The 72,089-nt window shown below is 42.8% G+C and overlaps 2 protein-coding genes across 4 annotated transcripts in view; both read right to left on the bottom strand.

The window, feature by feature from the left end:
* dnajb6b (DnaJ heat shock protein family (Hsp40) member B6b) overlaps positions 1-21,046 on the bottom strand; it is a 37,793-nt gene extending 16,747 nt beyond the window's left edge. For both annotated transcript variants that reach the window (XM_038997901.1, XM_038997902.1), the window contains exon 1: positions 20,902-21,046. The gene's annotated coding sequence lies outside the window, so the exon portion shown is untranslated. The remainder of the gene's footprint in view (positions 1-20,901) is intronic.
* A 5,486-nt stretch (positions 21,047-26,532) lies between these two features.
* On the bottom strand, positions 26,533-69,015 carry ube3c (ubiquitin protein ligase E3C). Of its 2 annotated transcripts, XM_038997899.1 has the most exons (24): positions 68,891-69,015; positions 68,189-68,337; positions 67,843-67,896; positions 67,634-67,708; positions 67,293-67,439; positions 67,065-67,180; positions 65,807-65,964; positions 65,381-65,546; positions 62,732-62,952; positions 62,144-62,295; positions 61,513-61,703; positions 57,756-57,842; positions 57,287-57,450; positions 55,886-56,112; positions 53,362-53,466; positions 52,756-52,843; positions 51,168-51,265; positions 50,402-50,534; positions 46,075-46,322; positions 35,901-36,113; positions 33,817-34,005; positions 33,577-33,643; positions 32,830-32,960; positions 26,533-27,744 (listed from the first exon to the last, which is right to left on the bottom strand). In XM_038997899.1, the coding sequence occupies exons 2-24, from the start codon at positions 68,255-68,257 to the stop codon at positions 27,574-27,576; spliced, it is 3,270 nt and encodes a 1,089-aa protein (XP_038853827.1). In that variant the 5' UTR covers positions 68,258-68,337; positions 68,891-69,015; the 3' UTR covers positions 26,533-27,573. The 2 variants fall into 2 exon arrangements, with proteins under 2 accessions (XP_038853827.1, XP_038853828.1); XM_038997900.1 differs by lacking the exons at positions 26,533-27,744; positions 32,830-32,960; positions 33,577-33,643 and having other exon boundaries at positions 33,876-34,019.
* Between the last annotated feature and the right edge of the window lie 3,074 nt (positions 69,016-72,089).

Here is a 72,089-nt window from a genome sequence, read left to right as displayed (position 1 = left end):
CCCTCCCTCCAGGCCCAGCGGGGTGAGGATAGAAGAGGGGGGGGGGGGGCAGGGTATTTCACAGGATGGCACAGCTAAACAATGTAATCAACTGCCCTTAAAATAGAGCCCTCTTGAGAGAGCGCAAGAGAGAGAGTGCAAGAAATAGAGAAATGGGAGAAAGAAAGGGGCGCGAGAGAGCGAGCTGGGGACAAGACTTAAGCTAACATTAGCTCTAATATTACATAATGATGGGGTAGAGTGGATACCCTGGCCTGCCAATATAAGTAAGAGTGAAATTGTAGTTTACGATTGCATATGGACGAATGAAGAACTGAAGCCACAGCCATAACGCCCAAGTGACCCCCTTTCCATAAGCATTTCTTTACTGATATCATGGAGCACCAGGCGAAACATGCCCAGCTATACAGTACTTCCATCCCATACAAGTCTGCCATTTCATCGCTGCTTAATGTGGCCAATGGGAGGCAGCTTTGAAAAGAGAATAAACTCCAAAGTGGAGCTCTATGGGACGTCGTCTTCCCCTGTCAATTTACAGCCCCCGTAGTCATCTGCATGATCCACCAGACAGTGTTAACATCACTCCTGTACCACACGTTCAACCCCCACTGACACCCCAGTCACACTGTGCACTCTTTATTAACTTTACATATTAACAGTCCAATTACAACTCAATTAACATACCGTATCTATCACTTACATCAACTTTGGTCATAGAAAAATTCCTAAAATCCTCTTTAAAACAAGTTGATTCCATGCAAAAGTGTGTGTGTGTGTGTGTGTGTCTGACCCTTTCCAAGCATGTGAGAGTTATAACATTAGGGACAGATCAAAATTTACTGGAGGGGGGTGTTCCAAAATAGGGGACAGTTGTCCATCTTTTTTTTTGTTGCTTTGGAGAGGTTTGTGTGGTTATTTAAAAAAAATTGGGCACAGGGGAGGGTAGTGCATTTTCCCCCATGGTTTACATTCTCTTTTGGAGATTTTACTATAGAATTTCTTCCATACTAGCCAAATGTCCTCATGTGCTTGCATGTACCTCCCCCTATATGTTTTGGTCCCTTATGCTTTTCTGTGTGCTAACTTTTACTATACCACAGGTCAGTATAATCTACCAGTGTAACAGTATATCCAGTCCTCTATCCACCATTCATAGTGACAATAGTGGTAGGTGGATCGTTTGTCCAGATTTGCAATAGGCTAACTAGCATAATACCACATATAAGCGCATTCAAAGCTGCATCCATTTTTAATATGAATCCACTACCATAAATAGGATTTTTTTTAAATTTTATTTCACCTTTATTTAACCAGGTAGGCTAGTTGAGAACAGGTTCTCATTTACAACTGCGACCTGGCCAAGATAAAGCATAGCAGTGTGAACAGACAACCACAGAGTTAGACATGGAGTAAACAAAAAGTCAATAACACAGTAGGAAAAAAATGTTTTTGTCTATATACATTGTGTGCAAAAGGCATGAGGTAGGCAATAAATAGGCCATAGGAGCGAATAATTACAATTTAGCAGATTAACACTGGAGTGATAAATCATCAGATGATCATGTGCAAGTAGAGATACTGGTGTGCAAAAGAGCAGAAAAGTAAATAAATAAAAACAGTAAGGGGATGAGGTAGGTAAATTGGGTGGGCTGTTTACAGATGGACTATGTACAGCTGCAGCGATCGGTTAGCTGCTCAGATAGCAGATGTTTAAAGTTGGTGAGGGAAATAAGTCTCCCACTTCAGCGATTTTTGCAATTCGTTCCAGTCACAGGCAGCAGAGAACTGGAAGGAAAGGCGGCCAAATGAGGGGTTGGCTTTTGGGATGATCAGTGAGATATACCTGCTGGAGCGCGTGCTACGGGTGGGTGTTGTTATCGTGGCCAGTGAACTGAGATAAGGCAGAGCTTTACCTAGCATGGACTTATAGATGACCTGGAGCCAGTGGGTCTGGCGACGAATATGTAGCGAGGGCCAGCCGACTAGAGCATACAGGTCGCAGTGGTGGGTGGTATAAGGTGTTTTAGTAACAAAACGGATGGCACTATGATAAACTGCATCTAGTTTGCTGAGTAGAGTATTGGAAGCTATTTTGTAGATAACATCGCCGAAGTCGAGGATCGGTAGGCTAGTCAGTTTTACTAGGGTAAGTTTGGCGGCGTGAGTGAAGGAGGCTTTGTTGCGAAATAGAAAGCCGATTCTTGATTTGATTTTGGATTGGAGATGTTTAATATGAGTCTGGAAGGAGAGTTTACAGTCTAGCCAGACACCTAGGTATTTATAGATGTCCATATATTCTAGGTCGGAACCGTCCAGGGTGGTGATGCTAGTCGGGCGGGCGGGTGCAGGCAGCGAACGGTTGAAAAGCATGCATTTTGTTTTACTAGCGTTTAAGAGCAGTTGGAGGCCACGGAAGGAGTGTTGTATGGCATTGAAGCTCGTTTGGAGGTTAGATAGCACAGTGTCCAAGGAAGGGCCAGAAGTATACAGAATGGTGTCGTCTGCGTAGAGGTGGATCAGGGAATCGCCCTGATAGGCAGGGCTGATAGGCAGCAGAAAGGCCAGGTCCCTCATTGCGCATGAAAGGATAGTGAAGACATGAGACACGCAGCTCAAAAAGCTCCCCTATTGATCTTGTTTAGGGACAATACAAATGATCCTACCCTAGACTAGCCTACAACACAATGAATAATTGCATTGTTGTTTTCAAGTGAGTACAAAAATCTACTCCCAGCTGCAGTGAAAATGTCATTTTCAATAACGCCGCAAAATTCCTGTGATTTTAATATTTCATTTGGATCAGTTGTGGGTCTACTCAACAGTTTATAAGGTCTAGAAAGACACCTTAGCAGGCCAGTCTGGCTGTATTTTTACTTTTGATACAGAGACGTGCTGTATGTTGCAGATCATCATTCTCCAAAGTCGTCCTATAAAAATTAGAATAAATAATAATGTGGTCACATATGCTCCAGGCAGGCCCAGTTATTCAGGAAAGCTTAACTTGCGCTCTTCCTCCTCTCCAATCCGAGCGGCTATTCCCCACGCACCCGAAAGCTTCAATGCAGCCTTAATATTTAGAAATTCACCTTTAACATGTGAACTGCAACAATTTCAAAGATTTGACTGAGTTACAGTTCATAAAAAGGAAATCAGTCAATTTAAATAAATAAATTAGGCTCTAATCTATGGATTTCACATGACTGGGAATACAGATATGCATCTGTGACCAACAGATATTTATTAATTTTTTTAAGTAAGGGCGTGGATCAGAAAACCAGTCAGTATCTGGTGTGACCACGATTTGCCTCAAGCAGCGTGACACATCTTCTTCACATAGGATTTGATCAGGCGGTACAGTTGAAACTGGGATAAGTCCATGAAGAACACACTTCTCCAGCAACGTCAGTGGTCATCAAAAGGTGAGCATTTCCCTACTGAAGTCGGTTACGACGCTAAACTGCAGTCAGGTCATGACCCTGGTGAGGACAACGAGCACACAGATGAGCTTCCCTGAGATGGTTTCTGATGAAGGCGAAGAAGCTGGATGTGGAGGTCCTTGGCTGGCACGGTTACACGTGGTCTGCAGTTGAGGCCAGTTGTACGTACTGCCAAATTCTCCAAAATAGACGTTGGTGGCGGCTTATGGTAGAGAAATTAACATTAAATTATCTGGAAACAGCTCTGGTGGACATTCCTGCAGTCAGCATGCCAATTGCACACTCCCTCAAAATTTGATATCTGTGGCATTGTGTTGTGTGACAAAACGGCAGATTTTAGAGTGCAGTTTTGTTGTCCCCAGCCCAAGATGCACCTGTGTAATCATCATGCTGCTTAAATCAGCTTCTTGATATGCCACACCCGGATGGATTATCTTGGCAATGGAGAAATGCTCACTAACAGGGATGTAAACAAATTTGTGCACAACATTGAGAGAAATAAGCTTTGTGCGGATGGAACATTTCTGGGATATTTTATTTCAGCTCATGAAACTAACACTTTACATGTTGTATTTATATATATATATATATATATATATATATATATATATATATATGTTTTTTCTTCAGTGTAGCAGCAGATGAGATATTTCCTAGAATGTATAGAGCATACAATGTATACCTAGTGGGTGTATATAGGGAGCCAAGTGAGCGCTACAGGGGGTATAGGAAGGGAAACGTATAGAGAGCAAGAGCTGTGTTTATCAAGTGTCTCAGCGTTGCCTTCAGATCACAAAGAATAAGATGACCTACACAGGGAGGGACCTGATTCTAGATTCAAACTCCTACTCTGAAATGCTCGATACATACGGCCCCTGGTCTAAAAAGGAGATCCTTCACACAACACCGGGAGAAAAATCGGCATGATTTCCTTACTGTGGCCTCACATTGTTCAACACGTAATGAAACATCCATGACTAAGTAGCAGTCATAACGTGACTAGGTCTCTGCCTGAGGCCTGGTATTCCCGGTTTATTTGGAAATCACATCAGATGTTTAAAAAGAGTACAAATGGAGCATTGTGAAACAAAAAAGTTGAGAGAGAGAGATAGAGATCCAATACTCCAGTCATCAAAACAGGACATGCCCTATTGTGCAAGATTACCAGGTAAAAAGTAAATAGCTCAAGGTGCATACCTACCGATAGTACATTGTATCTGCTGAACGGCCACATGGCTAACCGAGAGGCAACTTTTCAACGGTGTGTCTTTTGTTAGGGTTTCTATTTCTACGTAGCCCAATGGAAGTCCCTTAGACAGCAGATCTCAATTGTAGACGGACAGAGCAGTGAGGACAGACCTGAAGTAAAGCGCTATGCTCTCGGGTGTAAGTCCTAAATGGCATCCTATTCCCTATATAGTGCACTACTTTTAACCATGGGCTCTGGTCAAAAGTAGTGCACTATATAGGGAATAGGATGCCATTTAGGACTTAGCCTCGAGTACCTTACTGTAGCAGTTAGTCTGTTGTCGCATATCAAAAATAATTCATTACTACACTGTAGTCACGGTCATACGATCCATACTCAACCATGAAATGTTGTTATTCCAAAAGCTATGAACCTGCCAAGTGTTAAATCCTGGCTGAAAGAGAGTGAGAAACAGACAGGCTGCATTTACACAGGCAGCCAATTTATTATATTATTTTCACTAATTGGTCTTGACTTATCAGCTCTGAAAAAGATCTGATGTGAAAAGATCTAATGCAATTTGTCAAAACACCAAATAGTGGTAAAAATATCAGAATTGGCCTGGCTGTGTAAACGCAGCCAGAGACAGATCTGTTTACATATTAATCTACAGTGGAAGAATCTCTGCTGTTTACAATGGCCTGCAAATGACCTTAAACACAAACTTCCCTTGTCTTACACTGACATAGCGCTCAGTAGATACACAAACCAGGTAAACAGACTACAAACACCATTACTCCACAGCACACTAATTATGGGTCAAATTAACCTTGTCCTCAACTAAACCCGAAACCGTAGAGCAGCCCAAGTTCTTCAAAGATAGATGGAGAAAACACAACCAGCGAAAGTCAGACATGTTCAAAGTTAATAGCCATGTCAACTATATCAAACAATACTTACCAAAGATAGAAAAACGGCATAAACATACGTTTTAAAACAAACTGATACGTGAAGGATAGTAGTCAAGTAATATGTTCTTTAACCACAAACAAGCTGGTAAACAATGAAATCAACTTTGTAGAGCAATCAGTTACCAGTTCCACTGGGAGTCCAGTTGTATCCTGTTTGTTTGTTTGCTATTAATAACCTCTGTGCCCTTTTCTGCTCTGTTAGTTTATGTGAGCTGGGGGGGGGGGCAGATGCCTCATACCCCTCCTGGTTGGCACGGTGATGGTAAACCTCCAGTAGGCCTGGTCAGTGCTGCTGTCCCAAAGCAGGGGACACACTCCTCTCTTCATCCTACACTTTCTCTTTCCCTCTCGTTGATAATTTTCCTTCGTTTGCTCGGTCCTTTCCCTCTAGTTGTTCTATTGGAAGGGTGCGAGAGAACTAGATCAAGCATAAGAGTCATGCTCAATAGACATACAGATAAGCGCAGGACCTACAGTATATTCATAAAATGTCTCAGAATTGAACTGCTGATCTAGGATCCGTCTTGGCTTTTAGACCATAGTGAATAAGACATCATGGACAGGGGAACTGATTCTAGAACAGCACTCCTACTCTGATACGGCCCTGGCCACTGACCCATCTCATGACTTTCTCAACAATCTCAATGTCTTGACTCAAGGCACACGTACTGCAAGTCTCCCTCATCCCTGTGCTAGCTGAAGGATTAGAATACTGTCGGCGTTTGACAGCTACCTGTGGCCCTGTGCGAGTGCACGTCTGAGCTCTGAATGTGGGTCAAACAATCCCACAATGCCTCAGTGCATCAAATCCCTACTCAATGCAATGATCGATGCCATTCGTTCCACAGTATTGAACTGTTACAGTGGCCAGGCATAGAGCTAGACTGCTGGCTAATGGACAGGAAATGCAGGTCATCCCGACCAATTACAGTTTGGCATTGTTAGAGAGGGCAAAACAAATGTGCCATGTTATTAGATGAATGGCCAAACAGTTGAGTTATGATAATGTCTAGGGCATCACTTTTTGAACTTGTGACAATACCTTAGTCAAATGCAACAATCCTACAATAAAGAGAAATCAGCAGTAGGGGGAAACGGCGCCACAGGCCGCCCCACCACCATTGGTGTTATTTTTGATGCCGAGCTGAGGATCGTCGCGCAGCATGGTAAAAAAAATAAAAAATTGACGATGTCCAAGTGGTTCTTGGTTGCCGAGTTTAGGTTCAATGCATCAGTCTGTGGTACCGTCTATTTACAATATCTATTATCCAGCTATACAGAGTGGTGTTGAGGCTATACAGTATTTGTTTATAATTACATCGTTTATAAACAACGGGGATGAAGAAAGCTTATATTTTGGGTTCTGTTGGGGTAGGACAGTTGAAAAAAGCTCATGAGGCATTAATGAATGACATTCAAGAATATATATATATATATATACACACACAGTCAAAAGTTGGGACACCTACTCATTCAAGGGTTTGTCTATTTTTACTATTTTCTACATTGTAGAATAATAAAGACATCAAAACTATGAAATAACACATGGAATTATGTAGTAAGCAAAAAAGGGTTAAATCAAAGTATATTTGAGATTCTTCAAAGTAGCCACCCTTTCCCTTGATGACAGCTTTGCACTCTTGGCATTCTCTCAACCAGCTTCACCTGGAATGCTTTTCCAACAGTCTTGAAGGAGGTCCCACATATGCTGAGCACTTGTTGGCTGCTTTTCCTTCATTCTGTGGTCCAACTCATCCCAAACCATCTCAATTGGGTTAAGGTTGGGTAATTGTGGAGGCCAGGTCATCTGATGCAGCACTCCATCACTCTCCTTCTTGGTCAAATAGCCCTTACACAGCATGGAGGTTTGATGGGTAATTTTCCTGTTGAAAAACAAATGATAGTGGGACTAAGCACAAACCAGATGGGATGGTGTATCGCTGCAGAATGCTGTGGATAGTCATGCTGGTTAAGTGCGCCTTGAATTTTAAATAAATCACTGACAGTGTCACCAGCAAAGCACCCCCACAGCATCACACCTCCATGCTTCACAGTGGGAACCACACATGCGGAGGTCATCCGTTCACCTACTCTGCATCTCACAAAGACAAGGCGGATGGAACCAAAAATGTCAAATTTGGACTCATCAGACCAAAGGACAGATTTCTACCGGTCTAATGTCAATTGCTCGTGTTTCTTGGCCCAAGCAAGTCTCTTCTTATTATTGGTGTCCTTCAGTAGTGGTTTCTTTGCAGTAATTCGACCATGAAGGCCTGATTCACGCAGTCTTCTCTGAACAGCTGATGTTGAAATTAGTATTTTACTTGAACTCTGTGAAGCATTTATTTGGGCTGCAATCTGAGGCTGGTAACTAATGAACTTATCCTCTGCAGCGGAGATAACTCTGGGTCTTCCTTTCCTGTGGCGGTTCTCATGAGAGCCAGTTGCATCATAACGTTTGATGGTTTTTGCAACTGCGCTTGAAACTTTCAGAGTTCTTGAAATTTTCCAGATTACTTTAAGACATGAAGGTCAATGATGGACTGTAATTTCTCTTTGCTTATTTGGAGCTGTTCTTGCCATAATATGGACTTGGTTTTTTACAAAATAGGGCCATCTTCTGTATACCACCCCTACCTTGTCACAACAACTGATTGGCTCGAACGTATTAAAGGAAAGAAATTCCACAAATGAACTTAAGGCACACCTGTTAATTGAAATGCATTCCAGGTGACTACCTCATGAAGTTGGTGTGCAAAGCTGTCATCAAAGCAAACGGTGGCTACTATGAAGAATCTCAAATGTATTTGATTTGTTTAACACTTTTGTAAATTCTCCCGAGACACCATTTTCACATGGGGTCACGACCCTTAGTTTGGGAACCGCTGATGTAGAGTAAGGCATTGTTGTCAGAATAGATAGATGCAGTTCAATGCATGATTAATATAATTCACCAACATGTCTTGGTAGTCCAACAAATATTACTATAATGTTGTAAAATCACAGCTGACCTGGAACATTGCTTGGTTCCTCCACCCATTCGGGATGCACTGTATCAGCTTGAATTTATGTAGCAAGCTAATAAACACGGAGCCTAACGTTAGCTAGCTAGCTGCTGGGAGGATGTAGTCATTGGACGAGTGGGTGAGTGGCCGACTTTTTCCCGCCATATCTTTTTGGCTACAGTTAAATACAGTATGCAGGTGTCATTTGGTGAGCAAGCAAGAAATGAGAATCTCTTTGCTAGCTAGCTATGCTGAACCTGAATGACTGTTACAGTTAGCATATCTCTTAGTTTTGAGTCAGAGGTTGGGTTAAATGCGGAAGACAGATTTCAGTTGTGCAACTGACCAGGTATCCCCTTTTCCTAGTTGTCAGTCAAATGCATTTGGCTTCGATCAAATGGGCGGGCAGGCAGGCAAGTTCCCATTCAGTTGTCAAAACATGAATTGGGACAAGTATGCATTGGCAGGCACAGCCTGGTCTCAGACTAGACGTAACATAGTAATCTGGGACACCCAAATATGTTATGTCTAGTTTGGTTACATAAGACAGATGGTTGTCGTGGAAATTCAACACAGGGACACTCAAAGTCAATATTTAATTAATCATTCCTTATTAACAGCAAGCTGGAAAGGTCAGTCTACCTTAGATGAATAAAGTACCGGTCTGAAGTGAGCTCCCTCGGGTCAGTCCCGTTAGATCTCCTATATACTGCTTACACAGACATGTCATTTTTGCATGATTTTGCTTATTCATTATTCACAATTAATATATCACTAACGTTTGGTTCATGCATGTGACCGACCAATACCTCACGAGGCTTCTTCTCTCCGAGCAGAGACCTTGAAACTGGAGATATCACCTTACGTTCTCTAAACAATGTTCGATAAATGCTTTTTCAATTCTGCCCACAAACTTTCTATGGGATTGAGTTCAGGGCTTTGTGATGGCCACTCCAATACCTTGACTCTGTCATCCTTAAGCCATTTTGCCACAACTTTGGAAGTATGCTTGGGGTCATTGTCTATTTGGAAGACCCATTTGCGACCAAGTTTTAACTTCCTGACTGATGTCTTCAGATATTGCTTCAATATATCCACATAATTTTCCTACCTCATGATGCCATCTATTTTGTGAAGTGCATCAGCCCCTCCTGCAGCAAAGCACCCCCACAACATGATGCTGCCATCCCCGTGCTTCACGGTTGGGGTGGTGTTCTTCGACTTGCAAGCCTCCCCCTTTTTCCTCCAAACATAGTGATGGTCATTATGGCCAAACAGCTCTATTTTTGTTTCATCAGACCAGAGGACATTTCTCAGAAAAGTACAATCTTTGTCCCCATGTGCAGTTGCAAACCGTAGTCTGGCTTTTTTAATGGCAGTTTTGGAGCAGTGGATTCTTCCTTGCTGAGTGGCCTTTCGAATATGTCAATATAGGACTCGTTTTACTGTGGATATAAATACGTTTGTACCCGTTTCCTCCAGCCTCTTCACAAGGTCCTTTGCTGTTGTTCTGGGATTGATTTGCACTTTTCGCAACAAAGTACGTTCATCTCTTGGAGACAGAACGCATCTCCTTCCTGAGCGGTATGACGGTTGCATGGTCCCATGGTGTTTATACTTGTGTACTATTGTTTGTACAGATGAACATGGTACCTTCAGGCGTTTGGAAATTGCTCACAAGGATGAACCAGACGTGAAGGTCTACAATTTTTTCTGAGGTCTTGGCTGATTTCTTTTGATTTTCCCATGATGCCAAGCAAAGAGGCACTGAGTTTGAAGGTAGGCCTTGAAATACATCCACAGGTACACCTCCAATTGACTCAAATGATGTCAATTAGCCTATCAGAAGCTTCTAAAGCCATGACATAATTTTCTGGAATTTTCAAAGCTGTTTAAAAAAAGGCACAGTCAACTTAGTGTTTGTAAACTTCTGACCCACTGGAATTGTGATAGATTATTTCACTGTCTGTAAACAATTGTTGGAAAAATGTATGGTGTCATGCACAAAGTAGATGTCCTAACAGACTTGCCAAAACTATAGTTTGTTAACAAGAAATTTGTGGAGTGGTTGAAAAACTAGTTTTAATGACTCCAACCTAAGTGTATGTAAACTTCCAACTTCAACTGTAAATGTCCCGCGGTTAGCCAAAAGCTAATTTGCACCCGTAGCCCCTGGGCAGGTAAGGGCATTTACACAGCCACTATACAAATACTCATTAACAATACAAATACATTACATCCAATAATATATCATTCTAACAACAACACTATCATTATCTGAAGAAGAAAATGAAGAGACGGCAGAAGAACAAGTGCAGGGAGGGAGGGAGGGTGGTCAACCATGCCCGTAATTGATATAGGCTTGTTTAAAATAGTTTATTCGTGGTATCAGGTTGATCGTGGAGGTCTGCACACTGCAAAATGTATAGTAATTTAGACAAAATATGCATTGAGATACCGATCCGTCATCAACATGCCACTCGTGACAAAAGCTACAGTTGAAATGTCATTGCCAGAATCCATAAATGAAATTGTGTAATGAAGCATATGTGTAACTGTTTGAAGCAAAGGTCTTAACTTCTTATGGCTGGGGGGCAGTATTGAGTAGCTTGGATGAATAAGGTGCCCAGAGTAAAACTGCCTGCTACTCAGGCCCAGAAGCTAAGAAATGCATATTATTAGTAGATTTGGATAGAAAACACTGAAGTTTCTAAAACTGTTTGAATGATGTCTGAATATAACAGAACTCATATGGCAGGCAAAAACCTGAGAAAAAAAATCCAACCAGGAAGTGGGAAATCTGAGGTTTGTAGATTTTCAAGTAATTGCCTATCCAAGATAGGAAGTGCAATAGGACCAAATGTACACTAATGCTTCCACTAGATGTCAACAGTCTTTAGAACCTTGTTTCAAGCTTCTACTGTGAAGGGGGGGCGAATAAGAGCTGTTTGACTAAGGGGTCTGGTAGAATGCCATGAGCTAAATCATGCGCGCAGCCCTGAGAGCGAGCTGCATTCTCTTTCATTTCTAAAGACAAAGGAATTGTCCGGTTGGAATATTATTGAAGATTTATGATAAAAACATCCAAAGATTGATTCTATACATCGTTTGACATGTTTTTACGAACTGTAATGGAACTGCTTTGACTTTGTCTGGACTAAGTGCCTGCGCCTTGTGAATTTGGATTTGTGAACTAAACGCGCGAACAAAAAGGAGGTATTTGGACATAAATGATGGACTTTATCAAACAAAAAACATTTGTGGAACTGGGATTCCTGGGAGTGCATTCCGATGAAGATCAAAGGTTAGTGAATATTTATAATGCTATTTCCGACTTCTGTTGACTCCACAACATGACGGGTATCTGTATGGCTTGTTTTGGTGGCGCTGTACTCAGCGCTGTACTCAGATTATTCCATGGTGTGCTTTCGCTGTAAAGCTTTTTTGAAATCTGACACAGCAGTTGCATTAAGGAGAAGTATATCTTTAATTCCATGCATAACACTTGTATTTTCATCAACATTTATGATGAGTATTTCTGTAGATTGATGTGGCTCTCTGCAAAATCACCGGATGTTTTGGAAGCAAAACATTACTGAACATAACGCGCCAATGTAAACAGATTTTTGGATATAAATATGAACTTTATCGAACAAAACATACATGTACTGTGTAACATGAAGTCCTATGAGTGCCATCTGATGAAGATAATCAAAGGTTAGTGATTCATTTTCTCTCTATTTCTGCTTTTTGTGACTCCTCTTTGGCTGGAAAAATTGCTGTGTTTTTCTGTGACTAGGCGCTGACCTAACATAATCGCATGGTATGCTTTCGTCGTAAAGCCTTTTTGAAATCGGACACTGTAGTGGGATTAACAACAAGTTAATCTTTAAAATTGTGTTTAATACTTGTATGTTTGAGGAATTTTAATTATGAGATTTGTTTGAATTTGGCGCCCTGCACTTTCACTGGCTGTTGTCAAATCGATCCCGTTAATGAGATTTCAGCCGTAAGAAGTTACCTTCTCTGCGCTACGGATACCGAATACGGGTTCACTTTCCTAAACAACCGGTAGAATTGCAGGGCGCCAAATGCAAAAATATTACTAATCATGCAATCACAAGTGAAATATACCAAAACACACCTTAGCTTGTTGTTAAACACACCTTAGCTTGTTGTTAAACACACCTTAGCTTGTTGTTAATCCACCTATCGTGTCAGATTTTGAAAATATACTTTACAGCGAAAGAAATCCAAGCTTTTGTGAGTGTAGCTTTCAATGCTACAACAAGCTAGCCTTATATTAGCTTGATTAGCTTGGTCACGAAAGTCAGAAAAACAATGAAATTAATCACTTACCTTTGATAATCTTCAGATGTTTCCACTCACGAGACTCCGTTACACAACAAATTTTTGTTCGATAAATATTACTTTTATCACCAAAAACCGCCATTTGGGTTGCGCATTATGCTCAGAAAATCAAAGCCGTGTTCCGTTCGACAAATTCCAAAAAGTATCAGTAATGGTCGTAGAAACATGTCAAATGTTTTTTATAATCAATCCTCAGGTTGTTTTTAACAAACATAATCGATAATATTTCAACCAGATCATAACCTATTCATTCAGAGACGAAAGGAAAATGGTGAGCTCCTCTCACGTGCGCAGGAACTATTTCGGGGACACTTGACTAGTTTTGTCCGAACGACAATCGTTCATTTTTCAAAATAAAAGCCTGAAACTATGTCTAAAGCCTGGTCACAGCCTGAGGAAGCCATTGGAAAATGAATCTGGTTGATACCCCTTTAAAAATGGAGGATAGGCGGGCCAGGAAACACAGATTAAAAAAAAAATGTATATATCACTTCCGGGTTACTTTTTCTCAGGTTTTCGCATGCAGAAAAAGTATTGTTTTACTCACAGACAATATTTTGACAGTTTTGGAAACTTTGGAGTGTTTTCTATCCTAATCTGTAAATTATATGCATATTCTACGATCTGGGCCAGAGAAAATATCCGTTTACGTTGGGCACGTTATTTTTTTTTTTTTAAACGTTAACTTCTTATGGCTGCATCCCGCTACCGGGATAGATATGACAGCAGCCAGAGAAAGTGCAGGGCGCCAAATTCAAACAGAAATCTCATAATTAAAATTCCTCAAACATACATGTGTCTTATATCATTTTAAAAGGTATTCTTGTTGTTAATCCCACCAAAGTGTCCGATTTCAAATATGCTTTTCAGCGAATGCACTACAAACGATTATATTAGGTCACCATCAAACCACAATAAGCACAGCCATTTTTCCAGCGAAAGATAGCAGTCAGAAAAAGCAGAAAGAGAAAATTAATCACTAACCTTTTATCTTCATCAGATGACACTCATAGGACTTCATGTTACACAATACATGCATGTTTTGTTTGATAAAGTTCATATTTATAACAAAAAAATCTGAGTTTACATTGGCGCGTTACATTCACTAGTTCCAAAAACATCAAGTGATTTTGCATAGCCACATCGTTTCAACAGAAAAAAACATAAATGTAGATGATAATACAAGTTATACACATGGAATTATAGATATACCTCTCCTTAATGCAACCGCTGTGTCAGATTTTTAAAAAACTTTACGGAAAAAGCAAATCATGCAATAATCTGAGACGGAGCTCAGAACAACAGCCAAATTAGCCGCCATGTTGGGGTCAACAGAAACCATAAAATACATGATAAATGTTTCCTTACCTTTGATGAACTTCATCAGAATGCAGTCCTAGAAATCCCAGGTCCACAATAAATGCTTGATTTGTTCGATAATGTCCGTTATTTATGTCCAATTAGCTACTTTGGTTAGCGCATTTGGTAAACAATTCAAAAGTCACAAAGCGCCTCCACTATAACGTGACGAAATGTCCAAAAGTTCCGTAACAGTCAGTAGAAACATGTCAAACGATGTACTGAATCAATCTTTAGAATGTTGTTAACATACATCCTGAATAACATTCCAACCGGAGAATTAGATTGACTTCAGAAGAGCGGTGGAACGGACGTCCTCCTCATGTGAAGGCGCATGGTGAATGCGTGATCAGCTCGTGGCAGTGATTACTCATTCCTGTCTCCTTCGGCCCCCCTTCACATTAGAGTCATCAGACAAAGTTCTGTTGACATCTAGTGGAAGCCGTAGGAAGTGAAAACTCATCCATATCTCGCTGTAATTTCATTGAGAGCTTGGTTGAAAATCTGCCACGTCAGAAAAAATTCAAACAGGAAGTGGAACTTCTCAGGTTTTTGCATGCCATATGAGTTCTGTTATACTCACATACATAATTCAAACAGTTTTAGAAACTTCGGAGTGTTTTCTATCCAATATGAATAATAATATGCATATATTAGCAACTGGGACTGAGGAGCAGGCCGTTTAATATGGGCACCTCTGTGCACCTTTCATCCAAGCTACTCAATACTGCCCCTGCAGCCATAAGAAGTTAAGGCCTAGGGTGGTTGGTAACATATTGTATGTTTGCAAATTCATAACATATTGTACATTTTTCAAATTTGTAACATATAATACAAATTATAATTGTTAACATATCATATGAAGTGAGTGATGACATCAACAAATGAATACATACCATACGAAAGGTAACATATCATACTAAATGGAGTGTGATTTACGTACAGAATAATACAAAATGCTCCAAGACCAGGTTGGCAGGGAAGCTGCAGAAGGGGCGAGCAGGCTACTATTCCCCATCGTTTGGCAGTGCAATTTTGATAGCCAACTACAAGCTGAAAAAGTTGAGGGTTTATCTACTGTTTCCTCATCTCACTCTGGCTAACATTAGCTGTTGATCTTGTTGTTGTTGATGTGAATTGGCAACAGGGTGAGATAACCATGAAAAGGTATGCTGTTTGATCAATAGGACTGTAAAATTCCCAAATGTAAGAGGTTTAATTTACTGCAGTGTCTGTCTATTAATTGCCAAAAATGTATGGCTGCTTTCCCACTTTTCACAAATGCTTTACTCTACGTCATACCCAAACATTCTATGAATGTATGAAAATGTGTAAATGACCATATAAGTGGTCGCATATAACCCCCCCGCTTCTTGCTGGGGTGGTATATGAACAGATTTTAACACGATTTCATGTTGCTAAAACGCTGTAAGTTCCACTTTTAAAGGCGCATGCAAATGGTGCAGGAAATGTACCCTTGCATTCTCATTCCAGCTGGTTGCTAAGGTAACTGAGTTGTGTGAGTAACAGCTGAGGTACAGAGGTTACGTTGAGGGGGGTTATTAGTGTGAACAGATGCAGACAAGGTACCTAGCCTCAGAGCCTACCCTGTTAGAAGTGGAAAGCGATGCATACTGAAGATGTTTGTTCTCAGTGTGTAAGCCGAGCAGACTAAGTTCACACACACAGGTTCAGTTTATTAGGCTATAGTCTCTCATGAAAGACAAAACATAAAAATGTTAGGTTACATCTGTCGGGAGGCTGAGGGATATGGATTATGAAAAACATTTTTACCGGTGGACAGTATATATATATATATATATTTTGAGTCACTCATTATTTCTGTCGAATCACAATTTCGCAGGGGTGCACTTGGGGGTGGGCCGATCTGGCCCAATCTTGCGAGATTCGATTCTGGGTTGCTGAGACTAAAACAAACATTTTCAGTTTGTTAGGCATTATACTGTAGTGCTGTGCCAAATTACATTTCAAGGTGGAAGCTTCTGAATACAGTATCTGATGAAAGCAATTAAAAGATATTTCATGGGGATTCATGAAAACTAGAAAAACAAGTGAGCACACAAGGGTGCCAAGATGTTAAATCTTCCCAGACGGTTTGATTCAATTGCCAAATCCAACTGTGGTAAAATGAGGGGGGGAAATGGTTTGAGTTTGGACATATACCCATGGGGCCAGCATAATATCTCATGTCTAACGATGCCGTGCGCCTCACAACTTGTCCAGGCAGTTTATAAATATTGTACACTCATAAATCTATTTGACTGGATTGACTACCATCTAGAGTCCATAGTATTAATGCCCCCATACACACTCAGTTGGTACAACTGACGTAGAACGCATTTGACAAAACTGTTGTGATCGAACTGAGCATTTGTCCAAACAAAAATGTTTACACAGCTCTTGTGGAGACAATACTTTTGTGCAGACAAACTCCGTTGCGTCACAAGAATATCGGTTGTATCATAACCATTGTGTCAAATGTGTTATGCAACCCGAGTGTGTACGGGCCAGTATGAAGAAGTCAAACCTCACCAATAATGCCTTTGTAAAGGAAAGATAGTCAGTAGAAGTAGGCTACTCTAACAGAGGTTCCTATCGCCCGGGGCAGGTTCTAAAATATGATGACTCACTTCTTTGCCAACTACTGAAAAAACGTTACAGCCAGGGATATGGGGGAAGTGAGACAGTACTTCTCCCTAATTCTAGTGGCTATCATTAGCTCTTCCTAAGAACTCTTTGTGTAAAACGCATGGGGAAAAGGCTAGCGAACTTGTTTTAGATTCACATTTGTCTGTGATGGTAAGAATCGGGTCTAGTAGTTAGGGGGATGCATAGAACTACAAACAGTATCAGACATTCAAGTTAATTCATGCATAACTTCTGTATCTAGGGAGTTTTTCCTAGCCACCGTGCTTCTACACCTGCATTGCTTGCTGTTTGGGGTTTTAGGCTGGGTTTCTGTACAGCACTGAGATATCAGCTGATGTACGAAGGGCTATATAAATAAATTTGATTTGATGTAGGCTACATGAAATGTAACTCGTTTTCAGAACTGGCATCTAGTGAGAACGTGGTTTATGTGACATAGGGAACAACACGATGTGCATTCAATCCCCAGATTAGTGGCACCATGCTGTAAAGTCATTGTGAGCCCACTGGAATTCAGGCATCTTAATGGACTCATGTCCTCTGCTAGACAGTTGGCCCTATCTTGTGGCAGTTGAGGTGGTAATTCAATGACATAATTAATAGTTACTGTGCTCTCTTTATGAAGAAAGCATCACCTATGCCTCATTACTTACAGTAAAATACTTTATAATTAATTGTTTTGTAATATGCTTAGTGGCAAAGAATGGCAATTGATACAGTTGAAGTCGGAAGTTTACACAGACTTAGGTTGGAGTCGTTAAAACTTGGTTTTCAACCACTCCACAAATTTATTGTTAACAAACTATAGTTTTGGCAAGTCGGTTAGGAAATCTACTTTGTGCATGACACAAGTAATTTTTCCAACAATTGTTTACAGACAGATTATTCCACTATCACAATTCCAGTGGGTCAGAAGTTTACATGCACTAAGTTGACTGTGGCTTTAAACAGCTTGGAAAATTCCAGAAAATTATGTCATGGCTTTAGAAGTTTCTGATAGGCTAATTGACATCATTTGAGTCAATTGGAGGTGTACCTGTGGATGTATTTCAAGGCCCACCTTCAAACTCAGTGCCTCTTTGCTTGACATCATGGGAAAAATCTAAAGAAATCAGCCAAGACCTCAGAAAAAAAATTGTAGACCTTCACAAGTCTGGTTCATCCTTGGGAGCAATTTCCAAACGCCTGAAGGTACCACGTTCATCTGTACAAACAATAGTAAGAAAGTATAAACACCATGGGATCACGCAACCGTCATACCGCTCAGGAAGGAGACGCGTTCTGTCTCCTAGAGATGAACGTACTTTGTTGCGAAAAGTGCAAATCAATCCTAGAACAACAGCAAAGGACCTTGTGAAGATGCTGGAGGAAATGGGTACAAAAGTATCTATATCCACAGTAAAACGAGTCCTATATCGACATAACCTGAAAGGCCGCTCAGCAAGGAAGAATCCACTGCTCCAAAACCACCATAAAAAAGCCAGACTACGGTTTGCAACTGCACATGGGGACAAAGATCGTACTTTTTGGAGAAATGTCCTCTGGTCTGATGAAACAAAAATAGAACTGTTTGGCCATAATGATCATCGTTATGTTTGGAGGAAAATGGGAGGCTTGCAAGCCGAAGAACAGCATCCCAACCGTGAAGCACGGGGGTGGCAGCATCATGTTGTGGGGGTGCTTTGCTGCAGGAGGGACTGGTGCACTTCACTAAATAGATGGCATAATGAGAAGGAAAATGATGTGGATATAATTGAAGCAACATCTCAAGACATCAGTCAGGAAGTTTATGTTTGGTCGCAAATGGGTCTTCTAAATGGACAATAACCCCAAGCATACTTCCAAAGTTGTTGCAAAATGGCTTAAGGACAACAAAGTCAATGTATTGGAGTGGCAATCACAAAGCCCCGACCTCAATCCTATAGAAAAGTAGTGGGCAGAACTGAAAAAGCGTGTGCGAGCAAGGAGGCCTACAAACCTGACTCAGTTACACCAGCTGTGTCAGGAGGAATGGGCCAAAATTCACCCATTCACTTATTGTGGGAAGCTTGTGGAAGGCTACCTGAAACGTTTGACCCAAGTTAAACAATTTAAAGGCAACGCTACCAAATACTAATTGAGTGTATGTAAACTTCTGACCCACTGGGAATGTGATGAAAGAAATAAAAGCTGAAATGAATCATTCTCTCTTCTATTATTCTGACATGTCACATTCTTAAAATAAAGTGGTGATCCTAACTCACCTAAGACAGGGAATTTTTACTATGATTAAATGTCAGGAATTGTGAAAAACTGAGTTTAAATGTATTTGGCTCAGGTGTCTAAACTTCCGACTTCAACTGTAAATATTGAAGATAGCGTTTTTGTCATTCTAGATTTGATAATAATAAGTCTTCACTATCTCCTTGAAATGTTATATCAAAGGCGTGTCATTAGCATATTGTATACTTCTGATGCCAATGCTGCACTGACAAAAACAAATACATTGAACTAAGTTAGTGACTGTTGATATGGCATCTGTCATTGGGAAACATTGCCCTGCCCTTCAGCATAAATGCATGGTACCCATTAGCCCAGCCTACCATTGCTCCTTAAGGTCTTTATATGTTATTTTCAGAGGGAGACTGTCTCTGGCAGCTAAATACTCCATCTAAATGTGAATTGATTCTCAAATGCGATACGTTCTAGAAACATGAAGCTCTTTACTTTCATATCACATCCAAATCATTTCGCAAATATACACTTACTGTAGACTGTTTCAACCGGCTTCCGAGTTTTCAGCTGATAGTATTTTTCAGTGACAACAGGTTTCTGGCGGCCTTCTGTTGACATGCTAAATAGCTCATTAGCACTGGTGGTCCCTCTGTCTTCTATCTATTATGCTAAACACGCATTGTAACATGGAGATACGGCCATGTGGGAACACTAACCCTACAAAAGGTGTGTATCAACGTAACCTTTTATTACCCTATTATTTCTCACTGATATTAAAGATAAGGTCTTTATGCTTCCAAACCCATATTTATTTAAACTTTAACTAGGCAAGTTAGTTAAGAACAAAAACTATTATTTTACAATGACGCCTACCCCGGCCAAACCCTAACCATAACCCGGACGACGCTGGGCCAATTGTGCGCCGGTGAACTAAGTGATGCTGTTATCAGGGCTCTTATCAAAACTCCCCCTTACTGAAGACGCCTTCGTCCAATGACTCGTATGTGTACTGAAATGGCACAGATTCATTATCAAGGGCTAGGTACCTGTACATCGATCAAAAGCAATAACTAATATGACACCCATTGAAACAATATTCTATACCTATGGTGAAGTTCATTTGAGCTGAATGAAGGGCTTCAAATACGCAGCTGCAACAGAATAAAGTCAAGTGACAGCGGCTCTCCACCGCAAGGTTGCGACATTGAAACACTTAGGTCAGTGTTCCCCCAACTCCAGTCCTCGGGTACCCCAAGCACATATTTTTGTTGTGGCCCCGGACAAGGACACCTGAATGTACTTGTCATCAAGCCCTTGACTTGTTGAATCAGGTGTTTTTGTCTGGGACTACAACAAAAATGTGTGCTGTTGGGGGTACTCGGGGACCGGAATTGGAAACACTGGTCTACGTGGGCTCGCGACGCTGACAGGAGCGAGACGTTACAGCAGATTTGAACACTGACACAATTACTGCGTTCAAGGCAAATTGGAACTCGAAAGAAACACGAGCTCCGACTGAGATTTTTTAATGGTCATCCAACTCAGATTTCAAAGTCCAATTTCGGGTATCTTTCTAGAGGTCGACTTTCCCGACCTGAAGATCACTGAGGTCGTGAGTTGCCCTCGCCCCACCAAATTAACCATCACCAGCGACAACATTAGCGTCCAGAAAAAAATGCGCTCACCTTCCACCCCAGCTGAAGAAATGTCCCCGTGCCTTCGTTTACTGACCTATGTGAATTCCAATTAACTAGGTTTTGTTTTTAGCAATCCGTCTATGGTTGGAAACTGTGCGTCTCCGGAAATTCTGCTCGTGCTTGTGGTACCTCATCAGTGTTTGAACTGAGCAACGCTTTCTCAGATGTCATATATACATGGATAGTCTCGTGACTGTAAAACACCCGTATGCCAATAGGAGCTGTGCAAATGATGCGCTCTGCGCACATGTGAACAACTGTCACTTCCTGCATTAGAGAGAGAGGGATTGGGAACAGTTGTGAATGGTACGCGGGAATTTGTTAATGTTCTGGAAATGGCCAATTTGCTCGAAGGGTCATTGACATTACTCAACACCGTTTTGCGTTTCAATGCTAGAAGTGTATGAAGGAATGCGAAAGTATTGGAAAGGTTAAATTCTATCACGCAAGTTCACGCCATCTGCTGAGCAAACGTAGCCTGATGTAGTCTGCAAATGGTGTTTTTATAATCTCATTCAATGGCATTGAATAAATAATGGAATTTTCTAAACTACATGGGCAAGAATTGAAAATTTCCTGGCTATTTGGATAGATCTAAAGGTAATGCGTAGCCTAAACCTTATTTTGATCCAGTGAATAGGCAAATAACCCAATTGAAATTACAATACCCCTAATAGTAAATCTAAAATTATTCAATTAGCCTATTTAGTCTATTCCTGAATCTTTATGAAATTGACCCCGAAACGGAGCAGCCAAGCCTGCTTGGATTTCACCGACTGTTCAACTGTAATTATACCAGCTCGAGATGACGATTACCCACAATGACATTGAAGCGGTCAAGGCCGTCTGCAGGTGCCAGGGACGCAGTCTCAATGAAAGTGATAGATAGTCTATTAATTACGGACATTGTGGCGGTCAATATCTAATTAGCTTCGTGAACAGGGCCTATAAGGAAAATAGGATCAGAATATGGAGCGCAATAGATATGAAGTGGACGTTTATGGCACAATATTATATTTTCTCATGAGAGGGAGATAATTTCACTTTAGTGCATCTCTATGGGCCGGTTTCCCGGACACAGCTTAAGTCTTGGCCGAAAAAAGCATGCTCAATGGAGTCTCCATAGGACTAAGATTCATATGTGTAAGAAAACGCCCTATTATGTCTAATAATGTTATTCTTAAGCAATAAGGCCCGAGGGGGTGTGGTATATGGCCAATATACCATGGCCAAGGGCTGTACATTTCCATTTAACCCATACAAGTTCTTGAGTCACTTCCACGTTTATACTGTCAGTGGTTTTAAGCAGTTATGATTATCAGGCCTATATGGTTATTCATTTGTTTAGGAAAATTGTTCTAGGTTTTGATGCTCAATTGTCTATTTAAGCAATAAGTCCCCAGGGGGTGTGGTATATGGCCAATATGCCATGGCCAAGGGCTGTTCTTATGCAAGACGCAACGATATTATAAACTGGGTGGTTGAGCCCTGAATGCTGATTGGCTGACAGCCTTTGTATATCAGACCATATACCACGGGTGTGACAAAACATTTATTTTGCTGTTCTTATTAAGTTGGTACCAGTTTATAATAGCAATAAGGCACCGCGGGGGTTTGTGGTATATGGGTTGAATCCAGGCACCCGCTTTGCGTCTTGCATAAGAACAGCCCTTAGCCGTGGTATATTGATCGTATAATTGCTTAAATAGACAATAGAGCATCAAAACAATTTGGAACAATTTGCCTAAACAAAGCAATAACCATATAGGCCTGATAATCATAACTGCTTAAAACCACTGACAGTAAAAACGTGGAAGTGACTCAAGAACTTGTGTGGGTTAAATGGAAATGTACACAAATCAAAGCCAAGGTATGTGACACTCCCCCAGTCGTGCCTGGGCTAGCTTAACCATGACGCAGCATCACGTCGGAAACAGAGCATTATGGTGAACTTTTATGCAAATATGGTGACTCTGTCATTGATAAGATATTACTTTAATTTGATCAAACATCACTATTTATTTATAAATAGAGGGAAATAGTGAATTGTATTGCAGTTACTTTTAAGCATTTTTCTTTTCAGTGTCAAATTCAGTGTAAACTAGGCCTACCTATCAATCAGTGTCAGATCTCTTTTCCGTCAGGTGCATAAATTGGCCACGCGATGGCGCTCGTGTTCAAGAAACCACAAAGCCTCCAGAGGCGTTTTTATATGTGCATTTTTTGCTGAGGAGAAAAATATGGGCCTGAGAGAGATCTGAGCTCAAAGGGACATGTCACTCATAAATGAAAGTTTTTCCGATGTTTTCAGACCACAAAAGTAGTATAATGTCAAAATGAAACCAGGTCCCACGTGTCGTGGTTGTGTAGATCCAGCTACAGTACCAGTCAAAAGTTTAGACACATCTACTCATTCAATTTTTTTTAATTTTTTTAAAAACTATTTCTACATTGTAGAATAATAGTGAAGACATCAAAACTATGAAATAACACATATGGAATCATGTAGTAAACAAAAAAGTGTTAAACAAATCAATATGCATTTTATATTTTATATTCTTCAAAGTAGCCACCCTTTGCCTTGATGACAGCTTTGCACACTCTTGGCTTTCTCTCAATCAGCTTGGCTTTCTCTCAATCAGCTTCATGAGGCATGCTTTTCCAACAGTCTTGAAGGAGTTCCCACATATGCTGAGAACTTGTTGGCTGTTTTTCCTTCACTCTGTGGTCCAACTCATCCCAAACCATCTCAATTGGGTTGAGGTTGGGTGATTGTGGAGGCCAGGTCATCTAATGCAGCACTCCATCACTCTCCTTCTTGGTCAAATAGCCCTTACACACCCTGGAGGTGTGTTGGATCATTGTCACTAACAAATGATAGTCCCACTAAGCGCAAACCAGATGGGATGACGTATCGCTGCAGAATGCTGTGGTAGCCATGCTGGTTAAGTGTGCCTTGAATTCTGTCACCAGCAAAGCACAAACACACCATCACACCTCCTCCATGCTTCATCGTGGGAACCACACATTAATTTATTTCAATTTACTGATTGCCTTATATGAACTAACTCAGAAAAATCTTTGAAATTGTTGCATGTTGCATTTACATTTTTGTTCATTATAGATTTCAATTATGGAGTAACCTGATCATAGAGATACACATTACGTTGTTATTTTTTAATTCTGTGAACCTTCAACCTGTAACCTAACAATCATGTTCAGACATTTGGCTAAATTAAGGCTAAATTATCTAATTAAGGCCTTTTGGTGAATAACATCCCTTCTAAATCAATGATTTTGGCATAAAATGAACTACTTCAAAAACTTAAATTACCCTTTTAAAGGGGTTTGAGTAATCTTAAGTATATCTTGCAATATGAAATGATTCATGGCCACTAGCATTAAGTTTGTCAGTTATAATCCATCACAAGGTAATAGGCCTAAATAAATCTCAACGTAATTGAGATGAATTCCTCATTTCAGCTCGACAAGTCAGCTTTTTAAGACCCAATTACCGCTTTGAGTTCCCCCCTGGCCTGTAGGATGCATGGGATTTCTGTTCGGGAGCAGGGGAGACTGCTTGGCTATTCCATGACTACGTCCCAAATGGCACTACTATCAGAGCTCTATGGGTCAAAAGTAGAGCACTATATGGGGAATAGGGTGCCATTTAGGATACACACCAGGAGAGGAGGGATGGATGGAAACGGTCCAAAGAGGGATACAAAAATCCCCTCAGCCCAACTGCATAGGGCTCGGGTAGATTTATGACAAAGCCCCACAATCTTAATTTGTGCCCGGGACGATAATGCATCTCAAGGCCAGAATAGTTTCTGCTCCGTGTTTCTTAACTGGATGTTTCTTTCATTATATGTCAGAGGGCAATAAAACTCCAGAGGAGATATCCCACAAAGCACCTTTTTTTATGCCCGGGTCCTTTACTCTAAATTACCCGGCAACAAAAAATACACTTAAATAAAAAGAAAAAACGTATTTAATCATATTCAGACACTTTTCTCCACTATTTTGATACATGGATAGTCAGGTTTCACTAGCCTTATCAACTTGACAACATCAGTCGTAAATGGCACCCTATTCCCTAGGTAGTGCACAACTTTCAACCAGGACCCATAGGGCTCTGGTCAAAAGTAGTACACTATATATGGAATAGGGTGCCATTTCAGACCAAATCACAGTTGTTGCTCCATAAGGTGGACAGCAGAGTGTGTGAGCGGAACGTACCCAATTTGACTGGAGCGTGAGCGTGGAGCGAGATTCCCAAAGGCTGGATGGAGCCTAGGGCTCATCATCCGCTCCAATTTTGCTCCAGTGGCGCTCACTTCACGAGCTCAGGGCATGCCCGCCCCAGCATGCATTTGTAATCTACTTGTGTGCTGCTATAGCCCCTTGCTTTAGCTACTGTCATGGAGTTCGCTAAATATTTTCATAAAGAAATTGATCAAACGCACAGGTGCTAAATCGAGGTGACTTGCAAAGATAAGGACCAAGAGCAAGAGAGGTAGTGAGGTGAATCATTGTGGAATCTGGAAAGACACGTATCCCAAAAGCATGATGGCGTACTTTTACTACGTGCACATGCCCCCCCAAAAAAGGAAAGAGGTGGGTAGACTGTAGCAAAGTATTTATAAACTAAACATCCGATCTCTTAAACGTTTAGTTCATTTTCTTTCTATTATCTACACAATAGGCCATAATTGATTTTGGCCCAACAGCCCTGGCATATTCCCACGTTCAATGAGCTTTCCGTTACGATTGGGTTATTTTACCTAAAAACATTTAGGCCTATTTATAGAAAGAAAGAAAAAACAACTCTGCATCTCTGCCCAGCCTGGAAGAGTTTCCAAAAGGGTGTTTAACATCCCCAGTGGCTCTGCAAGTGTGGAGAGGATATTCTCCGCTGCTGACCTGCTCACCATCGCATGAGCCTGAAGCCACAGACCGGCCAAAATCGTGTTTCTAAAAAGGAATTCTAAAAAGGAATTCAAAGGCACTAATAAGTATTTTTTTCATTTAATTTGTATTTAATTCTAAGTCACAGCCTAAATGCACAATTTATAGACTATAATGATTTCATATAACGATATGTTGTTTAAATGCTTTAAGCGCTTAATGTCCATACCAGCCTATTGTGTCTCACTCGCAAATGCTTCACAATGTATTTCTTTGTAGGCTATAGCCTTGAAATAATACAACCTAAATAATTAATTTTCGTTCCTTCTTAGGTCTGGCTCCTGACCTATTTAGAGTGTTTATATGCTGTTTAATATGACACGTAGTCTATTTGAAATGATGTTCGCTTCTTACATTCACCTTTTCATGTTCATTCAAATACTTTTCATTCAAATCCATATGGCTTGGTTTAAATACTTAAAACAAAACGGTAGGTCCAGGTAGTCACAAAAATAGATGGGTGCTGGTTAAATTGTCATTTATATGAATGGAGTCAATTTGGAGTGGCAGTTTTTTCCCCTGTGAGCACGGATAGGTTTTAGCGGAACTGCAGGAAAGGACATGGAGTGCTGGAACGGTGTGCGGGATTTTCCAACCGCTCAACTCTGCTCACATGCTCTGGTGGATACGCATTACAGCCAGGGCAAGTACTGTAGAATAGATTGTTCACTTTAATCTGTGTGTGAGAACACCAGGCCTTCATTCGAAACACAAGAGGAAAAAGACACAGAGAAAAGCAACCTGTACAAATAATGAGTGAAGGAATTGTACAAGAGTGGTGTAAACACATATACATATTAACAAATATTCCATGATCATCATAATCAATAGTATAGCCCAATCTCTTATCAACAATACTAGTCTTTGACTTGAAAAACCAACACAGTAGCCTGCCCAAACCATTATCATTTTTATGTTCTGAAAACCATAATAACCATTACAGTAATCATGACCTATAGTTGAAAATGTCCCTAATGGCACCCTATTCCCTTAATAGTGCACTACTTTTGACCAGGGCCCATAGGGATCAGGTCAAAAGTAGTGAATGATATAGGGAATAGGGCACCATTTGGAACAGGCACGATTAGACCCTCTTAAAACCCTTGACACAGGGGTGTTAGGAGTGTTGCAGTCCTGTATGTCACCCCATCTCCCACCTCTGTCCTCTTATTTCCTGTGCCTCTCTTCTACCCATCTTCCAACAGCACAGCACGGCTCAATCTTTGGTGAACAGTCCGTTGTTGTTGATGTTTATTTCTGTTGCTAATTTCACAACGCGCTGTGCTTAAAGGGTCAAAGGTATCGCCCTTGGACACACTCACAGTAGATCTCGTCTGTTCGTTTACTTTTGCACAAAGTCTTTAAAAAAAAAAACAGCCTCGAGATTCTATTGTTGCTGCACTTTTTTGCGTTTTGTAGATTTTTAATACACATTTAAGTTATATTAAAACAAAAAAAAATGACTATGCGCTTTTCTCTTCCCCTCCATTCTTCCCTCGTCCCCCTCTTCCTCATCCGACTTGGGTGACAATCCTTTCACCCCTGTTTGTTTTCCACCCAGTCAGAGAGATACCAATGCATCTTTCCCCTCAGTTTCTTTCACGCTCTCTCAACAGACAGTCTTCTCTGGCCCGTCCATGTCCATTGAGTCAGTGGTTTTCAGGGAGTCAGAGACAGACATCCCCCCCCTCAGCTGAGCTCGAAGCCTGCGGAGGACTCGATGGCGTACAGCAACTTGTTCCTCATCAGGTGCTGGTCGCAGAACTCGGGCAGCTTGAGCAGGTTCATGCAGGTGGAGGCCGTGGGCAGGCGCTCCAGGTCGTTCCCCCCGTTATGGATGCAGAAGGCTGGGTACAGCTCCTGGAAACACAGTGGGGAGAACCTTGTCAAACGAGATTCAGAGGGTAAACGGACAAAGTTTTTATGAATAACCTAAGATAGACTGCGGCCTATCGTTTCCAATGGGAGCAAATTAATTATAGAAGGCAGAACAAGGAGTTGAGCAGAGTCAAGCACAAGCTAGCGAGATTCAATTAGAGTGTTCTAGCATGTATTTGCACATTTCCGTTAGGGAACGCCTACTCTTTGAAGTGCGCGTGTGCAATAACTCAATTCACCCTTGTACTCCTAAACAACACGCAGTTTAGAAACTTTGGCAAAGGGATAAGTCTACAAAACTTAGTACCGGCTGTTCATAACAAGGTTCTAGTTTGGGGAACAGAAAACTGTATGTAGATCAAATGTTTCATCCATTACAGAATTAGCAGAATGTCGGCCAAAATCCATCTCGCTCCACCATCTCCCACCGCCGGCCACTGGGCTTCCTCTCATCGCCCTTTTTGGTGGCGAGTGGAAATGCTAACCGGATGTTTTAGATTCACACATCCGGTGAAACAACCGTCTCATTGTTCTATCTGTGCCACGAAGCTATCTCTATACATTCAATTTATCCAATTGAGGTACAACACATTAGGCACAACACTTCTTATATAAACAAGAGTTTTTCTTGACAAAAACAATTACACAAGAGTTGTGGACACTTTTATGCCGACAGACTTGCTGTTATCAAAAATATCTGTTGTATTACAACCATTGTTTTAGTTGTAGAACCTAAGTGTGTACGGGGCCCCAAAAAAATGACAGAATCATTCAGTTACAGAAAGACAGACTGAAATACAACAAGCTGAACAGAGTTCAGGATAATTGAAGGATAATTGAAGACCAACAGTGCGATACCAGCATCGTGATATATATATTTTTGGGGGATATTTTGTCCATGGCAAAAATGAAACCACGAAGCAGACCAAAATCTGCATGTAAATTATTGTGTTGCTATAGCTTGGGAAAATAAATACATGTGACTCTAGACGACAACGTAACAATGTTTGTTTCCAGTAGGTTTTGTTTTCCTAAAGAAGTTAAAATCAGCTTCGTGTTTTGTTTCCTTGCCACGATACTAACGAGTATCGCGTTACTGGTATCGTCCCGGCCCAACCAGACAGAAAGACATGGATCATCTGATGTCACCGATGATGATCATCATATCCCGGGCAATTCTAATTAAGCCATAAATGTCGAGCGACATCAGGGAATAAATGTGATAGGACGTGACGTTAAGTGTTTAGCTAATTCAGCGTGGATATAAAGTAAAAATAGGCTGTCGATGTTTGAAGGAGACACTTCCCCACTGGTAGCCTTTTGGATTGGGTACTGAGCAAGAGCAGCGAATGGTCACTTCATGTTGTCTATCTGGCACTTTTCAAATGACGCTTTCTGGTGATGAGGCCAGGCCACCTCATCTCCACCCACATCACCAAGGCCAAGACACTGTCTGTGTCCCAAATGGAACGTTATTCCCTATATAGTGCACTACTTTTGAACAGAGCCCTATGTTTCTCCCTATGGTCCCTGGTCAAAAGTAGTGCACTATATAGGGAATAGGGTGCCATTTGGAGCGCAACCACTGACGGTTTCCATCATAATCCACAGGAAACATCCTCTCTGTTTCTAACGTCCTGCCGCTCTACAGCAATTAATTCATCCTGCTATTTAAAGATTAGGAGTGTGGCGTGTGGGGTTCAGCGCCTGTACGAGCCCGGTTAAATGGTTCTGGGGGGCTCTGCGGTAACGACACAATTTTTCGGACAATTACCGTATTAAACTATCGTTGCTTATTGAGAAAGTGTCATTACAGGAACGATCATTCGGGAAAAAAGGCTCTCCATCATCTTTTTTAAATGGCTTCTCCTGACAGAGCTATTTCTCCGCTAATGAATCCTTGGACATTTACGGCAGCTAATTAAGGCTGGGCTAGCACGGGCCCAGGGTTAGGGTCAAGGGCCGCTCCCCGCCCCACCAATCACCATGATCCCCCCCCCCCCCTCTGGCCTGGGGAGGAGACGGCACATCCACACACTCCCCAAAGTCAAATTCATTAAACTGGGGGGGGGGGGGGCTCTCCAGCCCTCCTGCCTGAGCCACCGAGGGAGATTTTTAGGAGCGTTCCCATCTGTACCCTCCTCTCCCCGCTGTGGGAGCACTTAAGTATTCTTAACTAACGACGGCAATAAACAGTAATAAAACCAATCATATGACAATTACAGCTTCTGGTAATCCTAAGTAAGGCGTATAAAAATACTAATGGATTTCGGCAGCGGTCTTCTCCTTTCTATTTCCAACTGTTTTAGTGTCTCTCTAAATCAAGTCATTAGGAAAGTGAAACGGCTCTCGATTGGAGGAATCATCAGCTGATGACACAGCAATGGTAATTCCAATAAACGCAATTCCACCATTTCAGCACAAGTTTCAGCTCTTGGCTGAAGTCTTTTTGGAAACAAACAGCTTTTGATGATGTTGCAGCAATGTTTTGGTGCTAGTTTTTGGGGGGCAGTGATTCAAAACAAGCATATTCTTCTGAGGTTATACCCTTTGCCCAAATAAAGACATCTAACAACATAAAACATACAGTGCCTCAGGAAAGTATTCAGACCCCTTCACTTTATTCACATTTTGTTACATTACAGCCTTATTCTAAAATCGATTAAATCGTTTTTTCCCCTCCTCAATTTACCCACAATACCCCCTAATGACAAAGCAAAAACAGGATTTTATAACATTTTGCAAATTTATTAAGAATAAAAAACAGAAATATAACATTTAAATAAGTATTCAGACCCTTTACTCAGTACTTTGTTGAAGCACCTTTGGCTGCGATTACAGCCTCGAGTATTCTTGGGTATGACGCTACAAGCTTGGCAAACCTGTATTTGGGGAGTTTCTCCCATTCTTCTCTGCAGATCCTCTCAAGCTCTGTCAGGTTGGATGGGGAGCGTCGCTGCACAGCTATTTTCAGGTCTCTCCAGAGATGTTCGATCGGGTTCAAGTCCGGGCTCTGGATGGAGACTTTTCCCCGGAGTGTCTCCTGTGTTATCTTGGCAGTGTGCTTAGGGTCGTTGTCCTGTTGGAGGGTGAACCTTTGCCCCAGTCTGAGGTCCTGAGCGCTCTGGAGCAGGTTTTCATAAAGAATCTCTCTGTACTTTGCTCCCTCGATCCTGACTAGTCTCCCATTCCCTACCGCTGAGGAGTGGCTTCGGTCTGGCCACTCTACCATAAAGGCCTGATTGGTGGAGTGCTGCAGAGATGCTTGTCCTTCTGGAAGGATCTCCCATCTCCACAGAGGAACTCGGGAGCTCTGTCAGAGTGACCATCTTGTTCTTGGTCACCTCCCTGACCAAGGCCCTTTTCCACTGATTGCTCAGTCTTGGTGGTTCCAAACTTCTTCCAATTAAGAATGATGGAGGCCACTGTGTTCTTGGAGACCTTCAATGTTGCAGAATGTTTTTGGTACCCTTCCCCAGATCTGTGCCTCGGAGCTATATGGACAATGCCATCGACCTCATGGCTTGGTTTATGCTCTGACATGCCCTCTAGGACACCTACAGCACCCGATGTCACTGGAAGGCCAAAATTATCATCAAGGACATCAACCACCCAAGCCACTGCCTGTTCACCCCGCTATCATCCAGAAGGCGAGGTCAGTACAGGTGCATCAAAGCTGGGACCGAGAGACTGAAAAACAGCTTCTATCTCAAGGCCATCAGACTGTTAAATAGCCATCACTAGCACAGAGGCTGCTGCCTATAAACATAGACTTGAAATCACTGGCCACTTTAATAAATGGAACACTAGTCTTTAATAATGTTTACATATTTTGCATTACTCATCTCATATGTATAAACTGTATTCTATTCTACTGTATCTTAGTCTATGCCGCTCTGACATTGCTCGTCCATATATTTATATATTCTTAATTCCATTCCTTTACTTAGATTTGTGTGTATTGTTATGAAATTGTTAGATATTACTTGTTAGATATTACTGCACTGTCGGAGCTAGAAACACAAGCATTTAGCTACACCCGCAATAACATCTGCTAAACACGTGTATGTGACCAATACAATTTGATTTAATTTGACCTTATATAGACAGGTGTGTGTCTTTCCAAATCATGTCCAACCAATTGAATTTACCACAGGTGGACTCCAATCAAGTTGTAGAAACATCTCAAGGATGATCAATGGAAACAGGATGCAACTGAGCTCAATTTGGAGTCTCATAGCAAAGGGTCTGTATACTTATGTAAATAAGGTATATGTTTTTCAATATTAATACATTTACAAAAATTTATAAAAACCTGTTTTTGCTTTGTCATTATGGGGTATTGTGTGTAGATTGATGAGAAGCATTTTTTTTTTTTTTTTTTAAATCAATTTTAGAATAAGGCTGTAACACAACAAAATGTGGAAAAAGTCAAGGGTCTGAAAACTTTCTGAATGCACTGTATGCCTTTATTTTGTGTGTGAAACTAACGTCCCTCCCCATTTCTCATCGAGGTCAAACAGGAGCCAACAGTGCAAACGTTCACCGTGCCGCCGGCTTAGTCTGACACCAACGTCAATATTTGTCCGCCGGGTGATACCTGCCAACCGAGCACACGCCCAAACGGTCGGGCAAAGGGCTCAAATTGACTTATAATCCAGAGGAGGGTTGTGAACCGCAGTGAGCGGGTATAGGAGATAAGCATGAGCTAGGGAGCATTATGAGTCTTATCACCGAGCTTCATTTGAAAAGGATCATCGGAGGGAGTTATCAGGCCAGGCATTTTCATTACATGCCCATTACAACAGTGAACACTCCCTAGTGCTGGACTTAGTCTTGGGTTGTGTCCTAAATGGCACCCTATTACCTATAATATATAGTGCACTACTTTTAGTCAAAAATATAGGGTGTAATTTGGACTCTCACAGTCTTTGGTTGAACTCCTGATGGCGCCGGCTACAATCAACACAGTCTATAATACCAGACAGAGGGTAGAGGGTAGAAAAGAGGGTCAGAAAAAAAAGAAGAAAAAAAAACAGACGTAATGAACTTTCGGTCAACCCTCACCTTGAAGCCCAGGAGGGGAGGCCGCGAGCAACTGGTGACAAACTTGAGCAGCTTGCGTTTCTCTTCATCGGTGAAGCTTTCCACCACCTCCCAGAAGATGGTAATGACAGGGTGAGTGGCAGTGTAACCACCTGGTGAAGAGAAAGAGAAATGATAATCTGACACACCTGGGTTTTTATTCTTAAAAAAAACAAACACCCGTAAACCGAGTGAATCTACTGGTCTGACAGACGTAGCTGTCACATTGTTTGTGTTGTTTAAGACTCATGATGCAGCCATGCCATCTCGACTACCACCCATTCAACAAACACATTACTCTTTAGAGCGCAACCGTATGCCGTGGCTAGGCCACCTGTCCCATGAAGTTGGCAAGAGAGCTTGACAATTAGCTCTATGGAAATCCTCCTGACTTTACAGCACATTAAATGGTCAAAGTAATCACTACTACTAGAAACTGACTATCACTGAGTATTAATGAGTATAACTTCAATATCATTTTCACCATTATGGCAGAGCCTAAATAGTTTTGTTTCTTAAAATAAACTAATACAAACCATCCATAATGTGATCATACCTGAATAGCTTGTTTCTTAAAATAAAATTGTACAAACCATCCATAATGTAATCTTACCTGAGTAGTTTTGTTTCTTTAAATAAAATTGTACAAACCATCCATAATGTGATCTTACCTGAGTAGTTTTGTTTCTTTAAATAAAATTGTACAAACCATCCATAATGTGATCATACCTGAGTAGTTTGTAAACGTCTTCAGGTCGTCAAGACAAATGGGTACATGAGCTCCAGATATCAACACCTGTAGTGGGAAAGCAAAGATCAATGAAGAAAATGTTTAAATGTATATTTACGTGTGCATGTTTGTAAAAGTAATGTGAATTGACTTGCAACATTCTGGTAACTTTCCCAAAATTAGACGTTTTCCAGAAATCCTCGGGATTTTGCAAACCTAATGAATATCCTTGACGTTACCTGGATCTCCTGCTGGTCAAACATGCGCAGCCACTCCAGGTTGACCACGTTGGCCAGGCCCTGTCTGAAGGCCAGGCAGTGGGGCCTGATCTGTTTGTTGAGTCGGTAATCTGCCACTAAATGGATATACGCTATCCTGTTGGCCGTGGACACAGGGATGTCCTTCCCTCCCGGCTTCAGCTCAACCACCTGGAAGAAAGGCCCTGTCAGACATACAGGCATTTATCTCATATCCACGTAGAGGGCAACCAGGCGAGAGCCACCATATGTCACCCTCACACTTTACTTAGGGTATTACTTTCTCAATGCTCAAAACTTAAAAAGTCAAGAAATGTGTTCACCGGAAAGTGTCACTCCATGCAAAATATACATTTTATAGTGGAGCATGTAATATTATTGCGTCAAGACAAGCTCTTTAGGGTGTGTAGGCCCAGAGAGCATGATTGAAGGTACCAGTGGAGCAAGGGGAGAAGTCACTGATCAAGGGGCCTAGGGGCAGTGGTGTAAAATACTTTAAAGTACGACTTGTGTAGTTTTCTGGGGATATCTTTACTAATTATATTTTTTAACAGCTTTTACTTCACTACATTCCTTAAGAAAATGATGTCCTTTTTACTCGAAACATTTTCCCTGACACCTTAAAGTACTCGTTACAGTTTGAATGCTTAGCAGGACAGGAAAATGGTCCAATTCACACACTTCTCAAGACAACATCCCTGGTCATCCCTACTGCCTCTGATCTGGCGGACTCACTAAACACACATGCTTCGTTTGTAAATGATGTCTGAGTGTTGGAGTGTGCCGCTGGCTATACGTAAATTAAAAAACAAATAAGAAAATGGTGTCGTCTGGTTTGGGAATTTGAAATGATTTATACTTCTACTTTTGATACTTAAGTACATTTTAGAAATTACATTTACTTTTGATACTGAAGTATATTTAAAAACAAATACTTTTAGAATTTTACTCAAGTAGTATTTTACTGGGTGACTTTCACTTTTACTTGAGTCGTTTTCTATGATCAGCTATAGTTTTGAGTTTTGGGTGACAAAACCTGATCTATCTCCTTCCTGGAGGGTTTTGTATATTGGTTGAATGGTCTTGGAGGAGTAAGGACACATACCAAATAATCACAGTAAAATAATCCAGATCACTAAGGAACTTTTCTAATACTCTAAGATCAATATGTTCCCGAAAATCTGAAGTAGCCACCTTAATGAAAAAAGTAGCCAGTCAGGGGGGTGCGGGGGCATGCCCCCCCCTACAAAATCGATTAAAAAGTAAATTAAGTAGCTAACCACATAAGGGTTAGTAGCCAGCAGGCCCACTATCTGAGTTTCATTTTGTGTTTCTGATTATGTGCTAATGTCTGAGAATGATTGTCTTTATCTTGCTTGCTTTGGCTATCTTCCGAGGGCATATACGGGCCAGTCTGCCTCCGAGTGTGTGCCTTATCTCCCGCAAATTGTTTTCCGAATCGTATTTGGGATGCCCTATTTGCGACCGCGGGCTACACTGTAGCGCGACTGTTCAAGCCTGTTTAAAGAGGAGCTAATAAGAGAAGGTAAGGCCCTGAGCAAACAGGGGGAGCGGGTAGAGTGCTTAGCCCAGCCCGGGGTGACTGGTGAGGGTGACTTAGAGGGCAGTGAATAGACCTCTCTGTCTAAAAAAACAGGCTCAGACGTGCCAAAGAAGTAAAAGTCGTGCCTCTCAGGCGTGTTCTGAGAAAATTGCTTGTTGGCCAGCTTGGTAGAATGGTCAACAGAGAGCCTCCTATTCCCCGCGGCACGGCACCACTCAGGGCGAGAGCTGACAACGTGCTTTATCTCTCTCAGTGCCGAATACAGACAACGTGAGGGAAATTAATTATTAACACTACAGGAAGGGAAAAGGGAATGGCGAGAGGGACAGAATGACAAGGCCAGAGACACAGGCAGAAAAGAGGGATGGAGTCACAGGCAATCAAAGAGAGAGATGCTGTGATAATTCCTGCCTCCCCCCATCGACACACACACACACACACACACACACACACACACACACACACACACACACACACACACACACACACACACCCCACCCACCTGTGCCTCTCCCAAGTCGTTGTTGACGATGGTGAAGTTAAGTCCCAGGTCCTCCACGTCGTCCTCGTAGCTCTTGAGGAAGAGCAGGTTGCGGTACATCTCGGGGTCCAGCGAGGCCAAGTGGTGGATGTCCACGTCAGCACTGGTGCCCAGCAGCTTGGACAGGAAAAAGCTGGCAAACGGCAGCTCCACCAGCATGTTCTCATACAGGGCCTATAGGGAGAAACAAAGGTCATAGGTCAAGGTCAGAGATACAATCAGGTCAAAAGTCATGATAACATGATCCTGTGTGGCTCAGTTGTTAGAGCTTGGAGCTTTCAATGCCGGGATCGTGGGTTCGATTCCCGCTGGGGTCGCACATACGAAAATGTATGCACGCATGATTGTAAGTTGCTTTGGATAAAAGCATCTGCTAAATGGCATGACAAAAGGTACGTGGACATCTGCTCATCGAACATCTCATTCCAAAATTATGGGCATTAATATGGAGTTGGTCAACCCTTATAACAGCCTCCACTCTTCTGGGAAGGCTTTCCACTAGAAGAGTGGAACATTGCAGCAGAGACTTGTTTCCATTCAGCCACAAGATCATTATTGAGGTCGGGCACTGTTGGGCGTTTAGGCCTGGCTCGCAGTCGGCGTTTCAATTCATCCCAAAGGTGTTCTATGGGGTTGAGGTCAGGGCTCTGTGCAGGCAAGGCAAGTTCTTCCACACCGATCTCGACAAACCATTTCTGTACGGACCTCGCTTTGGTACGGGGTATTGTCATGCTGAAACAGGAAAAGGCCTTCCTCAAACTGTTGCCACAAAGTTGGAAGCACAGAATCGTCTAGGAAGTAATTGCATGATGTAGGGTTAAGGTTTCCCTTCACTGGAACTAAGGGGCCTAGCCCGATCCACAAAAAACAGCCCCAGACCATTATTCCTCCTCCCCCAAACTGTACAGTTGGCACTATGCATTCGGCAGGTAGCATTCTCCTGGTATCCACCAAACCCAGATGTTGAAGCGTGATTCATCACGCCAGAGAACGCGTTTCCACTGCTCCAGAGTCCTACGGCGGCAAGCTTTACACCACTCCAGCCGACGCTTGGCATTGCGCATTGTGATCTTAGGCTTGTGTGCGGCTGCTCGGCTATGGAAACTCATTTCATGAAGCGCCCGACGGACAGTTCTTGTGCTGATGTTGATTCCAGAGGCAATTTGGGACTCGGTAGTGAGTGTTGCAACCTAAGGACAGACGATTTTTACGCGCTATGGGCTTCAGCACTTGGCGGTTCCGTTCTGTGAGCTTGTGTGGCATAGCACATCGCAGCTGAGCTGTTGTTGCGCCTAGATGTTTCCATTTCACAATAACAGCACTTACAATTGACAGGGCCAGCTCTAACAGGGCATACATTTGAGGAACTGACTTGTTGGAAAGGTGTAATTGGGTGCCACGTTGAAAGTCACTGAGCTCTTCAGTAAGGCCATCCTACTGCCAATGTTGGTGTACAGAGAATGCATGGCTGTGTCCTCAATTTTATACACGGATGTGGCTAAAATAGCCAAATCCACTAATTTGTTGAAGGGGTGTCCACACATATACAGTTGAAGTCGGAAGTTTACATACAGCTTAGTCAAATACATTTAAACTCAGTTTTCACAATTCCTGACATTTAATCCGAGTAAAAATTCCCTGTCTTAGGTCAGTTAGGATCACCACTTTATGTTAAGAATGTGAAATGTCAGAATAATAGAAGAAAGAATGATTTATTTCAGCTTTTATTTATTTCATCACATTCCCAGTGGGTCAGAAGTTTACATACACTGAATTAGTATTTGGTAGCATTGCCTTTAAATTGCTGAACTTGGGTCAAACGTTTCATGTAGCCTTCCACAAGCTTCCCACAATAAGTTGGGTGAATTTTGGCCCATTCCTCCTGACAGAGCTGGTGTTGTCAGGATTGTAGGCCTCCTTGCTCGCACACGCTTTTTCAGTTCTGCCCACAGATTTTCTATAGGATTGAGGTCAGGGCTTTGTGATGGCCACTCCAATAATTTGACTTTGTTGTCCTTTTGCCACTACTTTGGAAGTATCATTGTCCATTTGGAAGACCATTTGCGACCAAGCTTTAACTTCCTGACTGATGTCTTGAGATGTTGCTTCAATATATCCACATAATTTCCCTTCTCATGATGCCATCTATTTTGTGAAGTGCACCAGTCCCTCCTGCAGCAAAGCACCCCCACAACATGATGCTGCCACCCCCGTGCTTCACGGTTGGGATGGTGTTCTTCGGCTTGCAAGCCTTCCCCTTTTTCCTCCAAACATAACGATGGTCATTATGACCAAACAGTTCTATTTTTGTTTCATCAGACCAGAGGAAATTTCTCAGAAAAGTACGATCTTTGTCCCCATGTGCAGTTGCAAACCGCGGTCTGGCTTTTTTATGGTGATTTTGGAGCAGTGGATTCTTCCTTGCCGAGCGGCCTTTCAGGTTATGTCGATATAGGACTCATTTTTACTGTGGATATAGATACGTTTGTACCTGTTTCCTCCAGTATCTTCACAAGGTCCTTTGCTGTTGTTCTGGGATTGATTTGCACTTTTCGCACCAAAGTACGTTCATCTCTAGGAGACAGAACGCGTCTCCTTACTGAGCAGGATGACGTGACGGCTGAGGAGTCCCATGTTGTTTATACTTGCTTACTATTGTTTGTACAGATGAACATGGTACCTTCAGGCGTTTGGAAATTGCTCCTAATGATGAACCAGACTTGTGGAGGTCTACAACTTTTTTTCTGAGGTCTTGGCTGATTTCTTTTGATTTTCCCATGATGTCAAGCAAAGTGGCACTGAGTTTGAAATACATCCACAGGTACACCTCCAATTGACTCAAATTATGTCAATTAGCCTATCAGAAGCTTCTAAAGCCATGACATCATTTTCTGGAATTTTCCAAGCTGTTTAAAGGCACAGTCAACTTAGTGTATGTAAACTTCTGACCCACTGGAATTGTGACACAGTGAATTACATACATACATAAATACATAAATACATACATACATACATACATACATACATACATACACACACACACACACTACTGTTCCGCAAAACACGAGTCTCAACGTCAACAGTGAAGAGGCAACTCCAGGATGCTGGCCTTCTAGGCAGAGTTGCAAAGGAAAAGCCATATCTCAGACTGGCCAATAAAAAGAAAAGATTAAGATGGGCAAAAGAACACAGACACTGGACAGTGGAATTCTGCTTAGAAGGCCAGCATCCCGGAGTCGCCTCTTCACTGCTGACGTTGAGACTGGTGTTTTGCGGGTACTATTTAATGAAGCTGCTAGTTGAGGACTTGTGAGGCGTCTGTTTCTCAAACTAGACACTCTAATGTACTTGTCCTCTTGCTCAGTTGTGCACCAGGGCCTCCCACTCCTCTTTCTATTCTGGTTAGAGCCAGTTTGCGCTGTTCTGTGAAGGGAGTAGTACACAGCGTTGTACGAGATCTTCAGTTTCTTGGAAATTTCTCACATGGAATAGCCTTCATTTCGCAGAACAAGAATAGATTGATAAGTTTCAGAAGAAAGTTCTTCGTTTCTGGCCATTTTGAGCCTGTAATCGAACCCACAAATGCTGATGCTCCAGATACTCAACTAGTCTAAAGAAGGCCAGTTGTATTGCTTCTTTAATCAGCGCAACAGTTTTCAGCTGTGCTAACATAATTGCAAAAGGGTTTTCTAATGATCAATTCGCCTTTTAAAATGATAAACTTGGATTAGCTAACACAACGTGCCATTGGAACACAGGAGTGCTGGTTGCTGATAATGGGCCTCTGTACGCTTATGTAGATATTCCATTCAAAATTTCCAGCTACAATGGTCATTTACAACATTAACAATGTCTACACTGTATTTCTGATCAATTTGATATTATTTTAATGGACAAAAAATGTGCTTTTCTTTCAAAAACAAGGACATTTCTAAGTGACCCCAAACCTTTGAACAGTAGTGTGTATATACAGTGGGGGGAACAAGTATTTGACACACTGCCGATTTTGCAGGTTTTCCTACTTACAAAGCATGTAGAGGTCTGTAATTTTTATCATAGGTACACTTCAACTGTGAGAGACGGAATCTAAAACAAAAATCTAGAAAATCACATTGTATGATACTGTATATAAACTCAGCAAAAAAAGAAACATCCTCTCACCGTCAACTGTGTTTTTTTCAGCAAACTTAACATGTGTAAATATTTGTATGAACATAACAAGATTCAACAACTGAGACCTAAACTGAAAGTTCCACAGACATGTGACTATCAGAAATGGAATAATGTGTCCCTGAACAATGGGGGGGGATCAAAATCAAAAGTAACAGTCAGTATCTGGTGTGGCCACCAGCTGCATTAAGTACTGCAGTGCATCTCCTCCTCATGGACTGCACCAGATTTGCCAGTTCTTTCTGTGAGATGTTACCCCCCTCTTCCACCAAGGCACCTGCAAGTTCCCGGACATTTCTGGGGGGAATGGCCCTATCCCTCACCCTCCGATCCAACAGGTCCCAGACGTGCTCAATGGGATTGAGATCTGGGCTCTTTGCTGGCCATGGCAGAACACTGACATTCCTGTCTTGCAGGAAATCACGCACAGAACGAGCAGTGTGGCTGGTGGCATTGTCATGCTGGAGGGTCATGTCAGGATGAGCCTGCAGGAAGGGTACCACATGAGGGAGGAGGATGTCTTCCCTGTAACACACAGACTTGAGATTGCCTGCAATGACAACAAGCTCAGTCCGATGATGCTGTGACACACTGCCCCAGACCATGACGGACCCTCCACCTCCAAATTGATCCCGCTCCAGAGTACAGGCCTCGATGTAATGCTCATTCCTTCGACGATAAACGCGAATCCAACCATCACCCCTGGTGAGACAAAAACACGACTCGTCAGTGAAGAGTACTTTTTGCCAGTCCTGTCTGGTCCAGCGACGGTGGGTTTGTGCCCAAAGGCAATGTTGTTGCCGGTGATGTCTGGTGAGGACCTGCCTTACAACAGGCCTACCTCAGTCCAGCCTCTCTCAGCCTATTGCGGACAGTCTGAGCACTGATGGAGGGATTGTGCGTTCCTGATGTAACTCGGGCAGTTGTTGCTGCCATCCTGTACCTGTCCCGCAGGTATAATGTTCGGATGTACCGATCCTGTGTAGGTGTTGTTACACGTGGTCTGCCACTGCGAGGACGATTAGCTGTCCGTTCTGTCTCCCTGTAGCGCTGTCTTAGGCGTCTCACAGTACGGACACTGCAATTTATGGCCCTGGCCACATCTGCAGTCCTCATGCCTCCTTGCAGCATGCCTAAGGCATGTTCACGCAGATGAGCAGGAACCCTGGGCATCTTTCTTTTGGTGTTTTTCAGAGTCAGTAGAAAGGCCTCTTTAGTGTCCAAAGTTTTCATAACTGTGACCTTAATTGCCTACCGTCTGTAAGCTGTTAGTGTCTTAACGACCGTTCCACAGGTGCATGTTCATTAATTGTTTATGGTTCATTGAACAAGCATGGGAAACCCTTTACAATGAAGATCTGTGAAGTTATTTGGATTTTTACGAATTATCTTTGAAAGACAGGGTCCTGAAAAAGGGACGTTTCTTTTTTTGCTGAGTTTATATATTATGTGTTATGATAAAAATTTGGTAATGATAAAGTCATACAAATCAGGCTAGCATAAAAACCTCAACAGAACAGTGAACAGAAGAATCAATCAATACAACAATGGATATTGGTGAGAGAGCCATCTTTGCTGTTTGCAATTAAAAACCGAGATTAAAAGACTGACCGGAACATCAGATAAAGAAGCGATAAGAAAGTAAATCAGTTCACATCGGTGCAAGAGCACAAAACAAGAACACAATCTGTCTAAAACACACAGGCCTTAATCCGCCTGCCTCAAACTTTATAAATGTCAATTCTCACCTTGACCTGGGCTGCCATTAAGAACCTTGGCCGAGCAGGTGACTCATAAAACCGGGAGCTAATGTACTGGAATAGTCCTAAAAAAAAGAGCCCATTCCAGGCATTAAAATATACAGGTCCTTATAAATGATTGCACTAAAAACCCTGACCACATCAGCTAAATGGATTATAAATCTAGGCCATTTCCATAATGCATGCATCTTTAACATACAGGCAGGCATAAATCAGGGTCTAAACACAGGTTTTCTAAACACAGGTTAATTGCGCGACTTCAAACACAGTCGATTTTTTTAATGCAAATTAATCCACTTAGCATTTCTCAGGTGGCTCTTTCTGAATTCCTCGACCATATGCGCTGCGTACCCACTTGAAACCTATCAATAACAATAACACAGTGCCGGGAAGAGGTGGCACTAAGTATACGGAGGGAGAAAAAAAAAACCTGTGGCATTTTTTATTTATTTTTTACAGCCACTTTATTTATGGGTGTTTATTGCCAGAAATTGTGCCAAAATGACTCAGGATAAAACAGATTAATTATGGCCCGGCCCCTTTTAATATAAGTGAGTGCAGTGGCAACGCAATTAAAGCAGATAGCACCGCCATCAGGGAGAATAAACGCCCAACAACATCGCAGGTTGCCTTCTGTTAGCTGCCAAATAAATTCCTTAATTTACAACATTAAGAATCAATAAAAATATAATGCCTTTCAAACGCATCGCTATCAATCAGGGGTGCAACCCAACGCACCTCTAAAGGGGAACTTTTAGTCCGACCGGGGAGATTAATGAGGAAAGGCACTGGGGAAGAGGGAGGGAGGGTGGACGGTACAAACACACACACACTAAAGACTTCAGCCACCCCTGAAAGAGTTTGGAGGCTAGGTCAGGGCTATTACCGGGCTTTGTACTATCATGAAGAGGCATGCTGTGGGTGTTCCAGATGGGTGAGGCATAGCGAGGGGGGGGGGCGGTTTGCTCCACATGTCCTACTGAAGGTTACTGGATCTTGGCTGGACGGTGGACGGTGACAGTGATGTGGGGCAGTGAGACTGGCATCAGGAGACCTCTCTCTTTACTACCCCAACAAAAATGTCCGGAAGAAGAGAGGCACCGAAAACAGCACCCTGCGGGCAAAGAAGCTTAAGAGGGGAAGTTCCGTATTTTGCAACTTGATGTTAGTTGGTTTCTCGCCCTGAAAGTAGTCTTTGGGTCAGGAGAAACTGTAATCCATTTTGTTTTCTTTAAACAGTCACTACAAACTACAGCGAGCCTAACTTTAGCAACCGTGCATTTTTTATTTCACGATCAAATCAACACAATTATTTGGTTTGAAGTTAACTTGTGATTTAAAAAAATAAATAATTACATTACACATTTGCCCCTATCCAGTGCTTGACTTGGACTGAAATTGGTGTCCGTACTGTTTATATTCAGGTGCAGGACTCTACAACACTTTTGAGCTAATATTCCATAAGAGGAACTGGAGCTCAAAAGTAGAACATTTGAGGTGCCAGTACTCGGCTCAGCAGAGCTCCTGTCCAAGTCAAGCACTGCCCGTCACTTCCAATGGCTTGTAGAAACTAGTAAGAACGGCAAGAGACACCGGCAACCTTGGACTCTAGATGCTAGGGAGCACAGATAATAATACTGAAGACTATGAGAATTCAATATGCTTTTATGCTCAGTGGAATTGTATACTCTGGTCTGTAAAAAATGTAAATCATACACAAGTGTTGTTAAGTGGTTTCCGTTTGTGGCGTCAATCCTTATACGTGTCAGTTGGGAGGACAAGTGAGGAAGAGGGATGACCCGCATCCCATATTGTGATGTCCAATCCCATTTCAGTGAGTACCCCAGACTGGCCCACTCCTGATGATAATACATTACCTCCATGACAATGGCAGGCCGGGAGGTCATTATTGAACTATATTAATCTCCTGTGTCCCATAGGCCTTAGTGTGTGTTCCGCGCATCTCTCCACGCAGCAGTGATGCAATCCTAATCTATAACGCCCCCCCCCCCCCCCCCCCCCGGGGTGCAGGTAATAACGGCACTAAACAAATATCAATACACCACTCAAACGAGCACTCACACGTCGTATTTATGGGAAAAAAAGGGAACTTACGGTAGGGTTAATTGAAAGTCAAATTCAAATTAATTTCCCCTGCCTTAATTGCCTGAGCCATTAGCTGTAGTGATCGGGGAGGGGGAGCAGAGCGCGTTTCTATCAGCTGACTAGCCATTTCTCACCGTGGGATGGAAAATGTGGAGACACCAGTCCCGAATGGCACCCTAATTCCCTCTGTGGTGCACTACTTTTAACAAGTAGTGTACGATATATAGGGAATAAGGTGCCATTTGGGACAACTCCCAGGAGGAGTTATGGTGCTCTGATGAGTGGACTGGACCATCATGCAAAGAGAGAGAGAGAGCAAGAGCACAGCGAGAGAGAGAGAGAGGACTTTAGACGCTCCGGACTGTAAAACAGATCAAAATGCTATTACCACATTCTTTGACCGCTTATTTATGTCCCTGTCGGCGGAGGGCTAGCACTGATTTAGCGCCGGCCAAATGCAATCGCTACACAAACAACGAGGCAGGAATCATAGGCTAATGGAAGGCCTAATTGAGAGGCGGTCGGTTGTCATGAGGTAATTCTTCTCCCGTTGAGAATGAGATGACCACTCCCAGACACACACACACACACACACACACACACACACACACACACACACACACAGACACACACACAGACACACACACAGACACACACACAGACACACACTCTCCCACACTCCCACAGCATCTCGATAAACAATCTGCTGGCACATGCATTAAATAAGATTTAAAAACATTCGGCTATAATAAATAGTGCGGTCAAAGGGGGAGGAGGGGGCAGGGAAAACAATGCCTTCAACAGATTACGCATAGGACTAATGAACCAAACTATGCTTTGTACACGAATCGGGTCCAAGTTCTATGTCTTATTTCATTCAAAATTGTTACTTTCTTGGACCTCAAACACAAAACCAAGGACAACGAACACAGTTGTTTGATATGCAGTCAGGTTAAAATACTAGCAGCCATTAGATCTTATAATGAATCAGCCTTATCTCTGTACTGTACCTCTATTATTCAATGACATCGGGTTGGTTGACTCCCAGATGACCTGCTGGTGTCTGGGGCGCAGTGTGACCCTCAGAGGGAACACCAGGGGGCATGGTAAAACCCAGTGCAAGAGGTAGCGGAGCACAGTGCTGCTGACTACATTTCACATCTCATTAACTGATTAGACGGTCATCACACATTGGTTGGTTTTCCATCTAATTACCACATTAGGAGGTGCTTGTTGTTTCAGTTAATGCTTGAAGACGAAGGCGAAGATTGAAGGTGATCATTTGGAGCCAACATACAGATATGCACACAAACACCTTGTATTGCATAATAACTACACCCTTGGGTGCTTCTTAATTATTAAACGTGCACTATGCAGAAATCACTCCACCATTTCCTGAATGCTAAATTTCAAATAGTTTGCTTAATTTCAGTTTATGTGACAAAACATGCAAGTATAGTGTAGAGAATCATTGTACCATCCAAACAGCTGTGGAATATCTTTACCATAACCAAAAATATTGTATTTTCAGCTGTTTGAAGCTGGTGTACAAAACCGAAAGTAAGACGCAAAAAACGGAACCTAAGAACGGGAAGCTTAGAAATAGCGCACAAAGAACAGATCTACCGCTTCTTAGTAATTGCTTTAATGAAAATGACAGATCCATAACACACATTTCTATGTGAATTTGGTCGGGTTGCCCCAAAAAGTTACATACTGCAGCTTTCAATTGGTCAGTTCCTGCTGCAAGCATTTTAGCATACCATCCCATTCTTCCATTGTCTATGATGACAGCCTTGACATTGTCCCCACTCTACACTATATTGGCTACACAAGAACACTGATCACACACATTGATTTCTGTTGACTTTTACAGAGACCTGGAATGAGAGCGGTCTGTCTGTCAGCTAAGACAGCCCGCCCGTGGGCCTGGGTGGTCCAGTGGTCAGTAGCGCCCGCCTACAGCACATTTTCCCGTGTCGGCGTGGGTTTGAACCAACCCACTGCCTTTGTGACACACTATATATCTATCTTTCCTCTGTCGTCTCTCCTCTATTATATAAAAATGCACAATAAAATGTTTCTATTTATAACTTTACCTTCCCCAGTATCCGTCCCAGGAAGTAGTAGTGTCTGGCGAAGGAGTCCCCCACTAGCATCTGGGCGGTGGGGCTAGGGTAAAGCAGGCTCTCGTTGGTGGTCTTGAAAAAGCCCTGGTTGGGGTTGAAGCCCGACTTGAGCAGCTCGTTGAGGAACTCGCGGAAGATGCCCCCGCCGTCGATGCCCGCCTCGTCCAGACCGTGGGCGTTGAGTAGGTGCACCCGGACACGTTTCTTCAGGTCCGGCTCTAGATACACGGGACACGAAGGGAAATCAAGTTAGTAGAGAAAATATACACTGAGTGTATAAAACAAGACAAAGACAGCCCAGGTGAATCCAGGTGAAAGTTATGATCCCTTATTGATGTCCTCTATTAAATTCACTACAATTAGTGTTGATGAAGGGGAGGAGACAGGTTAAAGGATTTTTAAGCCTTTAGCCAATTGAGAGATGGATTATGTATGTGTGCCATTCAGAGGGTGAATGGGCAAAACAAAAGATTTAAGTGCCTTTGAACGGGGTATGGTAGTAGGTGCCATGCGCACCGGTTTGAGTGTGTCAAGAACTGCAACGCTGCTGGGTTTTTCACGCTCAACAGTTCCCCGTGTGTATCCAGAATGGTCCACCACCCAAAGGACATCCAGACAACTGTGGGAAGCATTGGATTCAACATGGACCAGCATCGCTGTGGAACACTTAACGCCTTGTAGAGTCCATGCCCCAACGAATTGAGGCTATTCTGAGAGCAAAAGGGGTGCAACTCAATATTAGGAAGGTGTTCTTAATGTTTTGTACACTCAGTGTACATGCATGTAATAATTGAAATGTAATTTACAATTTAAAAAATCTACATTATGTGTAGGGATAATAGGGAAAATACACGACATTACCAAAAGTATGTACCTGCTAGTCGAACATCTCATTCCAAAATCATGGGCATTAATATGGAGTTGGTCCCCCCTTTGCTGCCAAAACAGCCTCCACTCTTCTGGGAAGGCTTTCCACTAGATGTTGTAACATTGCTGCAGTGACTTGTTTCTTTCAGCCGCAAGAACATTAGTGAAGTCGGGCACTGATGTTGGGCGATTGGGCCTGGCTCGCAGTCGACGTTCAAATTCATCCCAAAGGTGTTGGATGGGGTACAGAGGGCACAGAGGGCCTCCCGAGTGGCGCAGCTTTCTAAGGCACTGCATGAAGCTTCACTACAGACCTGGGTTCAATCCCAGGCGGTGTCACAACCGGCAGTGAGCGGGAAACGCATGAGGTGGCACACATGGGTCTCCTGTCGTCTGGGCTAGGGGAGGGTTTGGTCCGGCCGGGATTTCCTTGTCCCATCGCGCTCTAGCACCTGTAAGTTGACTTCGGTTGAAAGCTGGACGGTGTTTCCTTCGACACAATGGTGCGACTGGCTTCCGCTTTAAGTGAGCAGTGTCAAGAAGCAGTGCGGCTTGGCAGGGTCGTGTTTCAGAGGACGCATGGCTCTCGAGCTTTGATTCTCCCAACTCCATAGGGGAGATGCAGCGATGGGACAAGACTAACTACCAATTGGGCAGAAAAAGAGGTCTTGACAAACCATTTCTGTATGGACCTCGCTTTGGGGGGGGGGGGGGGGGGCATTGTCATGCCTTCCCTAAACTGTTGGAAGCACAGAATTGTGCTGTAGCAGCGATGTAGCGGTAAGATTTCCCTTCAATGGAACAAGGGGCCTAGCCCGAACCATGAAAAACAGCCCCAGACCATTATTCCTCCTCCACCAAACTTGGCACTATGCATTGAGACAGGTACTGTTCTTTTGGCATTAGCCAAACCCAGATTTGTCCGTTGGACTGCACGCTGAAAGCCAATGAGCTCTTCAGTAAGGCCACTGTATTGCCAATGTTTGTCAATGGAGATTGCATGGCTGTGTGCTCGATTTTATACACCTGTCAGCAACGGGTGTGGCTGAAATAGCCAAATCCACTCATTCGAAGGGGTGTCCACATACTTTTGTATATATAGTGTATCTATTTTAGAGTTTATATTTCTCACCATTTCCACATGTCAAGAGGCATGATTTCTTTGACCTGAGGAATAATCAAATCAAACCGTATAAAAGAGGTCACGTTTCAGAATAATGAATGTACGGTGATAAATCAGAGCAGCTATAACTTATAAAGACACATGAATGATATAGATCACCTTTCCAGCCCCTCGAAGGCAGGGCCACCTACTACTACAGTTTTTAATCATGTGACCCAACAAAAGTGCTCTTCGAAATTCAAACACAAAAAGAGGTGACTTAAAATAATTGATTTCCCCGCTTTTATGCGAGCCATTAGAATAACCACGATCACAATTATGCTTTAGTGAAATCCAATACTTCAGAGACCGATGGGAAAGCTAACCTTCATTTCTAATGGGATCTGCAACCTCGGCTAGAATATCTGGATTTTATGGACCTCAAACAGAAGACAAATACCGTCTTGGGCTGCGTCTCAATAATATCTCCTTTCTAATGTGCACTCGTTCACTACTTCCCACAAATCTAAAAGCATTGGATTGGTGGAGGTATGGGCTTGTGGGACTATACACCATATTTATTAAACCAGTCATTTCCATCCAAACCCGTGAAGAGAAGTGAACAAGTGCACACTTTGGGAGAAAGGAGAGATTATTAGGACGCAGCCCGAGACATACAGTGCCTTCGGAAAGTATTCAGACCCCTTGACTTTTTCCACATTTTGTTACATTACACCCTTATTCTAAAATGTATTAAATAAATACAAATCCTCAGCAATCTACAGACAATAACCCATAATGACAAAGCGAAAATAGGTTTTTAGAAATTCTTTCAAATTTATTACAAATAAAAACCAGAAATACCTTATTTACGTAAGTATACGTAAATACGTATACTTTGCGATGAGACTTGAAATTGAGCTCATGTGCATCCTGTTTCCATTGATCATCCTTGAGATGTTTCTACAACTTGGAGTCCACTTGTGGTAAATTCAATTGATTGGTCATGATTTGGAAGGACACACACTTGTCTATATAAGGGCCCAAAGTTGACAGTGCCAGTCAGAGCAAAAACCAAGCCATGAGGTCAAAGGAATTGTCCGTAGAGTTCCCGAGACAGGATTGTGTCGAGGGACAGATCTGGGGAAGGGTAGCAAAACATTTCTGCAGCAAATAAGGTCCTCAAGAACACAGTGGCCTCCATCATTCTTAAACGGAAGAAGTTATGAACCACCAAGACTTTTCCTAGAGCTGGCCGCCCGGCCAAACTGAGTAATCGGGGGAGAAGGGCCTTGGTCAGGGAGGTGACCAAGAACCTGATGGTCACTCTGACAGAGCTCTAGAGTTCCTCTGAGGAGATGGGAAAACCTTCCAAAAGGACAACCATCTCTGCAGCACTCCACAAATCAGGCCTTTATGGTAGAGTGGCAAGACGGAAGCCACTTCTCTGTAAAAGGCACATGACAGCTCGCTTGGAGTTTGCCAAAAGGCTCCTAAAGACTCTGACCATGAGACACAAGATGTTCTTGTCTGATGAAATGAAGATTCAACTCTTTGGCCTGAATGCCAGGAGTCACGTCTGGAGGAAACCTTGCACCATCCCTTCAGTGAAGCATGGTGGTGGCAGCATCAGGCTGTGGGGGTATTTTTCAGCGGCAGGGACTGCGAGACTAGTCAGGATCGAGGCAAAGATGAACGAAGCAAAGTACAGAGACAGTTCTTTGTTGAAGCACCTTTGGCAGCAATTACAGCCTCAAGTCTTCTTGGCTATAACGCTACAAGCTTGGTACACCTGTATTTGGGTAGTTTCTCCCATTCTTCTATGCAGATCCTCTCAAGCTCTGTCAGGTTGGATGGGCAGCGTTGCTGCATAGCTATTTTCAGGTCTCTCCAGAGATGTTAGATCGGGTTCAAGTCCGGGCTCTGGCTGAGCCACCCAAGGACATTCCGAGACTTGTCCCGAAGCCACTCCTGCGTTGTCTTGACTGTGTGCTTAGGGTTGTTGTCCTGTTGGAAGGTGAACCTTCGCCCCAGTCTGAGGTCCTGAACTCTCTGGAGCAGGTTTTCATCAAGGATCTCAAAGGGTCTGAATACTTATGCAAATGTGATATTTACATATTGTATTTTTAATAAATTAGCAAACATTTCTAAAAACCTGTTTTTGCTTTGTCATTATGGGGTATTGTGTGTAGATTGATGAGGGAAAAAAACTAATGTAATCAACTTTACAATAAGGCTGTAACCTAACAAAATGTGGAAAAAGTCAAGGGGTCTGAATACTGTATCCCTCCTCATCAAGCCGTATCCCTCCTCAGCCTAACCACGTACCGTTTTCTGGGGAGAGCTTGTCGTAGGCGTCCTCGTAGATGTAGTTCCGTCTGATGGTGACGATGATCCCGTCCAGAAGCGGCCCGTCTCCCTGTACGTCCCGCTTGTCCGCGTAGATCAATCTCTGGAAGATCTTCGCCACAGGGACACACAGAGATAATATGGCAAGCAGTTTTAATGACAGACTACCTATAGCCAGCCATGTTTTAAAGGACCTCTATTGACTACATGGACTATTTCTAATGGATGTAGTCAACAATAAAAGGCGATTTTATTTGAAACAAATTTAACTGAGGTGAAAATAAATATTCAGTCATACATATTACACAAGGGTTTTGGTTTTCTAACAAGTATACATACGCTTTCAAATATATTGGTACCCGTGCACTTTATAATGGAGTGCAACGGAGCAGAATGTTCTGTTTTTTCTTCAAAAAAATTATTGAATGCTATTTTTACCCTGTAGGCACCTGCGACTTACCACAGGTGAGAAATTACACAGTAAATGAGAATCTTTGCCCTCGACCAAATTAATTCGAATTTTGAATAAATTAGTCCAGGCCCAATTTTTTTTTACATCCATTTCATTATTTATTTGATATTCTTCTAGGTCCTTTGCAGTTGTAAATCAAACAAATACATGTGCAAACACCAAAAGCTTTTTCCATTTCAACTTATTTTAGAAGAATGTGTGAATCATGCAAGGGTGCCAATATATTTGAACGCATCTGTATGGAGCAATATGCAGAGATGAGATGTAGAGTACCTTGACTCGTTCCTCAAAGGGCACGACGAAGGGCAGCTCGGTCAGAATGGCCAAGTGTCTCTCCTCAGACACAGACAGCTGTGGAGGCTCCATCCCCACTAGAATAGAATAGAACATGTTTTTGTCCTGTAAGGGAACTTCTTCAACAGAAATACAGTACAACAACAATGCTTAAACTGCTCTACAACAGTCAATCTGTCTGTCTTCTACCCATTAATCTATTTATCTATTCATTTATCCATCCCTCCATCAATTAACCCATCTAACCACACTATCAATCTGATCCTCCATCTAGGTATCTATCCATCTGGCCCTAATTCATCCATCCATCTATAAATGCCCAATGCAGCGCCATGAAGGGTTTCCATGACGACATAGTGTGTGGATAGATGCTGAGACAGCACTGTGTGGTAAATGTTTAACCAGCCTGCACGGAGCCCATAGGTTCCTTTACCAGAACCTAAACCCACACTTCTTCCCTGCAGTCTCCCAGAAAACCCAGACACTTCTTTATGGAAGGGGTTAAACCCAGAAAACACCCAGACCCCATTTTTTCAGTTAGCCCCCCCATCCTACCTGCCTGCTACCTTACTCCCTCCCCAACTGCTAACCCGCTAGGCCCTCTCCCCACGCAGCTGACTGTTTACAGGCAGCCCATCACCGAGTGCTCAATCCTCCCTCAACCCCTCTCTCACTAACACACACTTTTAATTAACTCAACGGTGAGCTGCCTGTCCACCTGACTGGCCGTTTCCATTAAGCAGACGTTCGTAACCGTTTAGAACCCAAAAACTGCCACAACAGCAGAGTTAAACCACCATTCTCCCCCCCTTCCCCTTCATTGTCCCCGTTCGAGCGCAATTATTCTGCTCAATTAGTCAATCCTATCTGCATTTCGGCCATCAGGTTTCCATTGGTGAGGAGAAATATGGCCCGGGGGTGGTCAATACGTTAGCCATTCATCACCCGAGGGCCTGTCCATTTAAGGAAATGAAAAAAGGGAAGACAAACATACAGCCAGATGTGTCTGAGCTCATCAGGACTCTCCGGCTAATTTAATTGATCCTGTATCGGGGCTGGCTGGAGTGGCATTAGGCAGATCATACACGCATTGTTATCTGTTTGTTTTCACACCTGCTCTCTCTCTCTGCCCACTGCCGGAGGCCCTTTGATGCAGCTCTAAATTAAACAACATATGATCTTGGTTGTCTCGCTCTCGGCCCATTGCCATCCCTGGCTCTTCGCTAAGGCATCAGGAGTGACTTGAAGGAAAATAACATACCTGAGATTACACCTGAGCTGACCTAAGAGCTTAATTTACCAGAGATGGCACAGTGTTCCCTGTACCCAAATTATGGTGTGGCAACTAGGGTGTTCCACTGCACTTCTAGAATCTGTGACGACAATCAGTGGTCGGTTCACCCATAGCAGGAACTAGGGTTGTCACAATACTTCAAAGTATCATAGAGTTAAGTCTGCTTCCTGTTTCCTTTTTTTGCCATGGAAAATCGTGTTATCTTGATACTGGTATCGTGAACAAACCTAACTGGGACTACTTTTTTTATGTGGGATCTATATTGTATCGTACCATCCAGTGTGGACTGCAGGGGCCCGATGCGTCCCATCCTCCGCGTCCTCCACACGTGTCTTGCCGAGGGGACGTACAGCTGGGTCACCTGGAGAGGGAAGAGCAGGGCTCCAGTCAGCGGGACTGTGCTAACAACATCCTACATAGGAAATAACGTGGGTCTAATACAACGGCCTAACAGCATGCCACAGGGACTATGTTTATGCTCACCTTCCAGTATTTACAGTATGCATTGAATGTATTATGGTGTATTGTTGTAGTGTATTTTGTATGCTGACCTTACAAAATGAATTTCCGTGTACACGGACAATAAAGTGATCGTAATGTATCATGTACGTTTACACAGATACTCCTCAAAGGCATGTCAGTAGCACAGTTCATGAAAACATTGCATGCATCTCCACCATAGATGTCACAAAGTTGTTTATCAACTATAATTACATGTAATGCCAAGAGCTTTAAGTTGTGTTCATGACCACTGTATGCAGTCATAACGGTGGATTGAAAAAAGGAAGTGTTCGTGAAGCGTTATTGAGTAAACCAGATGAGGGATTTGCCTGATAACCTCATTAAGGGTAACAATCTAACGGCTGAGAGCACGGTTACCTTATCTGCTCTGATGTTGACCTCTTCGGAGAGCCAATGACCTGCCGGACAGAAGGGACGTCTGATGTCACGAGCCTTCACCATCTTCACCAAGTTAGTGATCACCTGTGAAACGCAGAACAATAAACAATCAAAATAAAAGTCACACACTGGACTCTCAAGAGAACATGCCACTCGCTTTCTTCGTAGTATATAAAAACTAATAAAAAAATTGGCTTAAATGGTTTCGGCTGTAATAGGTAAGTCAATGTGAAATGAAACCAAACGTCACACAAGTGATAAAGATATATGTCATTTTAACCATGTCATTTTCAGGTCCTGTGCGGCTCGGTCAGTAGAGCATAGTACTTGCAACGCCAGGGTTGTGGGTTCAATTCCCCATGGGGGAGCAGTACGAAAAATGTATGCACTCACTACTACTGTATGTCGTTCTGGATTAGAGCGTCTGCTTAAATGACTTAAAAGTAGAAAAAGTTAAAGATATGTGCTATACGGATGTCATTTTAAAGCATACATCCTTTCATTTGTTAACAAACAAATCTATTTGCGTGGAGACTCGACAATAAGATGCTTCCTCTTAAAAAAGCAATTTGCGAGCTGAGCCATTAGTGTGGTATTTAACGATAGTATAAAAGAGAAATGGTGGTGGGGGTCGTCCCTCCACATCCAGCACCAGGGTTAATTATGGGCCAGTCTGTCCAGTCTGCTGACATCAGCCGCGGGACGGAGAGCAAAAGATAAACTGTGGTAATGACCAGTGTAACTCCTCGTTGTTCTGTAAGATAGGGGTCAGGGTGAGAGTTGTTGTGATATCCATTGTCTTACTGTGCAGTAGAGGGTGAAACAAGAGTGAAAATTCATTCCTGTCCTGTTAATAACTAAATATGTCTGTCTTGTACTGTCCTAACCATTTTTTGTACTGTCCAGTCCGGTCCAGCGAAAAACATGCCTTTTGCATCCTATCCCATGTCTTACTCTGTGCAGTCTTTGGATAGGAATGTTAGATAGAAGTTGATCATCACTTTCGTCAGCTGTGTAGGTCATATTTGTGGAGTTCACAACTTGAGATGATTAGCGGAGAGAAGACTCCACTGTAGCGACTGAACTTGTCACATCTATATTGATCATTTCCATAATCTTACTCTACAGTCGTTACCGGCACTAGCTGGGAGTATTCACACACATAATTACCCTGAAACAATTTTCAATACAATAACCAGGCAACATCGTTTGAATGGAAGTGTTCTTTTTAAAAACGCACATCGTTTTTCCATACAGGACGCACTCAATCTTGGGCCGTCATCAGCGACGACCGGAGTCGGTATTCTCGGTAATAACGGGGAGTGCAAAACGCTGTTCGCGGCCCCGGCGATGGGTTCGGAGAGACTTACCCCCGACTCGGAGGAATGAATAAGCATTCCTTAATTAGCACATCGGGTTAAGTGCACGACTTAATGGGCTTTCCCAAACTCTGCGGTGACATCTCTCTCCAAACATGGCCAAGAAGAGAAGTTCCATTAGCAATATTAATAGAAGCTTAGTTGATCATTTTCATTCAATTAACTTCTTTCAATTAAATAGATAGCTCGACAATGGGGGTGATAAAAGATGGGCGAAGGACGGCTGATGACTCGAACCAAACATTAGCGTGTTACGGGGTCAGCGGGCGTTAAAGCAACTGTAAATCCAGCCCCCCCGTTCAATTTGGAAAATGCATTTCCACTGCTCTCCCACTTCTTTAATGGGTCGTTTTAGCTGACGAGAGGTGTTTGCTCGCCTTGAACTGTTATGAAATTCTTGCCGCATTCGTACACTGCCACCACCTCTGCTGAAAGAAAGTGCTGCTCACTTTCGAGTCCCTCTCTCAAAGAATCGCAGCCAGAGTCGCTTAATTACTGTTTCAGGGAAAGTAAGTGGGAGAGGAAAAGGATAGAGGGGGGTAAGGACGAGAGTGAGAGTGAGTGAGCGAGCGAGAAATAATTAACCTAATGTTGTCATCTGCCTCATTTCCTTTCAGTAAACAGCCAATGAACGTCCTCACTCAGCCATGTCTAGCCACGCATACTCGGTTTCTCCTAACTAACCCAATTTGAGTTTCGACGGTTGCTGATCAACACATTTTTGTTATTTACAATTATGTTTGCCATGAGAGCAACAGAAGTCAAAGAAGACCCTTTAAAGATACATACAGTATGCAACCATTTTCAAAATCTGCTACAGGTGCCTACAGAGTGAGGACAGAAGCCAGTTGGGACTCGGGAAGCATTCAAATTATGAAGTTTACTATTTTGTTTTAGAATGGAATCCCATTTTCCTTATTTGGTATATATTTAGACAATTGGATATAAAAGGGGAGACTGAGAAAGGAGGAGAGGCAGAACTCCGGACTTTGGCGGGGGACAACATGCAGACTAGAGTTGTGGCGGTGTTACACACTAAGCCACACTCACCGTTTCTACATGCTTTGAATCAGATTTGAAGCCACTGTCATGCTAGGGCGATAGGGGCTGGGCGGGGTAATCACCTTGAAGAGCTGAACCCAGCGTTTCTGCTCGGCCTGGATGCGCTGCTGCACCTCTGTGTTGGTTTTGACTCCCACGCTGCGGAAGGCGGCCATGTACTCCTCGCGGTGCTCCGTCTTGGTCTCGGGGTAGGCCAGCTTGATGATGCCCAGACACGCGTCCCTCAGCAACTGAGACAAGTTCACCAGCTCGGACAATGTGAACGGCATCATGGTGGTATTGCTGTGGCCTGAGGAAGGGGTGGACAGAAGGAATGGACAGTTGTTCACTGTTACTCAGTCATTGAACACAGGCAACATTTTCCTATCGCAAAGACACCTGCACTGTAAGCGAATGCACTGCAAGTGAAATGATCATTTTGCAGCGCGATTTAAACTTTTCTTTGACAATTTCCGTGAGGAAGATCTCTAGTTAAACCAGGGATTTAGTAAACAACGTGATACACACGCCACACGCAACGCAATCGTGAGGTACTGTATCAGAGCTCCCGTTAGTCAAAAGGTTGCCAGCATAGCTGCCTTTGCGAGGAGAAAATATCGCCCTACATCTCTTACCCACTGAATATCAAGCAAGGTGGAGGATGTTGTGCAGCAGCAATGTGGTGTAGTGTAAAAAATGTGTGAAACTATCCATCTGGATACAAATAGATTTGTTTCTAGAAGCATTTCAATTCAAAGTAAAACAAAATGTCAGCTTCACACTGATTCAAAACAAGAGGCAGGTGATTTTGAGACTAGGGTTGCGTCCTTAATGGCACCCTACATACCCTGGTCAGAAGTAGTGCATAGGGAATCGGTTGCCATTTGGGATGCCACCTTGGAGACTAGAGTTTGGAGGAAGCAGTGTTTCCTCTATATTCATTTAGCAGCGGTGCGGTGCCACTGGTAAATCGTTGCCGCCACTTCCACGAATATGATAATTTTGGGGGATTTTAAAATGTTTTCAGAGTAAACCCTAAACGATTAAAAGCAGATATAAAGTATGTAGCAAAGATAATGGAGCTTTTTTCTTTTTTAACAAGATAATCTTTGAGAACTGGCCAAACAATCACCAGAATAAAAACTAGACAGTCAGGAGAATACATTTTAAATAATTCATAGCATAGGGCCCCCATTGATTTTCTTATAATGTTTGAGTCACTGAGATAGCATAAGAACATGGCATAAGCCATGGCAAAATGTGTAGAATTGCTGAATATTTTTCGCTCTGCCCCATGACTAAATGTGTAGGATAACAGAAAACTCTTTAAAACAGAAAAATGTTGTCCCTATGGCCAAGATGAGAGCCTCTAAAATGTTAAGTCGGAGACGGTGCTGTTGGCCCCACATTCGCCCCCCACCCACGCTAACTTTGCCACCACTGCCAAAAAAAGTCCTAGGAGAAACACTGAGGGAGTGGCATACCATGGCCCTCCATAGGGTAGCCAAAGAACTCGCTGTCGTGCACGGAGATGAGCGAGTGGCTGAAGAGGGAACTGAAGAGATAGAAGAGGGGAATGATGCGATTGGAGTCTTCTAGGGACATGGGAGACCCCCGCGAAATGACCTGCAACAGCGGAACCATGGACCTGGGAGGAGAGAAGAAGAGAGAGACTCACTACTCACTATACTGACATGTTTATTTATGTCAATAAAGCACGTTGAATTGACTTACATACGCCGAGATCCAATCAAGGACCGTCACTTTGTTCAGGGCCGCATATTTAAATCAAGTGTCTCAAAGCAGGAGTTCTGATTTAGGATCAGTTTGGCCTTTTAGATCCCAACGAATAAGATTACATGGACAGGGGGAGGAGACCTGATCAAAGATCAACACTCCTACTCTGAGACGCTTGATACATACAGCCCCTGACCGACATTCAAATCAACTCACCCCGTGATCATTTTGGTGGTCATGGACTGTATCAGGTGCCAGAGATGTCTCAGGAAACGTGCATTAAACGCTAAACTGTACAGAAGCCTGGAGGGGACAAAATAAACAAACATTTACAAAAATATCTATAAAGATGCATGTATCAAAGATGTGGGACAAAAGAGTTGACACAGTTTGTACATCTGAACGTATACATTGCGCTCTGCCTCGATGCCCTCTAAGTCAGATATCGTTAACATTGCCCAAGTAACCAGAGGACACACATAAAGAGGGAAAAATATCAAATAAAAGCAGTTGAACAGCAGCATAGCGTATCCCGCAGGAATTTTCTTTCTTGGCCCTTCCTCTCCCTCTTTAGTCCCCTCTCTCCCTTTTCCGCAACGAAAAAAAGATTAAACGACCCATTAAGCTTTATTTAGGCGAGGCACCTTCCATTAGTAAACTAGTTGCTGGCAAGGAGGAGATCGGCCCAGGGTCATAAACAGGCCCTCTGGCTTCCTGGAGGAGCCCCATTTAACTTAATGGCCACGGGGGGACACAATAGAGGGGGAGGGGGGCATGGCCCTCACAATGACCCCCGAGCGCAAGCATGCTTCCACACTCTCCCTGAATTACATGATAACACTGAGGAGGGAAGGAGGGAGGGAATGAGCCACTGGCTGCGTCCCAATGGCAACCGATCCCCTCGTGTCGGCCTCCTATGGGCCCTGGTCAAAAGTAGTGCACTATGTAGGGAAAAGGGTGCCATTTGAGACGCAACCACTGGGCCCTCATCCCGGACACCCCGGCCGGTCTAACTAACGGCCTATGGCACCCGGGTGTGAAGCTGCTCTTTGTTCAAAGTGTGTTTACCCTCCTTTAAATCGCTACGGCTAGATTGTGTGTGTCCTTCACACCGAGGGTTATTGTCAGGTAACACTAATGCGGTAAATAAGCTGAAAACTAAATAAATGCCCCTTGCATATAATAGGCCTCTGTCTAAGGGGCTACGGTATTGTCACCTATAAGGATGCCTGCCACTTAACAGGCAGGCATCTATTCACATTATGAGGTAAAAGATTGACAGAACAGAGAGGGGGACCGGGAAGTGGATGGAATCTCACGTGAACACACGTTGGTGTCGGCCTCCAAAATGTCACCCTATTCCCTACGGGCTCTGGTCAAAAGTAGTGCACTACAAAGGGAATAGGGTGCCATTTGGGACAAACCATACCTCGGCCACCATTGCGCAGCGGAGAATATCTGAAAGGCGGAAAATGAAAATGAGCCTTCAGAGTGGGGGGGGGGGCGAGTGACACCTCTTAATATGTTTGAGAAATAGTTTCTGCCGTGCCCCTCCCATCTGTCAGTACAAGAGAGGAGGGGTGCCGGGTATAGCATAGTGCTCTGGGCCTTTACAGTGCGCAGCCGGGTGTTTGATTGAAATGGGAAACAAAGCACTAAAATGCTGACTGACAGCCTGATATACGGCCTGCTAGAAACCAAAGCTCCATTTCAATCACGGAATGAAGGCACTAATACACAAAGTCACAGGCATCAAAAGGGGTCATGTGTGTGTGTGTGTGTGTGTGTGTGTGTGTGTGTGTGTGTGTGTGTGTGTGTGTGTGTGTGTGTGTGTGTGTGTGTGTGTCCATAAAAATGACCTTGATGGACAAAAATTATTTTCTTTTGACATAATGCAAGAATGTACGTACGTTCGCAGAAAAAGAGAAAACTAGGAAAAAGAAAAGAGAAAGGGCTCGATTCAATCCGTAGCGCTGAAGAGCTGCGCTACAGCGCAATATACATTTTAAGGCAATGTTCCCACGTTGGTGGAGAATGCATTCATGGTAAATGCTACATATGTCAGCCCAATCTGAAATGAATCGAATCACGCTACAGTATGGATTGAATCGAGCTCAAATAGTAATTTGCTTCAAATTCTGTTTTATTTATGTAAAACTAGCTTAGGCCTAATTCATAAGGGCCTGCGAGTCAGTGCCAATGGCAGAAAGACTGTTCTCATTGCCCGAGCGTCAATATCTCATGTAAACTCCACAATCACAGCAAGCGCACAAAAACAAATGAAAGACAGAGGCTAGCTAACACTTACAGTTGTCAGTGACCATCAGTTAGTGACAGAGTGCCACCACAGGCTGAGGCTAAACAACAATCAAAGTAAAAGTACACCAAATACCTAAGACTAAACAATTAAAGTGAAATTACACCCATTTAGCCTACCAACCATAAAGACAAAGATTATAGCAACAAAAAACAAACCTAATCTAAAAAAAAGTATCTATTTTTTTCTTTCTTACAGAACATACAGGCCTGAATTGAAAAGACTTAAATGTAAAGATGATATCTCAAATCTGACAGAACATACAGGGCCTGAATCGAGCTCTTATGAACAGAAGAAAGCAAGAAAGAAGGTAAGAGCATTTTGACAAGATACACATTTATTCGAGGCATTGCGCTGGGCTGGCCGTCGGGCGGGAGGCAGGAGGGCCGGCTAGGCAGACTAGCTCTTTTTTAAACGCAGTAAATCAGGCCTGGGATGCAATTTGCTCCCCTAAGCCTCTTGTAAAGCTATCCCGTCTACTTGGGCACTAATTAATCTTCCTCAGTGAGCTAATTATTTTGCACAGATATCCGATAATGATGGAGGACGAGAGGCAGGATTTATGGTAAAAGCGTTTGGACCAAAGGAAGCTGTAAAAATGATAGAAAATACGTAGGGAGGATTCTATGCCTATTCCACCAAATGATTTGGTAAGCAAATCAACGCATCTTCTCTGGTAGAGTTTTGGGGGGATTTTTCTGTTTTGTGTGAGTTTGAAAGATGTCTGAATCAGGTTTCGCATGAGATCGGACAGATTCCTTTTTTGCAATTTAGAACGTTTTGCAATGAAAACTTGGGTTTTCTTACTGGACAAATTCAGGTAGTCCCTCCCCGTTCTGGCCTGTTTGCTTCCGTTTGGTTTCTAGTTGATACGACCCAGGTAACACTCTCCTGCCCTAAACAATATAGCCGTCTTTATTGTTGCCCACCCTGTAAAGGTAAAAGCAACGCGTCAGTAATGACAATACGCTGGGATACACATTCACTCTCTCATCCCCACACAGTACAGACAGGTAGTGTAGTGTCTTCCATTGGCTCTACCAACCATTAACCAGAAGGGTTGAGAGACCACGCAGGGTGTGCCGTAAAGCCCAGGAAGGTGCCCCCTCGTTCAGCCACGACAGCGGCCATCTCCCCCTCTCACATCCACGTCCACATCCTGCCCTAATGCAATCAACCCAAAATCAGCCATCCCAGGACTAATTACCCTAATCGAGGAGTGACAGCTTCAGAGCCTCCCTGACATCCCGAGTGCTTCCTCTGCCGGTTGTATACGCCAATAACGGCTGAGCTTCTTCATCGTTATTCACATTAGTTGCTTACAACACGCAAACGCTGATTCATCACCAGTTTCATGATGAAGTAAAAAATTAAAACAGGGGAAAAATATATACAAAAAGACAAAATATTGGAAACATTCATTACAATCGCAGCGAGAGGAAGGTTCTCAAAACGACTTCAGGTGAGGATTCAAACAAAACAAAAGCGGATATTCTAGCACTGTAAAGACATGTAACACCTTTAGGTGCGTGAATCCCAAATGGCACCCTATTCCCCTTATGGTGCAATAATTTTGCACTAGTGGTGCACTACATAGGGAATAGGGTACCATTTAGTACGAAAACAACGTAACTGGATCCGATGTAGAACACTGACCTGACTTTGGGCACCATCATGCGGTGCTGCACCATGAGTGTGTGGCAGATGGAGGCCATCATGGTGAAGACCTCCTCGCTGGCCGAGTCCCTCCACACCAGGTTGAGCAGCGCGTTTGTCTGCTGCTTGGTGTCCAGCTTGTGGACGCACTCCTCCGTGATCCGCTGCACCGATATCCGATAGCTGTCGTCCTGCAACCATCGAGTTCACACGCAATAGGTGAGGGAGTTGTTGCAGTAAGTAGGCTATAGCTGGGCCTGAATTCATAAAGCGTCAGCAGGATCTGGGATCAGTTTTTCCATTTCAATCATAATTAATAAGATCGTATGGCCAGAGGCGGACCTGATCCCAGATCAGCACACCTACTCTTAGACGCTTTATGAATACGGGCCAGGATGTTTATCGTGAGGTGCCATGGGGCAGTGTGGATAGGGCTATGGTCTGCTTGTAGTGTGTGCAATACCTGTAGTCAGTTGTAAGCCGTTTTCATTACAAAATGTTGCCTGTGAAGTAACTGGCCATTCTGAACTATACGCATTACCTGTGACCTGCAGTGTGCCATTCCTGAATTTTGGTGTTACCCGTATTGACACATTAGTGGTGTGTGTGTGTGTGTGTGTTAGCTAGCAACCTGTGTGGACGGAGCCTGGGTGTTGGTGTCCTCCTCATCCTCAGAGTCACTGATGACCTCCGGCCTGCTGGTGCTCTCTGACACGGGGAGGAGAGGCAGGAGGGCCTGCAGAGCTCGCAGGTACAGCTGGAGGCCCTCCTCTGACAATGAACCTGCGCACACAGACAACATTACAAACCCTCTCCCTATCACTATAGATGTCTTTTTTTCAGGGCCATTCCCTCCAACCCCTCGTGTCAATGTGCCTGCTGGTACACGAGAGTACAATTCCCCACATGCTGGACACTAAGCTTGTGTCCCAAATGGCACCCTATTATTGCTCCCGAGTGGCACAGCGGTCTAAGACCACTGCATCCCTGGTTCGAATCCGGGCTGTATCACATCCGGACGTGATTGGGAGTCCCATAGTGCGGCGCACAACTGGCCCAGCGTCGTCCGGGTTTGGCCGTCATTGTAAATAAGAATTTGTTCTTAACTGACTTGCCTAGTTAAATAAAGGTTCAATAAAAAAATAAAAATCTACATAGTGCAGTACATTTCACCAGAGCCCTATGGGAATAAAGTACCGTTTTGGACGCAGACACTTACCCAGGCAGGTCTCCCCGACCGAGAGGACAAAGTAGAAGAGCCACGGAGCACGTTTCAGCGCCGCTGTGGAGGAGACTACGGTGGCCTGCAGGGAGCCCAGGAAGGCCTCGAAGGGGAAGTGGAGGCGCGGATCGGACAGCGCCGGAATAAAGAAATGAAGGATCTGCTCCGTGAAAGGCGCCGAGGTGAACTCCTCAGTGAAGGCCGCAAACACAAACTGCCTGTGGAACCAAAGAGAGAGAGGGAGAGAAATGTCACTACACAAATGCCTGGAGTAGAGCCGTGTACATTCCCCACATTGTAGAATGGGTAAGTTGGTTTTAACTGTTCAGTACATGATAATGACATTAGATTAAGCCAATTGATCACAAATCAATATTTACAAATATGTTAATAAATAAATAAACATATGAACTGTCTAGATGATTTATTTTCTCCTCATTTTTACATTCTGTCGTAAAGAGCACATGGAGCATTCTGTCGTAAAGAGCACATGGAGCATTCTGTCGTAAAGAGCACATGGAGCATTCTGTCGTAAAGAGCACATGGAGCATTCTGTCGTAAAGAGCACATGGAACATTCTGCTGTAAAGAGCAGATTGAATGTTCTGTCATAAAGAGCAGATTGAATGTTCTGTTGTAAAGAGCAGATTGAACATTCTGGTGTAAAGAGCACATGGAACATGTAAGATAATGTTAAAATTAGCAAGACTTTTTTTTTAAACAAAAAAATGGCTATAGTTAGTGCTTATTAAGTGTCAAATAAAGTAACAGGGTTGACCATAACAGGGTTGACGATATCATCTTAAATTAGGCATGAATCCCCTTGTGACGGGGGGAATGGAAGCTTATTGTGTGCAACAGGAAGGGGCAATTGAATGCAAGCTTCACAAAAAAAGTTTAAATTGTTCAAACATTTCTAGCCTGTCTATCTATGGGTAACAGAGTTGACGTGGTACGCTCAACCCGCTCAGTTTTCCACCACAAAACACCAGAACATTTCCATTAATAGTAGAACGAGCTCACCTGCTAACACTAAGACTTGACTATTAGATGTTCAATATTTCTTAAGATTTTTTATTTCTTTTAAGGAATAGTTTCATCATATTAAAACGGGAGTTCAGTTTAAGTAACAGGGTGGATCTTAAAATGAGGGACAGGTTTTTTTTAACCTTAAAATGAATCACTAATCACATGGAATGAATAACAATCTTCAGAAATGACTTTGTAAAAGCAAAAACATAACTAGGGCTTTACAATGATTGTTAAAACTTGGAGACATTTTGGGGTTAAGTAGGTTCCTAGAAGTCTTTTTTTATTTAAAAAATTGTAATTATTGAATTTTCCATTTCTACCTAAAATATCAAATGGCCACAAAAGGGACTCATTTCATGGAACGAGCCGTATACAGGACACAGCAGCGAAATGCTTATCTACAAGCTCTTCCTCAACAACACAGTGTTCAAATACTAGGTCAGATATCAAAAATATGAAAATGTATTTACAACAAAAAATTATGTTCACACCGTTTTTAGACTTAAAGATTGAGCACTTTCAGTACAGAGCCAAAAGTCCGTTTCTAAAGAAAGGTGATCCTTTAAACTCATTAGGCTACCCAAACAAGGACAATAGAGTTTGACTGATAGAGTAGGTGTCTCCTTTCAGCTCTGAGTGCCCCAATATTGTCTTGTCAAACAGAGCTGTTTTGACCGAGTAACTCTCACATCTGGTGGTCCCGGTCAGATAATTAGCTGTTGGAGTGAGTGTGTGTACCCAAGTTTCTCACACCCTTTCCCCTGCTATTCTTCAAAAAGAAAAGAACGCCCCCCCCTCGTTTGTCATTAAGAATGTTTATAATTGAGAGCAAATAGTCGATATTCTGTACTCAGACTCTGGGTCAGTTTTATTGTTCGTTGTAAACAGGTTGGTGAATCAAATACGGTGTCCCCGCTGACTCGAAGGACAAACAAATGCCCAAAGTTTACATTATCGGTTTACTGGACAATTTTAACAGCATACGCCACAGACAAAGGCATTCCGCTTCTAGCCCCTCGCTGTGCTTTTTCCCACGTGCTCAGCAGTCGCTGATGCAGGGATGCTTTGTGTGTGAGGGGGATTTCATGTGTTGAAGGTTAAACTTTGAGGGGGTCAGACTTCAGGACACTGTGTGTGTGTTCTAGTTAACTTCAGCTTCAGTTCATTTGTGTGTGTTTGACTGTTCTGGTGTGACTGTTGCGGTTTTACAGACGCTACTCCTGCTGTTAAACTTGGAGTAGGGTAAAGTTGCCCATAGACGCTGATCTTGGGTCAGTTTAGCATTTTTCGCAATAAAAGAGAAAACTCACCAGACCGATTGTCGTTCTGTAGTCAGGGGCCGCACATTCACCGTTTTTCCGCTTGCCTTCGGCGCGGTGTGTTACAGGGACCACCCGCCGGTGGACAACTGACAGCTGTCAATTTCGCCCATTTCTACATGTAGAATCGGTTTGAAAACGTATACGGCCGGTACTCTGTTCAGAGGTAAGTACTCTCGGTCGGCAGACACTCGGCAATCCTACTGGTCTGTCCGTCCCTTAATGATTACTGTTAGGATTGATTGGAAGAGGGGAAGCTGATCCTAGATCTGTACCTAGGGGAGATCTCAACATACCTTGCGCCTGTAGTGCAGGAGGAGTAGGTAAAGTGCAGGGGTTTCAGCGTGTGCTCCAGCAGTGTGCTTGCCAAGGGGATAGCGTGTGCACCATAGGGAGCATCACTGTACTCCAGACTGGAAGGGAGCTTGTGATTCACTAGAATATAAAGTGATCTGTAGTATCCTGTGTGAGTGAGTGAGTGAGTGAGTGAGTGAGTGAGTGAGTGAGTGAGTGAGTGAGTGAGTGAGTGAGTGAGTGAGTGAGTGAGTGAGTGAGTGAGTGAGTGAGTGAGTGAGTGAGTGAGTGAGTGAGTGAGTGAGTGAGAGAGAGAGAGAGAGAGAGATGCAAGAGGTCAAATTCAATGGGGCTTGAAAATGAGCATTAACAACAAACAAAAAAAGTATTTTGCACTGTAACAGCAGTGAAACCATCAGGACACTTACCTTTCTGTACCATATAGTGCAAAATCTGCTCGATTAACGACGCTACACAATTCATGTCTTCAAGGACAGGAAGATAAGTTCTCTCTGAAGAAAAGATCTCCAGCATCCTCATGGGGACGGCAACATTCAAACTGTCATCCTTGCAGGTCTGCAGAAGTCTAGGAAAGATGGAGAAACACTGTTATAGGGGTGTAATAAGCCCATATTTCATTGATTTGATCAACGCATTCATGGCGGTAGGGTGAAGTTGCCCATAGAAGCTGATCTTGATTAGATGAATTAGGATCCCCATTAGCCGACGCCAATGGCAACAGCTAGTCTTACTGGGGTCTGACACATAATGAAAAAGACATTACAGACATAAGACTTTACAATTTGCATACATAAAAATAAATACATGTAGTGTGTGTGTGTGTGCGCATCTATCAATTACACATACATGTCAGTACATACACACAACAAATAGGTCACATGGGGGAGAGGCATTGTGCCACGAGGGGTTGCTTTATTTGTTTTTTGAAAGCAGGTTTGCTGTTCCCTTGCGATATATAAGATGGAAGGGAGTTCCATGCACTCAAGGCTCTGTATAATACTGTACATTTCCTTGAATTTGTTCTGGACCTGGGGACTCGAAAAGACCCCAGGTGGCATGTCTGGTGGGGTAAGAGTGTGGGTCAGTGCTGTCTGTAATTTGAATATGCAAACAATTGAGTATTTCCTATAACATTCATGTTTCTTATAAAAACAAGAAGTGACGCAGTCAGTCTTTCCTCAGCTCTTAGCCAAGAAAGACTGTCATTTATAGTATTAATATGACCCCTCTGATTACAATGAAGAGCAAGACGTGCCGCTCTATTGTGGGCCAGCTGCAGCTTAACTAGGTCTTTCTTTGCAGCGCTTGACCATATGACTGGACAATAATCAAGATAAGATAAAACGAGAGACTGCTCTGCTTTTTTGACACCACACTCCACAAAGCAACTCTTTATACAGGACAGATCTCTCCGCATCTTTACAACCATTTGAATCTATATGTTTTGACCATGACAGTTTACAATCTAAGGTAACACCAAGTAATTTAGTCCCCTCAACTTGTTCAACAGCCATACCATTCTTGGATATTGGGTCAGTTTAACATTTTGTCCCCACTAATGGTTAAGATTAGCATTGGAGGAGGGGAAGTTGATCCAAAATCTATACCTAGGGGAAACTTCACCCCAGAACGTATTCCTGAAGAATAGGTGTAGGCCCCCATTACCTGCAGCAGGAGCCCAGGACCCTCTTGATCTGAAACACACACGTCTGTCTCTCGGGCCCCGCCAGCAGCTTCAAAAACTGCCCATTGTATTTCACTAGGTTCTGACAAATCCATATCTACAGAGACACAGACAGAAATGTTGCGTCAGGTTCCCACACGCAAGACATCACATTTTACACAAGTTTTGAATTAGTTGTAACAACACTTCCAAAAAACGTTGGTCCTCACCAATCTCCGTGAGTCCTCACTCTGTCTGTAGAAAAACAGGAGCTGCCTCGTTAGGAGACTGAGACTGGCAGCGTCGGACATTGGCGGTCCACCTTCTGACTGTGCCTGGCAGACGCAGCGGTCAAAGTTGCCCCTCTGGATGGCATACTGGAAAAAAGCAGGGTCAAAGTTCATTGACAGTTATAGGGATGATCACTTGATAGTGTACACAATGAAGTATCTATCCACATTGCCATCAGCAATACGAGGCTGTGGAAATGGGATTGCTGGCAAGATAAGTGAGAGTGGAAGGGTATGGCATAGACACCCAAGAATGAGCTTGTTCATGTTAGTAGACATACTTGCTGTTTTCGGTCATGGTATCCTCGTATATAGGACTGAATGACAATAGCGTTCTTCAATCTTCGTCTTTCATCCTTATTGAAGTTGAAAAATAGAGTAAATAAATACACAGTGAAATTAAATAATGTTTGGTTTACAATCCAACTTTGTATTTGAAGTTCACGTAGGACGATTTTACATCACAAGTGTGTTTCACACAAAGGACTACCTCTCTTTTTCGCCTTTCCTCTTGTGTCCGGTGTAGGAGAGATGCTTTTTCCTCCTGAAAGCCAAAGTATATTAACATAGCTTGACACCAGTGGAGGCTGCTAATAATGGCTGGAACGGAACAAATGGAATGGCATCAAATACCTGGACACTAATGCGTTTGATACGATTCCACTGATTCCGCTCCCGTCTTTACCACAAACCCGTTCTCCCCAATTAAGGTGCCACCAACCTCCTGTGCTTGACACGACTAGTAGAAAAATTAAGTGAAGAAGCTAGCTAGCTATAGAAATAGCACAGTAGCCATTTCTATACAGAAGGTAAGGTAAATCTCATAGTGGTCTTACCTTTTTACTCGCTCCCCCAAGAGACACCTTGGGTCTTGTTTTGAAATCTCCCTCAAAGCTGAAGCTCATGGTTAGATTTTTCGAACCATCAATGAAGGACGCTTGACTTGGTTCAATTCGGGACTTTACAAAGTAGGTATTACAGCAATCTGAAAAAGAAAGTAAAACATGCCATTAATTTGCTGGCTGGGGGTCTGACAAATTGACGCCATCCAGAACAAATTATCATAACTAGCTAGCTAAATTATCAACGTGTTGTTAGACACGTGAAATTGTTAGCTACACTTCCCACATCGACAATATTAGTGGAAGAGACATGAAAAAATATACTTTTCACTGGTTGTGGAACTGGCTAGCTACTGTAGCTACAGTTCCCCAACATAGCTAGCTAACGTTAATGACTCAGCAGCTTGTGTCTACATCGCTGTTGGTGGTCTGTCTGCCACTGCTTCAGAAATTCAATCACATCAGATATACAGACAATCCCCAAGTTACTTTATTTGTGCGTACATGTACATGACTCTTTTGACATTATAGCTAGCCAGTTAGCAAACGTTAGCTGGCTAACTTTACAGGGGCAGGTCGCCTTTCTAGCTACCAACGTTAGCTATCTAGCTAATCATGTCTATCCTCTTTAGACATCTTTGTTATAACACAATACATAGTTTGGACAAAAAAATGCAGAAACTGTATGTTGATTACCTTTGATTTATGAAATGACCAACATAAATTAAAAAGTACATAAGACTTTTGTGCGATACTAAATTAAAGAAACATGAATTGTTTTCTCCTTCTCTCCTTCTTTCCAGAAACACAACATAAACGAATTACATCCGCCTCTTCAGAATAATGAAATCCGATTGGACGCTCGATTCAATGCTCAAATACTATTAGCTGAATGCAATGTCAACTAAACTCAGTTTGACATTCTTGGTCCTCTCATTGGATCCTCTTCAGCTGGGGCAATTGTGCCTTGGTCCCGGGAGCAACAGGAAGCAGAGTGGATTTTCAATGGATTTGCTACGAATTCAAATCAACATACAGCACTGGTTCCCAACCAGGGGTACTAGGACCCCTGTGGGTACTTCGACAATCCACAGGGGGTACTTGAGAAGACTCATGATATGCATGAGGTAAAATGCACATGAGGGGGTACTTCAGGGGTACCCCGAGCCGAGCAAAATTCAGTTGGTGGTACAGTAATTGAAAAAGGTTGGGAACCATTGACATCCAGTATGCTGATATTATTTATACTGCAATAGACATTAGAGTATACAATAGGCCTAGTTCAACTTCAGCTATCTCCAAAGAAGAGAGAAAAATATATATAGGTCTGTGATATGCAATATGAATACAATGTTAGATGCATTGATAGTGTACATTTATGAATGGAAAGAAGACAAGATGTCAAGATATCCAAACCTTAAACATATTGTTTTATTATACAAGTTTATCTAAATTACTTGTGCATATGACCCTGGCTGTCTTATTTGGGAGTGGACTTGAAACTGCTGCCGTTCACTAGCAACGTGCATGCCCCGCCCACCTGAGGATCTGTATTTTTCACCCATCTATACTATTTCCCGTGTTGGAGGGGTCGAAAATCTACTTGGCACTTAAATCTCGCTAGATTGATTGCTTACATTTTACTCCTGCGACTCATTCTTCCTCTTGCTTGTGCCTGTCGTTTTTTCGTAAACGTTTTGACAACGGAAACGTTTTAATGACCTGTTCAAAAACTCTGGTAATGGCTGAAATGGACTCATCTATAAGAATGCTTAGTCGGGGCGCTTACATCACAAGAAAGATAAGAAAGAAATAACTTTATTTTAATGAGTTTTCATTTTTTTGTGGAATTGAAAAAAGTAATAATTTTATACAGTTGAAATGTTTAAAAATTAGATGCACTGAAATGTAAGCAACTAACGAAAATGACACCTGGATTATCCTGCTATTGACACACTGCGCAGGTGTAGGTAGGCGTCATATTAGCTCTCAAACTCTAGGCGGCATTCTGCCATTTTCAGCCATTAGCTTTGCCCGCTACTACCTCACGTGAACTACAATCCCAATGCTGTTTTTAAAGCTTAACAGTGTTAATAATCATGTAATCAAATCAAATGTTATTGGTCATATACACATGGTTAGCAGATGTTAATGCGAGTGTAGCAAAATGCTTATGCTTCTAGTTTCTGACAGTGCAGTAATATCGAACAAGTAATCTAACAATTTCCCAACTACCTAATACACACAAATCTGAAGGAGTGAATGAGAATATGTACACATAAATGTATGGCTGAGCGATGGTCGATACAGTATATACATATGATATGAGTAATGTAAGATATGTAAACATTATTAAAGTGGCATTATTTAAAGTGACTAGTGATCCATTTATTAAAGTGGCCAGTGATTGGGTATCAATGTAGGCAGCAGCCTCTCTGAGTTAGTGATTGCTGTTTAGTAGTCTGATGGCCTTGAGTCTCTCGGTCCCAGCTTTGTTGCACCTGTACTGACCTCGCCTTCTGGGTGGTAGCGGTATGAACAAGCAGTGGCTCGGGTGGTTGTTGTCCCTGATGATCTTTTTGGCCTTCCTGTGACATCGGGTACTGTAGGTGTCATGGAGGGCAGGTAGTTTGCCCCCGGTGATGCGTTGTGCAGACCACAACACCCTCTGGAGAGCCTTGCGGTTGAGGGCGATGCAGTTTCCGTACCAGGCTGTGATACAGCCCGACAGGATGCTCTCGATTGTGCATCTGTAAAAGTTTGTCAGGGTTTTGGGTGACGAGCCAAATTTCTTCAGCCTCCTGAGGTTAAAGAGGCACTGTTGCACCTTCTTCACCACACTGTCTGTGTGGGTGGACCATTTCAGTTTGTCTGTGATGTGTATGCCGAGGAACTTAACTTTCCACCTTCACCACTGCTGTCCCTTCGATGCGGTCTCCTTCTGCTGTTTCCTGAAGTCCACGATCATCTCCTTTGTTTTGTTGACGTTGAGTGAGAGGTTGTTTTCCTGACACCACACTCCGAGTGCTCTCACCTCCCTGTAGGCTTTCTCGTTGTTGTTGGTAATGGCCACACAGTCGTGGGTGAACAGGGAGTACAGGAGGGGGCTGAGCACGCACCCTTGTGGGGCCCCAGTGTTGAGGATCATCGAAGTGGAGATGTTGTTTCCTACCTTCACCACCTGGGGGTGGCCCATCAGAAAATATAGGACCCAATTGCACAGGGAGGGGTTGAGACCCAGGGCCTCCAGCTTGATGATGAGCTTGGAGGGTACTATGGTGTTGAATTGCTGAGCTGTAGTCAATGAACAGCATTCTTCCTTCTGTTTTCTGTAAACAATCGCTGTAACATGGATATATGGCAACACTAAGCCTAACAAGGTGTGTATCAATTGAACATTTTGTTTTTTGACAATTATTTCTTGCTGATATGAAAGATACGGTCCTTATGCTTCCAAAACCATACCTCAAGCAATGCATGTTAATGTTCAGATTGAGGGTTGGGGCTCTTAACAAAACTCCCCCATACAGGTTAAGCTTTCATCCAATGACTCTTATGTGTAATGGAACTGAGAGTCATGATCAAGGGCTAGTCTCATATATAAAGTCATTGGCCTAAATAGAGCATGTATTTTGTGGTTACAGCCCTGTTCCACCTGTTTATGTTACTTTATTCATAGATGCAAATACCCCATTGTATTTATGCAAATAATTGTCTTTCTTTTAACACAAAATATAAACACAATATATATATGAGTGCATTCTAAGAAAAAAGGTGACATTTTACAATAAATTGAATCCCTGACCTCCATTCATTATTTGTCTGTGCTATAATTCAGTCAATATCAGATGGATTTTTTAATTTCTAAAAGTTTAGACCCATTGTCCAACTGTTG

Source organism: Salvelinus namaycush, chromosome 7, assembly GCF_016432855.1.
Source record: "Salvelinus namaycush isolate Seneca chromosome 7, SaNama_1.0, whole genome shotgun sequence".
Lineage (NCBI taxonomy): Eukaryota > Metazoa > Chordata > Actinopteri > Salmoniformes > Salmonidae > Salvelinus > Salvelinus namaycush.
The sequence above is the reverse complement of the archived record's forward strand: the minus strand, read 5'-3'. Positions and strand labels throughout refer to the sequence as shown.

Bases quoted from the DNA above. Each gene is read 5' to 3' on its own strand.
- ube3c (XM_038997899.1), bottom strand. From the start codon at position 68,257: ATGAGCTTCAGCTTTGAGGGAGATTTCAAAACAAGACCCAAGGTGTCT. The intron at 57,451-57,755 runs GTGAGTTGATTT...CTCTCCTCCCAG, and splicing joins ACCACCAAAATGATCACGGG to GTCCATGGTTCCGCTGTTGC. The intron at 51,266-52,755 runs GTACGATACAAT...ATTCTATTCTAG, and splicing joins CCTGCAGTCCACACTGGATG to TGGGGATGGAGCCTCCACAG.